This window comes from Triticum aestivum, chromosome 3D (genome assembly GCF_018294505.1).
Source record: "Triticum aestivum cultivar Chinese Spring chromosome 3D, IWGSC CS RefSeq v2.1, whole genome shotgun sequence".
Lineage (NCBI taxonomy): Eukaryota > Viridiplantae > Streptophyta > Magnoliopsida > Poales > Poaceae > Triticum > Triticum aestivum.
In genome coordinates this window covers 606,877,303-606,949,391 of record NC_057802.1, presented here as the reverse complement: position 1 = coordinate 606,949,391, position 72,089 = coordinate 606,877,303, and the positions used below count along the sequence as shown (strand labels likewise).

General features: G+C 43.6%; 2 protein-coding genes and 1 long non-coding RNA gene across 3 annotated transcripts; all 3 read left to right on the top strand.

Moving 5' to 3' along the window:
• The first annotated feature begins 40,404 nt into the window (after positions 1 to 40,404).
• LOC123075864 (cysteine-rich receptor-like protein kinase 24) lies at positions 40,405 to 44,024 on the top strand. The gene is made up of 5 exons (XM_044498362.1): positions 40,405 to 40,507; positions 40,846 to 40,936; positions 41,036 to 41,159; positions 43,107 to 43,325; positions 43,611 to 44,024. The coding sequence occupies exons 1-5, from the start codon at positions 40,405 to 40,407 to the stop codon at positions 44,022 to 44,024; spliced, it is 951 nt and encodes a 316-aa protein (XP_044354297.1).
• A 1,140-nt stretch (positions 44,025 to 45,164) lies between these two features.
• LOC123075863 (uncharacterized) lies at positions 45,165 to 46,142 on the top strand. The gene is made up of 3 exons (XR_006436228.1): positions 45,165 to 45,530; positions 45,622 to 45,766; positions 46,007 to 46,142. It is a non-coding gene; the product is annotated as an uncharacterized lncRNA (long non-coding RNA).
• Positions 46,143 to 47,433: 1,291 nt separating this feature from the next.
• Positions 47,434 to 50,057, top strand: LOC123075862 (cysteine-rich receptor-like protein kinase 25). Its single transcript, XM_044498361.1, has 5 exons — positions 47,434 to 47,675; positions 47,882 to 48,101; positions 48,200 to 48,323; positions 48,979 to 49,197; positions 49,478 to 50,057. The coding sequence occupies exons 1-5, from the start codon at positions 47,573 to 47,575 to the stop codon at positions 49,889 to 49,891; spliced, it is 1,080 nt and encodes a 359-aa protein (XP_044354296.1). The 5' UTR covers positions 47,434 to 47,572; the 3' UTR covers positions 49,892 to 50,057.
• Positions 50,058 to 72,089: the final 22,032 nt, after the last annotated feature.

The following is a 72,089-nucleotide window of genomic DNA, read 5'->3' as shown; positions in this document are numbered from 1 at the left end:
CCACCCTAATCCCATCTCCTACATCCCAACCCACCTCCCCGTGTTTGCCATTGTCGGCCCAGTGTGCAAGCCATCCCATTGTCCCACCACGAGCTGCCTCCGCACCTCCATCTCCAACTACTGCGTCGCTCCCCACCATCGACATGTGTGACTACTGCCAGACCCCGCAGGCTACCCATCTAGTCAGTGCAAATGTGCCACCGCGACCTAGTCCTATGTGCTACTGCTGCAACTCACACCGCCCAGAATCAGGCGTGTTGTTCCGCATCCAGCCGCCACGACTCGCGACCCCGCCTTAACCCTGTGGCGCACCGTACCCCAATGATGCGGCCCGCGTGGTTCCAACACTTCTCCACCACTAACAACCCCACCACGCCCTCATCTCCCGATAGCACGCGAGGCCCCATCGAGGTCCCCGAGCGTGGTCATGCCGCTATGCCGCTTGCATTCCCCACTGCTGCACCATCATCTTCCCCCACCCTGTCGACTGCTCTAGCTTCGGGGGCCCCAAGCCAATGACACTATGGAGCTCCTATTACCACGGCCCTCGTCCCCCGTCCATGGCACTGCTCCGGCGGTCCTGGACCCGCAACACTGCAATTTCCCTAGCTACCACCAATCTCATGTGCCACCGTCCATGGTGCTACTTCCCCGGCATCTTCATTCCCGTCCATGTGTTGCTTCTTGGGTGTACCGCGAAACAAACCGGGAGAACATTCTTAAGAAATATCTTGTTTTTTCCTTTGTGATTTCCTGCTCTCTTAAATCATTACTTGTTTTAGATGTTTGTGCATGGGTAAAAACTCTTTCATTTGTGGAATTGTAAACACTAGCATCTGATAAGGTAAGTTCATATTTTCCATACAAACCGACGAATAGGGAAGTTCAAGTTAAAACAAAGAGGTTCAAGCTAAAAGAATGGAGCAGTTTGATGTTTTAGAAAAAGCCACGTGAAAAATAAAAAGAAGGTCACTAAATTAAAAATACCTAAAAACCCTCAAAGTTCACATGGGAAAAGACAGGATGGTTGCACAACAAAAGGTCCAAGAGTTTTGGGACGAAAAATATATATACTCTAAAAAAATTCACTTAAAAAATCGCAATGTCTTTTCTTTGAGTTCCCATAGTATCGTGATTTTTTTGTTTAAAAATCTAAAAAGGTTACTGCTAGAATTTTACATGCTCAAATAGAAAAGGTAAAGGAAAACCTAAATAAGAGATGGCAAAAGTTAAAATAAAGGAGTTCATATTGCAAAGTTATGATAGTCTAGATGAAATACCCAGATAGATATTAAAATATAGAATTCAATAAACTTGGGAGATTGAAGAAACGTCTTTGGAATTTCACTAGACTAAAAGATGGAAATTCATAGTTGCCAAAAATGAATATAAAGTCCAAAAACCAATTGTGGATTATTTGGAAATTTAGAGACAACATCCAGAAAAGTTAAGATAACAAAGGTTCAAAACAAAACCCCGTGTGGATTCACTGAAAAAGCCAGGAAGCTAATGAGACAAAAATTTGCAAAAATTTGGAGGCGCGAAAAAATTCACCTTAGAAGTCGGAGAAAGTCCATATGATCACTTCTTGAAATTTATGTTCAAAAACATCAAAGGCATTTTGCAAAACTGACTCGAGAAGTGCATAAATAAAACCCAATGAAGTTCCACCACAAAAAGAACTTCATGGGGCAATTTTTTTAGGAATTTTAAAAAATTAAACGCAAGTAAGTTTATAAAAATAAAAGAGAAGTAAAGTAAAAAAATGCAAAAAAGGCTTAGAGGTTCATCCCCGGTGGATCTGGAAGTTTGAAAAAGAACAATATACCTACATGTCCCTACAAATTCCTGGAAACAAAAAAAAACAAAAAATATCAAACCCTAAATGTTCAAAGGATGAAACTTATTTGGTTGATAAGAAAGAAAATAATAATAATAAACACTTAAAGTTCAAAAGGGTGTAACTCGATTGCATGTAAGAAACACGAAAAATAAATAAATGAAAGAAGTTCAAAGGATGTAACCAGTTTAGATCATGAGAAAATAAAATAAAAGTAACACTTAAAATTCAAAAGTTTAGAAGAAAAAACTGAAAATGGAGTTTAAAAGGGAATCCCGTGGTTTAAAATTTTGTAAGTTAAAATACAACATTCAGGGAAATTCATATAAAAGTAAAGGCAAAATAAAAATATAAACAACGTGGATTCATCGGAAAGGGCAAGAACATCATGGGGCAAGTTACAGAAGTTTAGAGTCACGAAAGTTCACCATGGAAATTAGAGAAGTCTATACATTCACTTCTTGAAATTTGCATGGAAAAAATGGAGGCATTTCTCGAGACTAACACAAGAAGTTCATGTACGTACAGTATACAAGCCCATATGTTAAATCTGAGGAGTTTCTAAGAAAGAGAGAAATAAATAATGGAAAAGTACCAAGAAACGCACAAGAAAAAAAGCGGACAGTTCGATGGTATAAAACATAGAAGTTCGGAATCCCAACCCTAGAAGTTCGGGATGAGAGATAAGCAAAAAAAAAACCATCATCAGTTTGAAGAAGAACTCTACATGAAAAAGTTCGCTACTAGAAGTTCACGTGCTCATCCCGACACAGTTTAGAAACAAATAAATTGATGCCATTTTTCGGTGTTTGAATACTCCTCTTAAAGCATCATCCGTTTGAAGAAGAACTCTACATGAAAAGTTTCCCTATTCAATCGCTTTCTAACTGTATACTATTTGCTTCGTTCGGATAAACAATTCATGTTTTTGTATATTTCATTCAAAATTAATTTAAACATATTTAAAACTATTCTTGAACCATTGCGATTTAAAAAAATTAAACACAAAATTGTTAGTCCTTTTTCAACAGCTTTTCAATGGTATATCATTTGCTCAATTCGGATAAATGGTTTTGGAGTTACGAATAAAATTCCTTGGGTGCAGTTTAGAGTTGAAAACACCAGTAGTTTAGTTTTAAGAGTAGTGTCTTAGGCGTATTTTCAGTCATATTTTATATGAACTACAAAAGGCAGCGACTTTTTTATGGCTCAATGAAAGCAAGGCAGATCATCGACATGATATACAGGTGACATATCCCCACAAATAAATGGAAGTCATTTAAGCCATACAAACTTGATCGGTATATTTCAATAACACATCCCTATTACAAAGATAAAACAGTGCTATTAAGATCAAATTAAAGTTTTTTAACAATGATTTCCCGCGTATTTCCAGCAACAATAGTTTCTCTCATAATTTTGAAAGCAATACCTTTCCCACACATCTGCAACAGTGATAGGTCATTGCATTTCATTACCTAGTAACTAGAAATTCTAATTAACTGGAGATATATGCAGGATACTACTAGATTGACCGGTCAGCCATGCAAAATAAAACAATTCACAAATCAACATACCACACCCCCTACAAATTATCATTTTTTCCCATCAGACGAGCATCCTAGTCGCAATCAACAATTTTAAAATAAACTACAAAAGCTGGTGGCTTTTCTACAACACAATGAATGGAAGGCAGATCACCAGCAGGATACACATGTGACATATCCCCATGAATGAATGGATGGCAGATCTGCCATCAGGTGCATCCTACTCGTAATTAGGAATATTTTAAATAAAGTACAAAAGGTGAGGGATATTTTATGGCTCAATGAATGCAAGGCAGATCACTGACAAGATATACATGTGACGTACCTCGACGAATCAACAAAAGTCATTTATGTTGGAAATATGCCCTAGAGGCAATAATAAAATGGCTATTATTATATTTCCTTGTTCATGATAATTGTCTATTGTTCATGCTATAATTGTGTTATCCGGAAATCGTAATACATGTGTGAACACATAGACCATAACATGTCCCTAGTGAGCCTCTAGTTGACTAGCTCGTTGATCAATAGATGGTTACGGTTTCCTGACCATGGACATTGGATGTCATTGATAACGGGATCACGTCATTAGGAGAATGATGTGATGGACAAGACCCACTCCTAAGCATAGCACTAGATCGTGTAGTTCGTTTGCTAAAGCTTTTCTAATGTCAAGTATCATTTCCTTAGACCATGAGATCGTGCAACTCCCAGATACCGTAGGAATGCTTTGGGTGTACCAAACGTCACAATGTAACTAGGTGGCTATAAAGGTGCACTACAGGTATCTCCGAAAGTGTCTGTTGGGTTGGCACGGATCGAGACTGGGATTTGTCACTCCGTGTGACGGAGAGGTATCTCTGGGCCCACTCGGTAATGCATCATCATAATGAGCTCAATATGACTAAGTAGTTAGTCACGGGATCATGCATTACGGAACGAGTAAAGTGACTTGCCGGTAACGAGATTGAACGAGGTATTGGGATACCGACGATCGAATCTCGGGCAAGTAACATACCGATTGACAAAGGGAATTTTATACGGGATTGCTTGAATCCTCGACATCGTGGTTCATCCGATGAGATCATCGTGGAACGTGTGGGAGCCAACATGGGTGTCCAGATCCCGCTGTTGGTTATTGGCTAGAGAGGTGTCTCGGTCATGTCTGCATGATTCCCGAACCCGTAGGGTCTACACACTTAAGGTTCGATGACGCTAGGGTTATAAGGAAGATTTGTATGTGATTACCGAATGTTGTTCGGAGTCCCGGATGAGATCCCGAACGTCATGAGGAGTTCCGGAATGGTCCGGAGGTGAAGATTTATATATGGTAAGTCATCATACGGTCACCGGAAGTGTTCGGGGGTATGCCGGTATTGTACTGGGCCCACCGAAGGGGTTCCGGGGGTCCACCGGGAGGGTCCACCTGCCCCGGAGGGCCTTATGGGCTGTAGGTGGAAGGGAACCAGCCCTAAGTGGGTTGGGCGCCAACCCCCCTAGGGCCCATGCGCCTAGGGTTTGGGGGAACCCTAAAGGGGGGCGCCCCCTTGCTTAGGGGGCAAGCCCCCTCCCCCTTGGCCGCCGCCCCCCCTCTAGATCTCATCTAGAGGGGCCGGCCCCCCTTCCCCTTCTCCCTATGAATAGAGGGGTGAGGGGAGGGCTGCAGCACCACATCCAAGGCGCAGCCCCTCCCCTCCCCAACACCTCTCCTCCTCCGCGTGAGCTTGGCGAAGCCCTACCGGAGAACTGCCACTCCATCACCACCACGCCATCGTGCTGCTGTTGGAGCCCTCTTCCTCAACCTCTCCCTCCTCCTTGCTGGATCAAGGTGCGGGAGACGTCACCGGGCTGCACGTGTGTTGAACGCGGAGGCACCGTAGTTCGGTGCTTGGATCGGATTCTGCCGCGATCTTAATCGCTACGTGTACGACTCCTCCAACCGCGTTCTTGCAACGCTTCCGTCTCGCGATCTTCAACGGTATGAAGATGCACTCTCCTCTCTCTCGTTGCTAGTTACTCCATAGATTGATCTTGGTGATGCGTAGAATTTTTTTAATTTCTGCTACGATCCCCAACAGTGGTATCAGAGCTAGGTCTATGCGTAGTTTCTATGCACGAGTAGAACACAAGTTGTTGTGGGCGTCGATTTTGTCAATTTACTTGCCGTTACTAGTCTTATCTTGATTCGGCGGCATCGTGGGATGAAGCGGCCCGGACCGACCTTACACATACGCTTACGTGAGACAGGTTCCACCGACTGACATGCACTAGTTGCATAAGGTGGCTAGCGGGTGTCTGTCTTTCCCACTTTAGTCGGATCGGATTCGATGAAAAGGGTCCTTATGAAGGGTAAATAGAAATTGGCATATCACGTTGTGGTTTTGGCGTAGGTAAGAAACGTTCTTGCTAGAAACCTATAGCAGCCACGTAAAAATTTGCAACAACAATTAGAGGACGTCTAACTTGTTTTTGCAGCAAGTGTCATGTGATGTGATATGGCCAGAAGGATGTGATGAATGATATATGTGATGTATGAGATTGATCATGTTCTTGTAATAGGAATCACGACTTGCATGTCGATGAGTATGACAACCGGCAGGAGCCATAGGAGTTGTCTTAATTTATATATGACCTGCGTGTCAACTAGAACGTCATGTAATTACTTTACTTTATTGCTAACCGTTAGCTATAGTAGTAGAAGTAATAGTTGGCGAGACAACTTCATGAAGACACGATGATGGAGATCATGGTGTCATGCCGGTGACGATGATGATCGTGGCGCCCCGAAGATGGAATCAAAAGGAGCAAAATGATATTGGCCATATCATGTCACTATTTGATTGCATGTGATGTTTATCATGTTTTACATCTTATTTGCTTAGAACGACGGTAGCCTAAATAAGATGATCTCTCACTAAATTTTCAAGAATTGTGTTCCCCCTAACTGTGCACCGTTGCTAAAGTCCGTTGTTCCGAAGCACCACGTGATGATCGGGTGTGATAGGTCCTAACGTTCGCATACAACGGGTGTAAGCCAGATTTACACACGCAATACACTTAGGTTGACTTGACGAGCCTAGCATGTACAGACATGGCCTGGGAACACGGAAGACCGAAAGGTCGAACATGAGTCGTATAGAAGATACGATCAACATGAAGATGTTCACCGATGATGACTAGTCCGTCTCACGTGATGATCGGACACGACCTAGTTGACTCGGATCATGTATCACTTAGATGACTAGAGGGATGTCTGTCTGAGTGGGAGTTCATTAATAATTTGATTAGATGAACTTAATTATCATGAACTTAGTCTAAAATGTTTACAATATGTCTTGTAGATCAAATGGCCCACGCTAATGTCAACCTCAACTTCAACGCGTTCCTAGAGAAAACCAAGCTAAAAGACGATGGTAGCAACTATACGGACTGGGTCCGGAACTTGAGGATCATCCTCATAGCTGCCAAGAAAGCATATGTCCTTGAAGCACCACTAGGTGAAGCACCCGTCCCAGCAAACCAAGACGTTATGAACGCTTGGCAAACACGTGTTGATGATTACTCCCTGGTTCAGTGCGGCATGCTTTACAGCTTAGAACCGGGGCTCCAAAAGTGTTTCGAGCAGCACGGAGCATATGAGATGTTCCAAGAGCTGAAAATGGTTTTCCAAGCTCATACTCGGGTCGAGAGATATGAAGTCTCCGACAAGTTCTACAGTTGGAAGATGGAGGAGAATAGTTCCGTCAGCGAACACATACTCAAAATGTCTGGGTTGCACAAGCGCTTGTCTCAGCTGGGAGTTAATCTCCCGGATGACGCGGTCGTTGACAGAATCCTTCAGTCGCTCCCACCTAGCTACAAGAGCTTTGTGATGAACTTCAATATGCAGGGGATGGAAAAGACCATTCCTGAGGTATATTCAATGCTGAAATCAGCGGAGGTGGAGATCAAAAAGGAACATCAAGTGTTGATGGTGAATAAAACCACTAAGTTCAAGAAAGGCAAGGGTAAGAAGAACTTCAAGAAAGACGCAAGGGAGTTGCCGCGCCCGGTAAGCAAGCTGCCGGGAAGAAGACAAAGAATGGACCCAAGCCTGAGACTGAGTGCTTTTATTGCAAGGGAAACGGTCACTGGAAGCGGAACTGCCCCAAGTACTTAGCGGATAAGAAGGCCGGCAATACCAAAGGTATATGTGATATACATGTTATTGATGTGTACCTAACCAGCGCTCGTAGTAGCTCCTGGGTATTTGATACCGGTGCGGTTTCTCATATTTGTAACTCAAAGCAGGAGCTGCGGAATAAGCGGAGACTGGCGAAGGACGAGGTGACGTCGGGAATGGTTCCAAGGTCGATGTGATCGCCATCGGCATGCTACCTCTACATTTACCTACGGGATTAGTTTCAAACCTCAATAATTGTTATTTAGTGCCAGCTTTGAGCATGAACATTGTATCCGGATCTCGTTTGATGCGAGATGGCTACTCATTTAAATCCGAGAATAATGGTTGTTCTATTTATATGAGAGATATGTTTTATGGTCATGCCCCGCTGGTCAATGGTTTATTCTTAATGAATCTCGAACGTGATGTTACACATATTCATAGTGTGAATGCCAAGAGATGTAAGGTTGATAATGATAGTTCCACATACTTGTGGCACTGCCGCCTTGGTCACATTGGTGTCAAACGCATGAAGAAACTCCATGCAGATGGACTTTTGGAGTCTTTTGATTATGAATCATTTGACACGTGCGAACCATGCCTCATGGGCAAAATGACCAAGACTCCGTTCTCCGGAACAATGGAGCGAGCAACCAACTTGTTGGAAATCATACATACTGATGTGTGCGGTCCAATGAGCGTTGAGGCTCGCGGTTGCTATCGTTATGTTCTCATCCTCACTAATGACTTAAGTATATATGGGTATGTCTACTTAATGAAACACAAGTCTGAGACCTTTGAAAAGTTCAAGGAATTTCAGATTGAGGTTGAAAATCAACGTGACAGGAAAATAAAGTTCTTACGATCAGATCGTGGAGGGGAATATTTGAGTCACGAATTTGGCACACACTTAAGGAAATGTGGAATTGTTTCACAACTCACGCCGCCTGGAACACCTCGGCGTAATGGTGTGTCCGAACGTCGTAATCGCACTCTATTGGATATGGTGCGATCTATGATGTCTCTTACCGATCTACCGCTATCATTTTGGGGTTATGCTTTAGAGACTGCCGCATTCACTTTAAATAGGGCTCCATCAAAATCCATTGAGACGACACCGTTTGAATTATGGTTTGGAAAGAAACCTAAGCTGTCGTTTCTTAAAGTTTGGGGATGCGATGCTTATGTCAAGAAACTTCAACCTGAAAAGCTCGAACCCAAGTCAGAAAAATGCGTCTTCATAGGATACCCTAAGGAAACCATTGGGTATACCTTCTACCTCAGATCCGAAGGCAAGATCTTCGTTGCCAAGAACGGGTCCTTTCTGGAGAAAGAGTTTCTCTCGAAATAAGTAAGTGGGAGGAAAGTGGAACTTGATGAGATGACCCCTCTTGAACCAGAAAGTAGCGCGGCACAAGAAAATGTTTCTGTGGTGCCTGCACCGGCTAGAGAGGAAGTTAATGATGACGATCATGATCAAGTTACCACTGAACTTCGTAGGTCCACAAGGACACGTTCCGCACCAGAGTGGTACGGCAAGCCTGTCCTGGAAATCATGTTGTTGGACAACGGTGAACCTTCAAACTATGAAGAAGCAATGGCGGGCCTAGATTCCAACAAATGGCTTGAAGCCATGCAATCCGAGATAGGATCCATGTATGAAAACAAAGTATGGACTTTGACAGACTTGCCCGATGATCGGCGAGCGATAGAAAATAAATGGATCTTTAAGAAGAAGACGGACGCGGATGGAAATGTTACCATCTATAAAGCTCGACTTGTCGCTAAGGGTTATCGACAAGTTCAAGGAGTTGACTACGATGAGACCTTCTCACCCGTAACGAAGCTGAAGTCCGTCCGGATCATGTTAGCAATTGCCGCATTCTACGATTATGAAATATGGCAAAATGGACGTCAAAACAGCATTCCTTAACGGCTTTCTTAAGGAAGAATTGTATATGATGCAGCCGGAAGGTTTTGTCGATCCTAAGAATGCTGACAAAGTATGCAAGCTCCAGCGCTCAATCTATGGGCTGGTGCAGGCATCTCGGAGTTGGAACATTCGCTTTGATGAGATGATCAAAGCGTTTGGGTTTACACAGACTTATGGAGAAGCCTGTGTTTACAAGAAAGTGAGTGGGAGCTCTGTAGCATTTCTCATATTATATGTGGATGACATACTATTGATGGGAAATGATATAGAATTCTTAGAAAGCATAAAGGCCTACTTGAATAAGTGTTTTTCAATGAAGGACCTTGGAGAAGCTGCTTACATATTAGGCATCAAGATCTATAGAGATAGATCGAGACGCCTCATAGGTCTTTCACAAAGCACATACCTTGACAAGATATTGAAGAAGTTCAATATGGATCAGTCCAAGAAGGGGTTCTCGCCTGTATTGCAAGGTGTGAGATTGAGCACGGCTCAATGCCCGACCACGGCAGAAGATAGAGAAAAGATGAGTGTCGTCCCCTATGCCTCGGCCATAGGGTCTATTATGTATGCCATGCTGTGTACCAGACCTGATGTAAACCTTGCCGTAAGTTTGGTAGGAAGGTACCAAAGTAATCCCGGCATGGAACACTGGACAGCGGTCAAGAATATCCTGAAGTACCTGAAGAGGACTAAGGATATGTTTCTCGTTTATGGAGGTGACGAAGAGCTCGTCGTAAAGGGTTACGTCGATGCTAGCTTCGACACAGATCTGGATGACTCTAAGTCACAAACCGGATACATGTATATTTTGAATGGTGGGGCAGTCAGTTGCAAGCAAAGCGTCGTGGCGGGATCTACAAGTGAAGCGGAGTACATGGCAGCCTCGGAGGCAGCACATGAAGCAATCTGGATGAAGGAGTTCATTGCCGACCTAGGAGTTATTCCCAGTGCATCAGGGCCGATGACTCTCTTCTGTGACAACACTGGAGCTATTGCCCTTGCCAAGGATCCCAGGTTTCACAAAAAGACCAGGCACATCAAGCGTCGCTTCAACTTCATTCGTGAAAATGTTCAAAATGGAGACATAGATATTTGTAAAGTGCATACGGATTTGAATGTCGCAGATCCGTTGACTAAACCTCTTCCACGAGCGAAACATGATCAACACCAGAACTCTATGGGTGTACGATTCATCACAATGTAACTAGATTATTGACTCTAGTGCAAGTGGGAGACTGTTGGAAATATGCCCTAGAGGGAATAATAAAATGGTTATTATTATATTTCCTTGTTCATGATAATTGTCTATTGTTCATGCTATAATCGTGTTATCCGGAAATCGTAATACATGTGTGAACACATAGACCATAACATGTCCCTAGTGAGCCTCTAGTTGACTAGCTCGTTGATCAATAAATGGTTACGGTTTCCTGACCATGGACATTGGATGTCATTGATAACGGGATCACATCATTAGGAGAATGATGTGATGGACAAGACCCAGTCCTAAGCATAGCACTAGATCGTGTAGTTCGTTTGCTAAAGCTTTTCTAATGTCAAGTATCATTTACTTAGACCATGAGATCGTGCAACTCCCGGATACCGTAGGAATGCTTTGGGTGTACCAAACGTCACAATGTAACTGGGTGGCTATAAAGGTGCACTACAGGTATCTCCGAAAGTGTCTGTTGGGTTGGCACGGATCGAGACTGGGATTTGTCACTCCGTGTGACGGAGAGGTATCTCTGGGCCCACTCGGTAATGCATCATCATAATGAGCTCAATATGACTAAGTAGTTAGTCACGGGATCATGCATTACGGAACGAGTAAAGTGACTTGCCGGTAACGAGATTGAACGAGGTATTGGGATACCGACGATCGAATCTCGGGCAAGTAACGTACCGATTGACAAAGGGAATTTTATACGGGATTGCTTGAATCCTCGACATCGTGGTTCATCCGATGAGATCATCGTGGAACGTGTGGGAGCCAACATGGGTATCCAGATCCCGCTGTTGGTTATTGGCTAGAGAGGTGTCTCGGTCATGTCTGCATGATTCCCGAACCCGTAGGGTCTACACACTTAAGGTTCGATGACGCCAGGGTTATAAGGAAGATTTGTATGTGATTACCGAATGTTGTTCGGAGTCCCGGATGAGATCCCGGACGTCACGAGGAGTTCCGGAATGGTCCGGAGGTGAAGATTTATATATGGGAAGTCATCATACGGTCACCAGAAGTGTTCGGGGGTATGCCGGTATTGTACCGGGGCCACCGAAGGGGTTCCGGGGGTCCACTGGGAGGGCCCACCTGCCCCGGAGGGCCTTATGGGCTGTAGGTGGAAGGGAACCAGCCCTAAGTGGGCTGGGCGCCAACCCCCCTAGGGCCCATGCGCCTAGGGTTTGGGGGAACCCTAAAGGGGGGCGCCCCCTTGCTTGGGGGGCAAGCCCCCTCCCTCTTGGCCGCCGCCCCCCTCTAGATCTCATCTAGAGGGGCCGGCCCCCCTTCCCCTTCTCCCTATAAATAGAGGGGTGAGGGGAGGGCTGCAGCACCACATCCAAGGCGCAGCCCCTCCCCTCCCCAACACCTCTCCTCCTCCGCGTGAGCTTGGCGAAGCCCTGCCGGAGAACTGCCACTCCATCACCACCACGCCGTCGTGCTGCTGTTGGAGCCCTCTTCCTCAACCTCTCCCTCCTCCTTGCTGGATCAAGGTGCGGGAGACGTCACCGGGCTGCACGTGTGTTGAACGCGGAGGCACCGTAGTTCGGTGCTTGGATCAGATTCTGCCGCGATCTGAATCGCTACGTGTACGACTCCTCCAACAGCGTTCTTGCAACGCTTCCGTCTCGCGATCTTCAATGGTATGAAGATGCACTCTCCTCTCTCTCATTGCTAGTTACTCCATAGATTGATCTTGGTGATGCGTAGAAATTTTTTAATTTATGCTACGATCCCCAACAATTTAATCTGTACCAACTAGACCAATCTACTTCAACAACACATTTCCATTACGATTTAAAAAAGGTGCTATAGATATCAAATTAATGTTTTATGAAAGATGATTTCCCGCGCATTCCAGCAGCGATAGTTTTCCCGCGTAATTCGGGAGCAACTACAATAGAAGAAGGGCCTAGGGTGAAAGAATAGAAAAACGAATCATGGCCATTGGATGGAAGATGACTGGTACAGATTGAGGTCGAGGGTTCTCAGTGTACACTTCTTGAAAACCCCCTAGTACTAGTTACATAGAAGATAACTTTTGCAATAACCACCCAAAATTTCGGATATATCAATCATTCTGTACCTCATAAATATGACAATTTTTCAGATCTACCTGTGCACAAAAATTTCATATGTACTGTAGGCCACTTGACGTATATTTGATTTCATTAGTAGCCTCTGTTACATCCGGAATCATGCAAGAACTCCAAACATGTTGGTCACTAAAATGCATGGGAACATCATCACAAATATTTTAGACATGAGAAAATTAATCCATTCGCTTTAAATCATAACCAAACATCATTTTAAATTGCACGATCCCAGACATAACAGAACAGAAGACACACATACATATAGTGTTACATAGCATGAGGGGATCATTTTTGGTACATCACAGACAACACTAATAAGTATGAAGGACTAAAATCAACATCGCCGAACACGCATTGCCGTTAGAAACTGCATCAACTTTTGCTATGTTGATGGGACACAACAGAAAAGCTATAGCCTTTTGCCTCCAGTACAAGTGCTTCTTGCTTATCGATCTTCTTGTGCTACTTCTTGCTTATCAATCTTATTGTGCTGGGAGATGTCACACCTAGCAAATAAGATTCAGTTAGCACAGGTCCATGGAAGTGTCATGCATTCGTACTTAATTTTTTAATCATCGTTACCTAACGAAATGAATATGCATCAAAATACCATTCGATTGTTTGCTTATTTTGTGTTAGCAGTACGTAGTTCACATCAAAATACGAGGTGGACTAGTAAACCAGGCAGTGGTAGCAGTACGTAGCTTATTTTGTGTTGCATTGTGTAGTATGAATTTAGAATGTGATATTTGAGGTTTATGCTTGCAGCGAACGAAAAATAAAGGACGACTTGGTCCTGTCCGCGGACATGCCAAACACGTCCCAGACATATGAACGGATGAATTTTGAAATATGCGGTTGATGAATACTTCCTTCGTCCCATAATATAAGAGCGTTTTTTATACTACACTAATATTAAAAGCACTTTTATATTAACTTTGGAGTATGCGGTTGTGCTCTCAGTCGCTTTGTGCAAGAGCCGAAGCATGCGGACTATTCAAGGAACATCAGAGAGCTCTTTTCGCAAAAAACAAACAAACATCGGACCTCGTGTTCAAGTTCAACGCTTGAGAGCCTCGACAATGAACCCGACAAAGACCCTTTTGTTGTCTTCTGTTATTTTACTTTACTTTGCTCTTCACCTGCTCATTTATATTAGACTAATAAAAGCCTAGGTAAGAGAGCAGGAGAGACCATCCATCTCGTGGATTGGCCATAATCATTCGTGTGTAATCGTGAACTCTAGCTATAAATCGTCTCCCAAACAAGCCACTTTGCTCTGGGGCTTCTCTGGATCCTACTTCGGTTTCTGAAATGGCTAGCAGAACCAGTCTTGATAGGGCGACGCGAGGCTGCATGGAGCGGCCTCTCCTCTGCTCAGGTACGGACTGCTCCCCCTTTCTTCCTCTCGCATTTCTCTTCCATCCTCTGTCCCCCGCTCTTGTCGCTTTTGATTTGAACCCTGCGGCCATGGAGTAGACTGTAGAGTACGGATGACCGGGTGGGGTAAGCGAACTAGCACGGTCAGGGTTGCTGGCAGGTGAACCGAGCTGGGGCCGCTGGACTTGACCGAATCTGAGGCTGATGGGATCCGCCGGGGAATTGTGAGGGAGGCGCGGCCCGGCCGCTGCAGTCCGCAAGCGAGGGACGCACGGGTCACGTCGGCTCATGGAGATCCGGTGGTTGAAACGCGGTAGCGGACGGATGTAAGAGCATCTACAACCGAACCCACATGTCCGCTCATACCGTCCGGGTGGGCTGCCTGGTCCGGACCAAAAAATATCACCCAACCGGGTGATTCATATCCGGTCCAAACACCTAGACTGCCCAGTAACCCTTGTATCCAACCATACGTGGAGGTGCATAGGGGACGTCTGAATGCGCCAACTAAGTTAGATCAGGTCCACTGTGGTCCACCCCCTCACATATATTCAACCATATCCGCACTTTGGATGAAACCCTAGCCGTATTCCACTCCACTCCCCTCTCATAGTACCAACCTCATCTACGGCAAGCTCCGACCGGCGTACTCCTTCATGGCGGCAACTGGATCTGACTCGTAGAAGTCAAGATCCAAGGACTAGGAGGTCATCCCTTCCAGTCATGAGGAGCAGATGGCCGTCTAAGCTACCTTTTGACACTCCCGAGAGGACTGCGCCCTCCCGCGGTCTTCGGCGAGCCGGCTGGAATCCATTGCCCAAATAGTGCTCATATCCGAGGCCGGTGGATCACGATGCGTGACTGTGGCCTTGCTGGAAGTGGTGACCCCACATGGTGCAACCCGTCCGTACCGCTCGAACCGTTTAGGTGGCACCTCGTCCCCATGGCGTCGGGCGCCTAAACGGAGGCCATATGCACGTCCATGGGTTGCCGCCAAAACGAATAGGAGGTGCTGCGTGCCCGCCTCGCGAGGCTGTGGGCGCGGCTTCAACCGAAGACAGATTTGGCAGCCCTTGTGATGGAGGCGGGAATGGTAGGACGCGACGCGGAGGTTGCTTTAGTTGCCCGCAAGGCGGCGTCGGAGCAAGTCCTCCGTGCCCACATAGCCTCGAATTGCCCAAGGATGGCGGTGAATGCGATGGCAAAAGAGCAAAGCAAGTCATCCTGTGCCATGGCCGGACTGCCCCGCAAGGAGAAGAAGCATGAGGGCGGGGAAGGCGATGGCAAAAACGCAAAGCAAGGCGGCTCGTGCCATGGTCGGACTGTCTCCTCCACTCCCCAAGGAGGAGAAGGGCGAAGGCGGTGAAGGCGATGAAAAGGAGGAAAAGCAAGGCGTTCCGTGCCATGGTCGGACTGCCCCGCAAGGAGGAGAAGCATGAGGGCGGTGAAGGCGATGATAAAAACGCAAAGCAAGGCGGCCCGTGCCATGGTCGGACTGTCTCCTCCACTCCCCAAGGAGGAGAAGGGCGAAGGCGGTGAAGGCGATGAAAAGGAGGAAAAGCAAGGCGTTCCGTGCCATGGTCGGACTGCCCCGCAAGGAGGAGAAGCATGAGGGCGGTGAAGGCGATGATAAAAACGCAAAGCAAGGCGACCCGTGCCATGGTCGGACTGTCTCCTCCACTCCCCAAGGAGGAGAAGGGCGAAGGCGGTGAAGGCGATGAAAAGGAGGAAAAGCAAGGCGTTCCGTGCCATGGTCGGACTGCCCCGCAAGGAGGAGAAGCATGAGGGCGGTGAAGGCGATGATAAAAACGCAAAGCAAGGCGGCCCGTGCCATGGTCGGACTGCCCCCTCCCCTTCCCAAGGAGGAGAAGGGCGAGGGTGGTGAAGGCGATGAAAAAAGAGCAAAAGCAAGGTGTTCCATGCCATGGTCGGACTGCCCCACAAGGAGGAGAAGGACAAGGGCGTGAAGGCATTAGCAAAAGAGCAAAGCAAAGCGGTCCGTGCCATGGTCGGACTGCCCCCCAAGGAGGAGAAGGACAAGGGCGGTGAAGGCTATGGCAACAGAGGAAAGCAAGGTTGTCCGTGCAATGCTCGGACTGCCCCCCCCCCCCCCCCCCAACGAGAAGGACGAGTGAAAGCAAGGCGTTTCGTGCCATGGCCAGACTACGCCTCAAGGAGGAGAAGGACAAGGGCGGTGGAAGCGTTGGCAAAAGAGCAACGCAAGGCGGTCCGTGCCATGGCCGTACTGCCCCCCCCCCCCAAGGAGGAGAAGAACGAGGGCGGTGAAGGTGATGTCAAAAGAGCAAAGCAAGGTGGTCTGTGCTATGGCCAGAGAGCCCCCCAAGGAGGAGAAGGATGAGGCAGTGAAGGCGATGTCAAAAGAGCAAATCAAGGTGGTTCGTGCCATGGCCAGATAGCCCCCCAAAGAGGAGAAGGACAAGGATGATGGAAAAAGAGCAAAGTAAGGAGGTCCGTGCCATGGCCAGACTGCCACCTAAAGAGGAAAACGACAAGGACGACGACAGATTGGAAAGCTTCGACAGTGAGCTGATCCACCTCGATACGTTCTGCGTCTTCGACCGCTATTGTCGCATGGAAGACGGGAAGGACAAGGCCGGCCTTGGATGAACAACTTCACTTTCGTTTCTTTCGTAGTTAGTAGAGAAAGGTAATTGTCGTTAGTCTAATGACATGTGTTCAACTACATATGTATGTTGGACGAGACTAATATATGGATTTCAGGATTTGGTTTGATGGATCCGGTTGTGGAGGAGCAATTTTGTGTGTTGTTCGTTCACTGTTGGCGGTCGTGCCCAGGCGCTTCCATGGGCATTTAGTGGCCGGATTTTGTGAGTTGTGGTTGTAGATGCTCTAAGGGGTCTTAGTTTATGGGCCACTCCAGCTCGAGGGCCATCCGCACATGGAGGGGATGTCGTTGCTTATATTTAGATCTAGAGAATTTGATTATTTGACTTCGTTATCCTTGTGATCGATTATTTGCCACACATTTTCCTTGATTAATGATTTGTCCTCGATGAAACAGATCGAGCGAAATGTCCAAAATGCCACCTGCGGGACCTCCACAAAAAAGGATCGCGCCCACCCCACAAACATGATAACGAGGTGCCTTCAACAAAGCAGATCCCAAGATAAGTGGATAATATAAACGCACGCAACTGCATTGTCAAGAAATAATACAAGCATCCTTGAATACAATGCCACAACACACCCTATGACATCCAAGATCCACGACAGCGCCCTTAGGAGGGGGAACGACGCTAAGCCTCACCTCTGCCGAGTCCGAACCGAAGTAAGGTCTTCACCCAGAACCCTGACACGAAGATGAGAATCACAACAACGTTCTCAAAAGGAGAGCGGCACCCATGGGCATCGCCGCTGCCGAGTACGAACCAGATTAAGGTCCTTCACCGAAACCTCTGCCACCACGAGGCACCCAAGATAATCGCGAGGTCCACTCATAGCCCGACATGAGCCACTAAGTGTAGGTCATCGCCTCAATGATAGGAAGTGCCCATGCCTGCATCCTCAACCAGTCTTGATGGACCGGGGAGGGGGGGGGGGGGGGATCCAGTGGCTGCTGATGGCCTCTGTCGAGCAAGCCCTAGCCATAGTGCGGTCGATATCATAGGACGCCACGTCCATGGTCATCAGCGCCTATCCGCGCGCTAGTGCAACGATGTCATGACCGCCACCACCGCTCACTTTACCCGCGAGGAAGGGAATCTCGCTGCTCGCGGGCACCACCCGGATAGAGCCCAACCTTTGGAATAAAATGAGATAAGATCTTCTAGTTGTGTTCAATAAAATGAACTAAAGTTGAAATACAATTTTTTAGGAGAAGACCTTTAGAATAACATAAGATCTTCAATTTTTTTCATTTTCATAAGATGAATTTCAATTTGAGAACATATAGTTACAAAGTAATTTGCGAACATATTTGCATTTCAATGAAGAAGATGCAATTCATGTTTATTACATATTTCAGAAGATGTTTTTATATAAAAAAAATGACATTTCACAAACCAATTATAAATCTGGTATCACAGAACATGCATTTAAATTTCACACATTTGATACCTTATTTCACAGACTAACAACTTTTTCACTTTCAGAAGATGCATTTCAGTTTCACATCATGCATGTCACAAAGTATTTTTGAAACCATATCTATGATCTCAATTTCAGAAGATGAATTTCATTTTCATTACTCGAATCACAAAGTAATTAGAAATCATATCCTTTATCTCAATTTCACTTTTTTTATCCTGAAACATATATCTGACTCTTTCTAGTAGCTATTTGAACTTCACTTTTTTGAAATATTTCAAAGATCACAGATTTCACTTGTAAAATTTATTTCAATGAAGTTTTGAGACATTCAAAAAAATTGCGGGGTATGAAACATTGAAATTTAAAAATATTTAAAATATATCCATTATTGGCCATGTTTCAAGGGTTCTCACCAGGATTCCAAATATATAAAAAAGTTCCAAAGATATGAATCAATCAAAATATGCCAAAGACATAAAAGAATGCGTTTTGACTAGGAAGTGGATCTCCGAGTTGATATCTATTACGTTACATTGATATCTATTACATGCATGCATTTCACTTAAAAACATCTAGCGCACTGCCCGTTCTGCAGTCGGAGATCCGCCTTCCAGAATACGAGCGTACCACCTCACCCGCCCAGGCAAGCGCAATACTAAACCGTGCATATGCAGCAAGTCATCAACAATCTAGGAAAAGGTGTGGCAAATAATCGATGACATGAAAAACAGGTACAAATCTTCAAAGTGTGAAGAGCCCTGTAGCAAATCCTCAAATTCCCTTTGATACCTGTAGTATGACATGTAGCTTCTAACCTCGAGCAAGCACGACATCCGAGTATGTGCGCTTTGGGCGCGGGGAGGCGTTGCCGGCATCGCGTAACATGAGAATGTCGATGAAAGAACACGAGAGCGGTGGTGGCGGCTGCAGGATGGAGACACGTCGAGCGTTTGGACCGAATTTTTCGACGTCAACCCTAGAAGCCGGCGACCCTAGCTCCAGGGAGGCAGCCCCCCGTCGGATCCATAACCAACGCTCCAAATTAGCCGGCCCAAGCCACCCATCCCGATTTTCCATCGCCAATGGGCCAAAAGGCTCCACCCGGCCACTCAGGCCAACAGACAAGGAAGCGCAGCTCAGGACCTCCCCCGCCAGCCCGCCAAGCCTCAGCCCCTCGTAGGCCTCAACCAGCCCACGCAACAGGACTACCCTAGTCAGCCCAGTCTAAGGGGGAGCATCTTCTGCCCGACGACCAGGCACTGTGCTAGGTGGCGGCAGTGGGGCCACCGCCAAAGGCGGCCAACCACTGCCTCTAGGACCCCCCGCGGGTCTGCCATCCCGGGGGAGAGCCCGATGGGCCGCCCACCCCGGCCGCGCGCGAAGGGAGCAACACCGGGCCAACACAAGGCTGATGAGTTCTACGCCGCCAGCTATCGATCAGGGGACGACCCAGTAGCCCGCCCCACCGATGACCTGCACCGGCCGGGTCTCGCCTCCTTGAGGAAGTGACCGAAGTAGGGAGGGGCGAACGATGGCACAACTTAGGATTGGACATTATAAAAGCAAGACTTAAGAAATGCCACATATAAATTAGTATGAATTCTCGAGAAGATTGTTTCATAAAAGTAAGAATATTTTGAGCTTTCATCGTGCAAAGATAATAGGATTGTTCGCCATCAATTCGTAAACAGTGCCCAGCAATTAAATCGGATCAACAATTCATCTAACAAAAATCCCACTGCAAAGATAAGGCACATCTTGTTCACTATTTCAGATTTTGGACAAACCTTGTTTTTATTTTCGGCCAAAAAATGGATTTCGGCCGAATATCGTCCTAGGGCGGAAAGTACCTTTCGGCCAAAAACATAGATTTTGATCAAATTTGGTAAATGTTGGTGAAATTTCAGCCGAAATTTTTGAAAATGACCGAAATTAAGCCATGTCAGCATGGGGGGAAAAAATATCACAAACAGAAAATCAAAACCCGAAGGCCAGAGAGAGAGAGAGAGAGAGAGAGAGAGAGAGAGAGAGAGAGAGAGAGAGAGAGAGAGAGAGAGAGAGAGAGAGAGAGAAGAGAGAGACCCGTCCTTCAGAGCAAGAACCGTTCTCCCAAGGAATGAAAAGAATCAAGGCACTCCAATGGCGATGGATCCTAGTGCTAAATCCGTCTTCTAATCTGCTGAATGTGAAGCCCTAATCTCCCGACTCCTCGTGTGGAGGTGGCAGATCAGCCGGCCGCGCCGGCGGCGGCCGAGCTGTATGTGAAGTGTGAACTCGGATCCCAGGGGAGTGAGCGGCCAGGATAGTACGCACCTACGTGTACGCTGTCCGTGTACGCGCATCAGTATGCGGAGTTCTCCCTCTGAAACGTCGCAGAACAGCTGGCCGAGCCGCCACCGACCGCCGAGCTCTCTCCTTCCACGCTGCCGCAGATCAATCGGCCATCCCGCCATCATTGGCTGCGTTCTCCACCCGTGCCGCTGCAGAGCAGCCGGCTGTCACGTTGCTGCGCCAAGCTCTCCATCCTACCCACCAGTCCACCACATATAAGCTACGTTGAGGGAGGGATACGCCCGGACACGCATGGGATACGCGTATCCCTACGTATCAGGTTTTTTCTAATAAAAATAAAGAAAAAAAATTCAGAATACGTCCAGGACACGCAGGGGATGCACCAGGGATACGTAAGTGCCTGTTGCCACTCGATTATGAGCTCTCCGTCTCCGCCGTTGCCTATGAACGGAAGGCAAGGGACGTGTTCTAGGGCGCCGTGGATGAGGGCGAGGAGAGAAGAACCTGTTGGTGGGACTGGATCCTATGGCCGAAAAATCCGTGAATGAGTGAAAAGGATCGTGGGAGGGGGTTTGATCTGAAGGGATGCACACGTCCTCTAAGTTATGGGCGGTTGTTTAGGGCGATGGTGGGAGAGCGTAAGTAACGGGAGCGAAACAGGGAACACAGGTCTCACATAATTTTTTTCTGGAGGATGAAGGCCCCGTTCGGCAATGCGCTGGCTCTTTGAAATCCGCGGATCTGCGGAGCATCGTTTCGCCCGCTCCAAGACTTTTCGCTGCAGCTCCGTCCGCTCCCGGAGCAGAGCAGCGGAGCGGATGGACACCGAACAGGGCCGAAGCTAAAGCGAAACAGGGAACACTACGTGGCTTTTTAGATAGGAAGGAGAGATATTTCGTAATTGTGGATGTTTGCTCCGCCTTTTCAAATAAGGCCAGGGGTTCGATGCAAAATAAAATAAGGTCAGGGGTAAACACTCATTTTCAGAACAGAAATGCATCTAATTAATTAGTTTGGCTGCAAGGATTTAGTTATCATTTTGTGCAAAATTGTTTCTGTTGCTCTAGTCACTTGTGTCACTTCCATCTGAAACTTCACTAACATTACCTCCGAAACTTTTGCCTGTGCCAAACTAATGATCATGTTGATTGTAGCGCCCATGGACGGGATTATAGTTAGCACTGCCACGCAGATTCTAACGCAGATTCTAGGCATCATCATGACCAATCTGTGCGCTCTTCTGATAGAGGGATACGGGCGTGTAAAGAGGGTGCATGCCAAGATCATGTTCCTTAAAGCCGAGCTCAAAGCAATTAACGCTTTCCTCTTGAAGATGTCCCATGTAGAGGAGCTTGATGAGCGAGACAAGTACTGGATGAAGGAAATACAGAAACTGTCGCACGACGTTCACAACGGCATCAAGGACTTTGTACTTCTAGGAGATGATAAAACCGCCAACCCAAAAGGTTTCAAGGGCTTCATAATCAGGACCAGGAACCTACTGAAACATATTGAGACTTGCCACAAGATGCAATCTGAGGTCAATAATCTCCAAGACCTAGTCATTGAGTTGGGGCAGCAGTATGGATCAAGATACAAAGTTGATTATAACATCTCCAAGGGTACCAACAGTTTCTGGTTTGATCTTTTTTGGAGCTGCTCCACACGGTTCGAACCAATTTACGTGTTCCCGCTGGCCAGTCTTTTGTACCACGAGTACAAGCATTTCAAGAGTGCAGGCGAAAAGATCGTGTTCCTCAAAACTGAGCTCGAGACAGTGAACACCTTCCTCTTGAAGATGACTCGGCTAGAGGGGCCTGACGAGCAAGACAACTACTGGATGAAGGAGATGCAGAAGCTGTCGCACGACATCCACAACAGCATCAATGATTTGATGCTTCTTGCAGATGATAACCCTGTCAAGACAAAAGGTTTCACGGGCTTCATAAGCAGGACCAGGAACTTATTGAAACATATCAAGACTCACTATGGGATACTAAAGGTCGATAATCTCCAAGCCCAGGTAATTGAGGCGTGGCAGCGGCATGCAAGGTACAAAGTTGATTACAACATATCCAAGGCTAACAATTCCAGGTTTGCTCTCAAGATTTATGTGATCTCACGACTAATGTTAAGCCGGCCAAAGAGCTCTACTAGAAACCACTTGCGATAATTACTCAAAGTGTTATGATTGTGTGACAGGTCAATGGAACATGATGTGCTGGAACATATACTTGATGGCACAAAGGAACCAACGAATCTACCGTTTGAGCTTCTGAAGAGCATCACGAGAAATTTCTCTGAAGACAGAGAAATCGGTCGGGGTGGATTTGGAATTGTTTACAAGGTAACACTGACTTTGTAGAGAAGATTAGGTACATAGCACCTGAAACATTCCAACTTCAGCAATATAATAGCAAATCAATGTGGATCTTATCCAGCCAGATTATTTGGTGATGGGTATATTGTTGGGGAACGTAGTAATTTTAAAAAATTCCCTACGCACACGCAAGATCATGGTGATGCATAGCAACGAGAGGGGAGAGTGTTGTCCACGTACCCTCGTAGACCGAAAGCGGAAGCGTTAACACAACGCGGTTGATGTAGTCGTACGTCTTCACGATCCGACCGATCAAGTACCGAACGCACGGCACCTCCGAGTTCAGCACACGTTCAGCTCGATGACGTCCCTTGAACTCCGATCCAGCCGAGTGTTGAGGGAGAGTTTCGTCAGCACGACGGCGTGGTGACGATGATGATGTTCTACCGACGCAGGGCTTCGCCTAAGCACCGCTACGACATTATCGAAGTGTAATACGGTGGAGGGGGGCACCGCACACGGCTAAGAGATCAATGATCAATTGTTGTGTCTATGGGGTGCCCCCCTGCCCCCGTATATAAAGGAGCAAGGGGGAGGCGGCCGGCCAAGGAGGAGGACGTGCCAAGGGGGGAGTCCTACTCCCACCGGGAGTAGGACTCCTCCTTTCCTTGTTGGAGTGGGAGAGAAGTAAAGAGGGGGAGAGGGAGAAGGAAAAGGGGGCTGCACCCCTTGTCCAATTCGGACCAGAGGGGGGGTGCGCGCCTCCTTCCTTTTGGCCTCTCTCCTCTATTCCCGTATGGCCCAATAAGCCCAATACTTCTCCCCGGCGAATTCCCGTAACTCTCCGGTACTCCAATAAATACCCGAACCACTCGGAACCTTTCCGAAGTCCGAATATAGTCGTCCAATATATCGATCTTTACGTCTCGGCCATTTCGAGACTCGTCGTCATGTCCCCGATCTCATCCGGGACACCGAACTACCTTCGGTACATCAAAACACATAAACTCATAATATAACCCTCATCGAACTTTAAGCGTGTGGACCCTACGGGTTCGAGAACTATGTAGACATGACCGAGACACGTCTCCGGTCAATAACCAATAGCGGAACCTGGATGCTCATATTGGCTCCCACATATTCTACTAAGATCTTTATCGGTCAGACTGCATAACAACATACGTTATTCCCTTTGTCACCGGTATGTTACTTGCCCGAGATTCGATCGTCGGTATCTCAATACCTAGTTCAATCTCGTTACCGGCAAGTCTCTTTACTCGTTCCGTAATATATCATCCCGCAACTAACTCATTAGTTACAATGCTTGCAAGGCTTATAGTGATGTGCATTACTGAGTGGGCCCAGAGATACCTCTCCGACAATCGGAGTGACAAATCCTAATCTCGAAATACGCCAACCCAACAAGTACCTTCGGAGACACCTCTAGAGCACCTTTATAATCACCCAGTTACGTTGTGACATTTGGTAGCACACAAAGTGTTCCTCTGGTAAACGGGAGTTGCATAATCTCATAGTCATAGAACATGTATAAGTCATGAAGAAAGCAATAGCAACATACTAAACGATCAAGTGCTAAGCTAACGGAATGGGTCAAGTCAATCATATCATTCTCCTAATGATGTGATCCCGTTAATCAAATGACAACTCATGTCTATGGCTAGGAAACTCAACAATCTTTGATTAACAAGCTAGTCAAGTAGAGGCATACTGGTGACACTATGTTTGTTTATGTATTCACACATGTATCAAGTTTCCGGTTAATACAATTCTAGCATGAATAATAAACATTTATCATGAAATAAGGAAATAAATAATAACTTTATTATTGCCTCTAGGGCATATTTCCTTCAGTCTCCCACTTGCACTAGAGTCAATAATCTAGTTCACATCACCATGTGATTAACACCCATAGTTCACATCGTCATGTGACCAACACCCAAAGGGTTTACTAGAGTCAATAATCTAGTTCACATCGCTATGTGATCAACACCCAAAGAGTACTAAGGTGTGATCATGTTTTGCTTGTGAGAGAAGTTTAGTCAACGGGTCTGCCACATTCAGATCCGTATGTATTTTGAAAATTTCTATGTCAACGATGCTCTGCATGGAGCTACTCTAGTTAATTGCTCCCACTTTCAATATGTATCCAGATTGAGACTTAGAGTCATCCAGATCTATGTCAAAACTTGCATCGACGCAACTTTTTACGACGAACCTTTTGTCACCTCCATAATCGAGAAATATTTCCTTATTCCACTAAGGATAATTTTGACCGCTGTCCAGTGATCTACTCCTAGATCACTATTGTACCCTCTTGCCAAAATCATGGTGAGGTACACAATAGGTCTGGTACACACCATAGCATACTTTATAGAACCTATGACTGAGGCATAGGAAATGACTTTCATTCTCTTTTCTATTTTCTGCTGTGGTCGGGTTTTGAGTCTTTACTCAACTTTATACTTTGCAATACAGGCAAGAACTCTTTCTTTGACTGTTCCATTTTGAACTACTTCAAAATCTTGTCAAGGTATGTACTCATTGAAAAAACTTATCAAGCGTCTTGGTTTATCTCTATAAATCTTGATGCTCAATATGTAAGCAGCTTCACCGAGGTCTTTCCTTGAAAAACTCCTTTCAAACACTCCTTTATGCTTTGCAGAATAATTCTACATTATTTCCGATCAACAATATGTCATTCACATATACTTATCAGAAATGCTGTGGTGCTCCCACTCACTTTCTTGTAAATACAGGCTTCACCGCAAGTCTGTATAAAACTATATGCTTTGATCAACTTATGAAAGCGTATATTCCAACTCCGAGATGCTTGCACCAGTCCATAGATGGATCGGTGGAGCTTGCATATTTTGTTAGCTCTTTTAGGATTGACAAAACCTTCTGGTTGCATCATATACAACTCTTATTTAATAAATCCATTAAAGAATGCAGTTTTGTTTATCCATTTGCCAGATTTCATAAAATGCGGCAATTGCTAACATGATTCAGACAGACTTAAGCATAGATACGAGTGAGAAACTCTCATCGTAGTCAACACCTTGAACTTGTCAAAAACCTTTTGTGACAGTTCTAGCTTTGTAGATAGTAACACTACTATCAGCGTCCGTCTTCCTCTTGAAGATCCATTTAATCTCAATGGCTCGCCGATCATTGGGCAAGTCAATCAAAGTCCATACTTTGTTCTCATACATGGATCCCATCTCAGATTTCATGGCCTCAAGCCATTTTGCGGAATCTGGGCTCATCATCGCTTCCTCATAGTTCGTAGGTTCGTCATGGTCTAGTAACATAACCTCCAGAACAGGATTACCGTACCACTCTGGTGCGGATCTTACTCTGGTTGACCTACGAGGTTTAGTAACAACTTGATCTGAAGTTCCATGATCATCATCATTAACTTCCTCACTAATTGGTGTAGGCGTCACAGGAACCTGTTTCTGTGATGAACTATTTTCCAATAAGGGAGCAGGTACTGTTACCTCATCAAGTTCTACTTTCCTCCCACTCACTTCTTTCAAGAGAAACTCCTTCTCTAGAAAGGATCCATTCTCAGCAATGAATATCTTGCCTTCGGATCTGTGATAGAAGGTGTACCCAATTGTCTCCTTTGGGTATCCTATAAAGACACATTTCTCCGATTTGGGTTCGAGCTTATCAGGTTGAAGCTTTTTCACATAAGCATCACAACCCCAAACTTTAAGAAACGATAACTTTGGTTTCTTGCCAAACCACAGTTCATATTGTGTCGTCTCAACGGACTTAGACGGTGCCCTTTTTACCGTGAATGCAGCTATCTCTAATGCATAACCCCAAAACGATAGTGGTAGATTGGTAAGAAACATCATAGATCGCACCATATCTAATAAAGTACGGTTATGACATCCGGACACACCATTACGCTGTGGTGTTCTAGGTGACGTGAGAAGTGAAACTATTTCACATTGTTTCAACTGAAGACCAAACTCGTAACTCAAATATTCTCCTCCACGATCAGATCGTAGAAACTTTATTTTCTTGTTACGATGATTTTCTACTTCACTCTGAAATTATATGAACTTTTCAAAAGTTTCAGACTTTATGTTTCATCAAGTAGATATACCCATATCTGCTCAAATTATCTGTGAAGGTCTGAAAATAACGATACCTTCCGCGAGCCTCAATATTCATCGGACCATATACATCAGTATGTATGATTTCCAACAAATTTGTTGCTCGCTCCATAGTTCCGGAGAACGGCGTTTTAGTCATCTTGCCCATAAGGCATGGTTCGCAAGCATCAAGTGATTCATAATCAAGTGATTCCAAAAGCCCATCAGCATGGAGTTTCTTCATGCGCTTTACACCAATATGACCTAAACGGCAGTGCCACAAATAAGTTGCACTATCATTATTAACTTTGCATCTTTTGGCTTCAATATTATGAATATGTGTATCACTACGATCGAGATCCAACGAACCATTTTCATTGGGTGTGTAACCATATAAGGTTTTATTCATGTAAACAGAACAACAATTATTCTCTAACTTAAATGAATAACCGTATTGCAATAAACATGATCAAATCATATTCATGCTCAACGCAAACACCAAATAACACTTATTTAGGTTCAACATTTATCCCGAAAGTATAGGGAGTATGCGATGATGATCATATCAATCTTGGAACCACTTCTAATACACATCGTCACTTCATCCTTAACTAGTTTCTGTTCATTATGCAACTCCTGTTTCGAGTTACTACTCTTTAGCAACTGAACCAGTATCAAATACCAAGGGGTTGCTACGAACACTAGTAAAATACACATCAATAATCTGTATATCAAATATACCTTTGTTCACTTTGCCATCCTTCTTATCCACCAAATACTTGGGCAGTTCCGCTTCCAGTTACCAGTCCCTTTGCAGTAGAAGCACTTAGTCTCAGGCTTAGGTCCAGACTTGGGCTTCTTCACTTGAGCAGCAACTTGCTTGCCGTTCTTCTTGAAGTTCCCCTTCTATCCATTTGCCCTTTTCTTGAAACTAGTGGTCTTGTTAACCATCAACACTTGATGCTCTTTCTTGATTTCTACCTTTGTCGATTTCAGCATCGCGAAGAGCTCGGGAATTACTTTCGTCATCCCTTGCATACTATAGTTCATCACGAAGTTCTACTAACTTGGTGATGGTGACTAGAGAATTCTGTTAATCACTATTTTATCTGGAAGATTAACTCCCACTTGATTCAAGCGATTGTAGTACCCAGACAATCTGAGCACATGCTCACTGCTTGAGCTATTCCCCTCCATCTTTTAGCTATAGAACTTGTTGGAGACTTCATATCTCTCAACTCGGGTATTTGCTTGAAATATTAACTTCAACTCCTGGAACATCTCATCTGGTCCATGACGTTCAAAACGTCTTTGAAGTCCCGATTCTAAGCTGTTTAAGCATGGTGCACTAAACTATCAAGTAGTCATCATATTGAGCTAGCCAAACGTTCATAACATCTGTATATGCTCCTGCAATAGGTTTGTCACCTAGCGGTGCATCAAGGACATAATTCTTCTGTGCAGCAATGAGGATAAACCTCAGATCATGGATCCAATCTGCATCATTGCTACTAACATCTTTCAACTTTGCTTTCTCAAGGAACGCATTAAAATTCAACGGAACAACAGCACGGGCCATCTATCTACAATCAACATAGACAAGAAAGATACTATCAGGTACTAAGTTCATGATAAATTTAAGTTCAATTAATCATATTACTTAAGAACTCCTACTTAGATAGACATCCCTCTAATCATCTAAGTGATCACGTGATCCAAATCAACTAAACCATAATCGATCATCACGTGAAATGGAGTAGTTTTCAATGGTGAACATCACTATGTTGATCATATCTATTATATGATTCACGCTCGACCTTTCGGTCTCAGTGTTCCGAGGCCATATCTGCATATGCTAGGCTCGTCAAGTTTAACTTGAGTATTCTGCGTGTGCAAAACTGGCTTGCACCCGTTGTAGATGGACGTAGAGCTTATCACACCCGATCATCACGTGGTGTCTGGGCACAATGAACTTTGGCAACGGTGCATCCTCAGGGAGAACACTTTTATCTTGAAATTTAATGAGAGATCATCTTATAATGCTACCGTCAATCAAAGCAAGATAAGATGCATAAAAGATAAACATCACATGCAATCAATATAAGTGATATGATATGGCCATCATCATCTTGTGCTTGTGATCTCCATCTCCGAAGCACCGTCATGATCCCCATCGTCACCGGCGCGACACCTTGATCTCCATCGTAGCATCGTTGTCGTCTCGCCAACTATTGCTTCTACGACTATCGCTACCGCTTAGTGATAAAGTAAAGCAATTACATGGCGATTGCATTGCATACAATAAAGCGACAACCATATGGCTCCTGCCAGTTGCCGATAACTCGGTTACAAAACATGACCATCTCATACAATAAAATTTAGCATCATGTCTTGACCATATCACATCACAAAATGCCCTGCAAAAACAAGTTAGACGTCCTCTACTTTGTTGTTGCAAGTTTTTGGTGGCTGCTACTGGGCTTAGAAAGAACCGTTCTTACCTACGCATCAAAACCACAACGATAGTTTGTCAAGTTGGTGCTGTTTTAACCTTCGCAAGGACCGGGCGTAGCCACACTCGGTTCAACTAAAGTTGGAGAAACTGACACCCACCAGCCACCTCTGTGCAAAGCACGTCGGAAGAACCAGTCTCGCGTAAGCGTACGCGTAATGTCAGTCCGGGCCGCTTCATCCAACAATACCGCCGAACCAAAGTATGACATGCTGGTAAGCAGTATGACTTATATCGCCCACAACTCACTTGAGTTCTACTCGTGCATATGACATCTACGCATAAAACCAGGCTTTGATACCACTGTTGGGGAACGTAGTAATTTAGAAAAATTTCCTACGCACACGCAAGATCATGGTGATGCATAGCAACGAGAGGGGAGAGTGTTGTCCACGTACCCTCGTAGACCGAAAGCGGAAGCGTTAACACAACGCGGTTGATGTAGTCGTACGTCTTCACGATCCGACCGATCAAGTACCGAACGCACGGCACCTCCGAGTTCAGCACACATTCAGCTCGATGACGTCCCTTGAACTCCGATCCAGCCGAGTGTTGAGGGAGAGTTTCGTCAGCACGACGGCGTGGTGACGATGATGATGTTCTACCGACGCAGGGCTTCGCCTAAGCACCGCTACGACATTATCAGGTGTAATATGGTGGAGGGGGGCACCGCACACGGCTAAGAGATCAATGATCAATTGTTGTGTCTATGGGGTGCCCCCCAGCCCCCGTATATAAAGGAGCAAGGGGAAGGCGGCCGGACAAGGAGGAGGGCGCGCCAAGGGGGGAGTCCTACTCCCACCGGGAGTAGGACTCCTCCTTTCCTTGTAGGAGTGGGAGAGAAGGAAAGAGGGGAAGAGGGAGAAGGAAAAGGGGGCTGCACCCCTTGTCCAATTCGGACCAGAGGGGGGGTGCGCGCCTCCTTCCTTTTGGCCTCTCTCCTCTATTCCCGTATGGCCCAATAAGCCCAATACTTCTCCCCGGCGAATTCCCGTAACTCTCCGGTACTCCGATAAATACCCGAATCACTCGGAACCTTTCCGAAGTCCGAATATAGTCGTCCAATATATCGATCTTTACGTCTCGGCCATTTCGAGACTCGTCGTCATGTCCCCGATCTCATCCGGGACTCCGAACTACCTTCGGTACATCAAAACACATAAACTCATAATATAACCCTCATCGAACTTTAAGCGTGCGGACCCTACGGGTTCGAGAACTATGTAGACATGACCGAGACACGTCTCCGGTCAATAACCAATAGCGGAACCTGGATGCTCATATTGGCTCCCACATATTCTATGAAGATCTTTATCGGTCAGACCGCATAACAACATACGTTGTTCCCTTTGTCATCGGTATGTTACTTGCCCGAGAATCGATTGTCGGTATCTCAATACCTAGTTCAATCTCGCTACCGGCAAGTCTCTTTACTCATTCCGTAATACATCATCCCGCAACTAACTCATTAGTTACAATGCTTGCAAGGCTTATAGTGATGTGCATTACTGAGTGGGCCCAGAGATACCTCTCCGACAATCGGAGTGACAAATCCTAATCTCGAAATACGCCAACCCAACAAGTACCTTCGGAGACACCTGTAGAGCACCTTTATAATCACCCAGTTACGTTGTGACGTTTGGTAGCACACAAAGTGTTCCTCCGGTAAACGGGAGTTGCATAATCTCATAGTCATAGGAACATGCATAAGTCATGAACAAAGCAATAGCAACATACTAAACGATCAAGTGCTAAGCTAACGGAATGGGTCAAGTCAATCATATCATTCTCCTAATGATGTGATCCCGTTAATCAAATGACAACTCATGTCTATGGCTAGGAAACTCAACCATCTTTGATTAACGAGCTAGTCAAGTAGAGGCATACTAGTGACACTATGTTTGTCTATGTATTCACACATGTATCAAGTTTCCGGTTAATACAATTCTAGCATTAATAATAAATATTTATCATGAAATAAGGAAATTAATAATAACTTTATTATTGCCTCTAGGGCATATTTCCTTCAGTCTCCCACTTGCACTAGAGTCAATAATCTAGTTCACATCACCATGTGATTAACACCCATAGTTCACATCGTCATGTGACCAACACCCAAAGGGTTTACTAGAGTCAATAATCTAGTTCACATCGCTATGTGATTAACACCCAAAGAGTACTAAGGTGTGATCATGTTTTTCTTGTGAGAGAAGTTTAGTCAACGGGTCTGCCACATTCAGATCCGTATGTATTTTGCAAATTTCTATGTCAACAATGCTCTACATGGAGCTACTCTAGCTAATTGCTCCCACTTTCAATATGTATCCAGACTGAGACTTAGAGTCATCCAGATCTGTGTCAAAACTTGCATCGACGCAACTCTTTACGACGAACCTTTTGTCACTTCCATAACCGAGAAATATTTCCTTATTCCACTAAGGATAATTTTGACCGCTGTCCAGTGATCTACTCCTAGATCACTATTGTACCCTCTTGCCAAAATCATGGTGAGGTACACAATAGGTCTGGTACACAGCATAGCATACTTTATAGAACCTATGACTGAGGCATAGGAAATGACTTTCATTCTCTTTTCTATTTTCTGCTGTGGTCGGGTTTTGAGTCTTTACTCAACTTTATACTTTGCAATACAGGCAAGAACTCTTTCTGTGACTGTTCCATTTTGAACTACTTCAAAATCTTGTCAAGGTATGTACTCATTGAAAAAACTTATCAAGTGTCTTGATTTATCTCTATAAATCTTGATGCTCAATATGTAAGCAGCTTCACCGAGGTCTTTCTTTGAAAAACTCCTTTCAAACACTACTTTATGCTTTGCAGAATAATTCTACATTATTTTCGGTCAACAATATGTCATTCACATATACTTATCAGAAATGTTGTAGTGCTCCCACTCACTTTCTTGTAAATACAGGCTTCACCGCAAGTCTGTATAAAACTATATGCTTTGATCAACTTATGAAAGCGTATATTCCAACTCCGAGATGCTTGCACCAGTCCATAGATGGATCTGTGGAGCTTGCATATTTTGTTAGCTCTTTTAGGATTGACAAAACCTTCTGGTAGCATCATATACAACTCTTCTTTAATAAATCCATTAAAGAATGCAGTTTTGTTTATCCATTTGCCAGATTTCATAAAATGCGGCAATTGCTAACATGATTCGGACAGACTTAAGCATAGATACGAGTGAGAAACTCTCATCGTAGTCAACACCTTGAACTTGTCGAAAACCTTTTGTGACAGTTCTAGCTTTGTAGATAGTAACACTACTATCAGCGTCCGTCTTCCTCTTGAAGATCCATTTAATCTCAATGGCTCGCCGATCATTGGGCAAGTCAATCAAAGTCCATACTTTGTTCTCATACATGAATCCCATCTCAGATTTCATGGCCTCAAGCCATTTTGCGGAATCTGGGCTCATCATCGCTTCCTCATAGTTCGTAGGTTCGTCATGGTCTAGTAACATAACCTCCAGAACAGGATTACCGTACCACTCTGGTGCGGATCTTACTCTGGTTGACCTACGAGGTTCAGTAACAACTTGATCTGAAGTTCCATGATCATCATCATTAACTTCCTCACTAATTGGAGCAGGCGTCACAGGAACCTGTTTCTGTGATGAACTATTTTCCAATAAGGGAGCAGCTACTGTTACCTCATCAAGTTCTACTTTCCTCCCACTCACTTCTTTCAAGAGAAACTCCTTCTCTAGAAAGGATCCATTCTCAACAATGAATATCTTGCCTTCGGATCTATGATAGAAGGTGTACCCAATTGTCTCCTTTGGGTATCCTATAAAGACACATTTCTCCGATTTGGGTTCGAGCTTATCAGGTTGAAGCTTTTTCACATAAGCATCACAACCCCAAACTTTAAGAAACGATAACTTTGGTTTCTTGCCAAACCACAGTTCATATTGTGTCGTCTCAACGGACTTAGACGGTGCCCTTTTTAACGTGAATGCAGCAGTCTCTAATGCATAACCCCAAAACGATAGTGGTAGATTGGTAAGAAACATCATAGATCGCACCATATCTAATAAAGTACGGTTATGACATCCGGACACACCATTACGCTGTGGTGTTCTAGGTGACGTGAGAAGTGAAACTATTTCACATTGTTTTAACTGAAGACCAAACTCGTAACTCAAATATTGTCCTCCACGATCAGATCGTAGAAACTTTATTTTCTTGTTACGATGATTTTCTACTTCACTCTGAAATTATATGAACTTTTCAAATGTTTCAGACTTCATGTTTCATCAAGTAGATATACCCATATCTGCTCAAATCATCTGTGAAGGTCTGAAAATAACGATACCTGCCGCGAGCCTCAATATTCATCGGACCATATACATCAGTATGTATGATTTCCAACAAATTTGTTTCTCGCTCCATTGTTCCGGAGAACGGCGTTTTAGTCATCTTGCCCATAAGGCATGGTTCGCAAGCATCAAGTGATTCATAATCAACTGATTCCAAAAGCCCATCAGCATGGAGTTTCTTCATGCGCTTTACACCAATATGACCTAAACGGCAGTGCCACAAATAAGTTGCACTATCATTATTAACTTTGCATCTTGTGGCTTCAATATTATGAATATGTGTATCACTACGATCGAGATCCAACGAACCATTTTCATTGGGTGTGTAACCATATAAGGTTTTATTCATGTAAACAGAACAACAATTAATCTCTAACTTAAATGAATAACCGTATTGCAATAAACATGATCAAATCATATTCATGCTCAACGCAAACACCAAATAACACTTATTTAGGTTCAACATTAATCCCGAAAGTATAGGGAGTGTGCGATGATGATCATATCAATCTTGGAACCACTTCCAATACACATCGTCACTTCATCCTTAACTAGTTTCTGTTCATTATGCAACTCCTGTTTCGAGTTACTACACTTTAGCAACTGAACCAGTATCAAATACCGAGGGGTTGCTACGAACACTAGTAAAATACACATCAATAATCTGTATATCAAATATACCTTTGTTCACTTTGCCATCCTTCTTATCCACCAAATACTTGGGCAGTTCCGCTTCCAGTTACCAGTCCCTTTGCAGTAGAAGCACTTAGTCTCAGGCTTAGGTCCAGACTTGGGCTTCTTCACTTGAGCAGCAACTTGCTTGCCGTTCTTCTTGAAGTTCCCCTTCTATCCATTTGCCCTTTTCTTGAAACTAGTGGTCTTGTTAACCATCAACACTTGATGCTCTTTCTTGATTTCTACCTTCGTCGATTTCAGCATCGCGAAGAGCTCGGGAATTACTTTCGTCATCCCTTGCATACTATAGTTCATCACAAAGTTCTACTAACTTGGTGATGGTGACTAGAGATTTCTGTTAATCACTATTTTATCTGGAAGATTAACTCCCACTTGATTCAAGCGATTGTAGTACCCAGACAATCTGAGCACATGCTCACTGCTTGAGCTATTCTCCTCCATCTTTTAGCTATAGAACTTGTTTGAGACTTCATATCTCTCAACTCGGGTATTTGCTTGAAATATTAACTTCAACTCCTGGAACATCTCATATGGTCCATGACGTTCAAAACGTCTTTGAAGTCCCGATTCTAAGCTGTTTAAGCATGGTGCACTAAACTATCAAGTAGTCATCATATTGAGCTAGCCAAACGTTCATAACATCTGTATCTGCTCCTGGAATAGGTTTGTCACCTAGCGGTGCATCAAGGACATAATTCTTCTGTGCAGCAATGAGGATAAACCTCAGATCACGGATCCAATCTGCATCATTGCTACTAACATCTTTCAACTTTGCTTTCTCAAGGAACGCATTAAAATTCAACGGAACAACAGCACGGGCCATCTATCTACAATCAACATAGACAAGCAAGATACTATCAGGTACTAAGTTCATGATAAATTTAAGTTCAATTAATCATATTACTTAAGAACTCCTACTTAGATAGACATCCCTCTAATCATCTAAGTGATCACGTGATCCAAATCAACTAAACCATAACCGATCATCACGTGAAATGGAGTAGTTTTCAATGGTGAACATCACTATGTTGATCATATCTATTATATGATTCACGCTCGACCTTTCGGTCTCAGTGTTCCGAGGCCATATCTGCATATGCTAGGCTCGTCAAGTTTAACCTGAGTATTCTGCGTGTGCAAAACTGGCTTGCACCCGTTGTAGATGGACGTAGAGCTTATCACATCCGATCATCACGTGGTGTCTGGGCACGACAAACTTTGGCAACGGTGCATACTAAGGGAGAACACTTTTATCTTGAAATTTAATAAGAGATCATCTTATAATGCTACCGTCAATCAAAGCAAGATAAGATGCATAAAAGATAAACATCACATGCAATCAATATAAGTGATATGATATGGCCATCATCATCTTGTGCTTGTGATCTCCATCTCCGAAGCACCGTCATGATCCCCATCGTCACCGGCGCGACACCTTGATCTCCATCGTAGCATCGTTGTTGTCTCGCCAACTATTGCTTCTACGACTATCGCTACCGCTTAGTGATAAAGTAAAGCAATTACATGGCGATTGCATTGCATACAATAAAGCGACAACCATATGGCTCCTGCCAGTTGCCGATAACTCGGTTACAAAACATGATCATCTCATACAATAAAATTTAGCATCATGTCTTGACCATATCACATCACAACATGCCCTGCAAAAACAAGTTAGACGTCCTCTACTTTGTTGTTGCAAGTTTTACGCGGCTGCTACTGGGCTTAGCAAGAACTGTTCTTACCTACGCATCAAAAACACAACGATAGTTTGTCAAGTTGGTGCTGTTTTAACCTTCGCAAGGACCGGGCGTAGCCACACTTGGTTCAACTAAAGTTGGAGAAACTGACACCCGCCAGCCACCTCTGTGCAAAGCACGTTGGAAGAACCAGTCTCGCGTAAGCGTACGCGTAATGTCAGTCTGGGCCGCTTCATCCAACAATACCGCCGAATCAAAGTATGACATGTTGGTAAGCAGTATGACTTATATCGCCCACAACTCACTTGTGTTCTACTCGTGCATATGACATCTACGAATAAAACCAGGCTCTGATACCACTGTTGGGGAACATAGTAATTTCAAAAAAATTCCTACGCACATGCAAGATCATGGTGATGCATAGCAACAAGAGGGGAGAGTGTTGTCCACGTACCCTCGTAGACCGAAAGCGGAAGCGTTAACACAACGCGGTTGATGTAGTCGTACGTCTTCACGATCCGACCGATCAAGTACCGAACGCACGGCACCTCCGACTTCAGCACACGTTCAGCTCGATGACGTCCCTCGAACTCCGATCCAGCTGAGTGTTGAGGGAGAGTTTCGTCAGCACGACGGCGCGGTGACGATGATGATGTTCTACCGACGCAGGGCTTCGCCTAAGCACCGCTACGATATTATCGAGATGTAATATGGTGGAGGGGGGCACCGCACACGGCTAAGATATCAATGATCAATTGTTGTGTCTATGGGGTGCCCCCCAGCCCCCGTATATAAAGGAGCAAGGGGGAGGCGGCCGGCCAAGGAGGAGGGCGCGCCAAGGGGGGAGTCCTACTCCCACCGGGAGTAGGACTCCTCCTTTCCTTCTTGGAGTAGGAGAGAAGGAAAGAGGGGGAGAGGGAGAAGGAAAAGGGGGCTGCACCCCTTGTCCAATTCGAACCAGAGGGGGGGTGCGCGCCTCATTCCTTTTGGCCTCTCTCCTCTATTCCCGTATGGCCCAATAAGGCCCAATACTTCTCCCCGGCGAATTCCTGTAACTCTCCGGTACTCCGATAAATACCCGAATCACTCGGAACCTTTCCGAAGTCCGAATATAGTCGTCCAATATATCGATCTTTACGTCTCGGCCATTTCGAGACTCATCGTCATGTCCCCGATCTCATCCGGGACTCCGAACTACCTTCGGTACATCAAAACACATAAACTCATAATATAACCGTCATCGAACTTTAAGCGTGCGGACCCTACGGGTACGAGAACTATGTAGACATGACCGAGACACGTCTCCGGTCAATATACAATAGCGGAACCTGGATGCTCATATTGGCTCCCACATATTCTACGAAGATCATTATCGGTCAGACCGCATAACAACATACGTTGTTCCCTTTGTCATCGGTATGTTACTTGCCCGAGATTCGATCGTCGGCATCTCAATACCTAGTTCAATCTCGTTACCGGCAAGTCTCTTTACTCGTTCCGTAATACATCATCCCGCAACTAACTCATTAGTTACAATGCTTGCATGGCTTATAGTGATGTGCATTACTGAGTGGGCCCAGAGATACCTCTCCGACAATCGGAGTGACAAATCCTAATCTCGAAATACGCCAACCCAACAAGTACCTTCGGAGACACCTGTAGAGCACCTTTATAATCACCCAGTTACGTTGTGACGTTTGGTAGCACACAAAGTGTTCCTCCGGTAAACGGGAGTTGCATAATCTCATAGTCATAGGAACATGTATAAGTCATGAAGAAATCAATAGCAACATACTAAACGATCAAGTGCTAAGCTAACGGAATGGGTCAAGTCAATCAATTCATTCTCCTAATGATGTGATCCCGTTAATCAAATGACAACTCATGTCTATGGCTAGGAAACTCAACCATCTTTGATTAACGAGCTAGTCAAGTAGAGGCATACTAGTGACACTATGTTTGTCTATGTATTCACACATGTATCAAGTTTCCAGTTAATACAATTCTAGCATGAATAATAAACATTTATCATGAAATAAGGAAATAAATAATAACTTTATTATTGCCTCTAGGGCATATTTCCTTCATATATTAGAAGAACGACTTCTTTTTTTAGAAATGGAGGAGGACCCCGGCCTCTGCATCTGGATGATGCATGCATCCACTTTATTAATTATTCACACAAGACCTTACAAAGTCATATAACAGTAAGACTAAATCCACCGTCTAGGCAACATCTGTCGCTACTCCTATCCAGTTGATGAAGGGATGCTGTTAGTCTGTGCCTAATACCAAACTGACCTTGCAGCCAAACCTAACATCTAAGACCTGAGGTCCCAACCAGGACGCCTGCCGGGTATGGGGCACCCACCAGTCCGACGCACTCCTCAACCAGGACGCCTGTCGGGTATGAGGCCGCTGCAGCCACCTGTCACCGATCCATCTTCAGTGCTGTACTGCTGCATCTACCTTGGCCGGTCTAGCTGCCGTCGACGCCACCATGACGCCAGACAGCGTCACCCTCCTGTGCGAGTCCATCATCGCACATCAGCCGCCTAATCTCTAGAGCGCCAAGCCATTGAGATCTGTCACCATCAATGTGCATGATGAAGCACCGCTCCACCAAACACGTCGTCCACTGGTCCCTCGAGCCCGCGTACACCTCCAAGAAAGACAGCCCCAAGGGGGAAACGACACAAATGTGCCGCCGTCTTCTGATCTATCGATCTAGGGTTTCCCCCAGAGGTAGCAGATCATAGTCTAGAACTTCTCCACGGCAATGCCTTCAAGAAGGGAACGACACCGTAGAGAGCCGCCATCGCCGGCTTTGGCATCTAGCCAAGAGCAGGTTTTCACCCAGATCTGTTCGAAGAACTCCATCCGCTTCTTGTGCTCGGACCGCTGCCTTCTCTCTCGAAGACTAGACCAAGGGTCCAGTCGTCGCCGCCAGATCCATGTAGCCAGCACCGGGAGATGGCGACTATTTCCCTGTACCGGATCTAGCACGAACGGAAGCAGATCGAGTCGGAGACGATGATGCCCCTGGATCTCCAGCAGACCAGCGAGCCGCTGGCCCAACCGCATCCAGATCGCCAGCTATGCCGTGCCACCGCCACCCCTCGCGCCGTCCGGGTCGGAGAGGGAGCCGCCGACCGCGCATAGGGGCCGCCGCCACCTGCACACGCCAGAGCGCCGACGCGAGCCCCGTGCCCGCCGCCACCTGCCGAGGCCCGCCGCCGCACGCCCCACGCCCCGCCACCGCTCGCCGAGTGCCGACCAAGAACACCGCCAAGCTCCGGGGCCGCCGCCCCGGCATCCGGTCGCCGCGTGAACCGGTCGCCGCCCCCAGCCGCAGCTGCCAGCCTCCAGCAGCGTTGAAGGCGACCCCAGCACGCGAGGTAAGGCACAGGACCGCGCCCTGCTCCTAGGCCCGCACTGCCAATGTACACGCATCAGCCGCCGCCGCTTGAGATCCATCGAGATCCGTCGAGGCGCGCGAGAGAAGACAGCCCCGCCGCCGCCGACTCCGTGTGGGCTTTGCCCGCGGCGCCCTATGGCAGCGGCGAGGTGGGGGAGGAGGCGGGTGGGAGCCGGCCGTGGCGGCGTGCAGGTCTGCCCGAGCCGCTCCTGGGAGAGCGACGCGGGGCGAGATCTTAATGATTCTTCTAAAAAATTGGGGGAGAATTTCACTTTCCCGGCCTCTGCACCAACTAGGGATGCATATGACCATTTTAGTATGAGTACAAGATAAACATGGTCCTTAGAATTTTTTAAATGAATATCAAGATACTTTTTGAGGAGTGGTTCCACCACACACCAAACTTGATCATCAATAAATAGGGGAAAACCCCTGTGCGTCACCTGTCAATTCTAAGAATTGAAGTCGGGTCGTTAGACTTCTTTGGGTACCAATATTGTGCAAAATAAAAATAAAGAATATTAGACTGCAACATTAGAGATGAATATGGTCCTTATACTTATAAGAGAAGTTTACAGGGTGTACTCCCAAATAAGAATGTTGCTGTGAAGAGGATTTTCAGCCACCACACAATCGATGAAAAGATTTTTTATCGTGAAGTCAACAGTCTATTGAATGTTAATCATGAAAATGTAGTCCGGTTTCTTGGCTACTGTGCTTCTACTGAGCATTCTGCAATGAAGATTGAAGGATCAAGAGAGTATATTTACGCTGAGATAAGAGAAAGATTGCTCTGTTTTGAGCATATCGGCAATGGAAACCTTCATGAATATATTACTGGTACGTTAATGTCGCATGCATTTCAGTTCTTCTCTTGACCTCTTTATTTTCATTCTTCTTTTGCTTCTATTGTGAAGGTCATAATCGACGATTAAAGGGATTGAATAGAAAAATAATAGTGTGTTATACTTCAGTGTGTACTTTTTCATGAACAAATGAAATACTGGAACATATCATGCTTCCCTAATATTGTTTCTTCTTTTCGGCAGACGAATTAAGGGGACTTGACTGGAATAGACGTTATCAGATAATAAAGCAAATTTGTGATGGTTTGCTTTATCTTCACAAGGAAAAGCATATTTTTCATATGGATTTGAAACCTGATAATATACTTCTAGATAACCACATGGTGGCGAAAATCGCGGATTTTGGATCGTCAAGACTTGATGAAAAATCACAAACAATGGATGCAAATCGTTGTGTAACATTGTAAGTTGTGCATTTAAAGAACCAATTGTTTTTCTTGGCATTTACTCTCTTACATTCTCCTTATGTGATAATGTATCAAATTGCGGTATGTTTGTGCAGAGGGTATTGCTGTCCTGAATACCTACTTGGTGGTAAGATGTCGGTCAGATCAGACATCTATAGTTTGGGCGTAATAATCATTGAACTGGTGACAGGATGTAAAGAAATCCCTGCGAACAGTAATGTAAGAATGTTCTATCGGATGGTCCCTTTCTTGATGCTGGCTAGAAATATGCTAATATGCATATTGTTAGTATTTATCCGTGTACTCGTACTGAATTGCATAATATAATATATTAACATGGTACTTCCACTAGTAGAAAAGGAGGCTTTTGTCCCGGTTGGTAAGGGCCTTTAGTCCCGGTTTTTGAACCGGCACTAAAGGGTCGTTACTAATGCCTCCCCTTTAGTCCCGGTTCTTACACGAACCGGGACTAAAGGCCGTCCACTAAAGGAAATTTTATGATTTTTTTTTGAAAAAATTTTTTGCGAATTTTTTTTATTTTTTTTTTATTTTCAAATTTCTGAATTATTTGAACCTCTAATCTCTATTCACCACCCCTCATCACTGCTCAATTTATCCTCTAATCTCTAATCACCCCTCATCATTCCAAATCATCTAACTTCCCGGACGGTCACCCATCCTCTCACTACTCCAGCCTGAGCACGCTTAACTTCCGGGTTCTATTCTCCCTCGTTTCCAAGTCTGCACATGTTGTTTTCCTAACAATAGTAAGATGTCAATCCTATTAACCCTAAGGAATTTAGCTTGAGCATGAAGTGACACATTTCACTGTTTGAGTTTGAAACTATTGTTTTAAAAAACAATAATTATTTAGTAACACTAATATTTCTGGAATAATTAGTTTGACCATTGTTTGACCACAGTTTGACCAGATTTGACCACAGTTTGACCAGATTTGACCAAAATTCAAAACAACTGAAATAATTATTTAGTAACACTAATATTCTAGAATAATTAGTTTGACCATTGTTTGACCACAATTTGAAATTTTTTGAATTTTTTTGCCTCTCCAGATCTTAAAAGCCCCGTAACTTTTTTCTGTTAGGTTTTTGAGGATTTTGAAAATGTTTAACAAGGTTCCCCAGTTAAATTCGGATGTAACTTTTCGAGTAGATGATTTTTCATATAAAAAACTTTTTCATCCGAGTTCGTATGCAAAAGTTATGCCCATTTTAAGAAATTCCAGAGAGATTTTGCAAATAAAGTCAAAATTCATATTTGTTAATTTTCCCAACAACTAGACCACATATCACATGGGAAACTTATTTTATTTTATTTTATTGACACTTCCATCATTTTCTTTTGTTTTTTCTAAAACTGAAAAGGCGGTCCACCGGGGGGGGGGGGGTAGAGTTTGAAAATAGGACCTTTAGTACCGGTTCGTGCCATGAACCGGTACTAATGCCTCAAAGCCCATTAGTACCGGTTGGTGGCACCAACCGGGACTAAAGGTCTAACCTTTAGTCCCGGTTGGTGCCACCAACCGGGACTAATGGGCATCGCACCCTTTAGTCCCGGTTTGTGGCACCAACCGGGACTAATGCCTTAGCCGCACGAACCGGGATAAATGCTCACATTAGTCCCGGTTCGTGACTGAACCGGGACTAATGTTAAAACTGCCCTGTGACCAAATCCCTGTTTTCTACTAGTGTTCATGGCATGTCTATCTGTATATCCGGATAATAAGTTAAACTTGGTGATACACTCAAAGCCCCTAGAACAGGATAACTCTCAAACACCCCTGGCTCGCTCACTAAACAAATATACAGATATTTGTTCTCCACCACCATTTTTGTGGAGTTCCTTTAGGAACTAGCCACCCAACTATCCAAGGTCATGTGTTCTATGGTGGTGGCATATTTTCCGACAACTTTGGCTATTCTAGGGTTTGATTTATTGTTGATGGAGGCATCTTCAAGATCTAATGCCCCTGTGAACACTGCTATTTCCTCCTGCTCCTGTCATCCTTTGTTGGTGTTTGAGTAGGAAGTTGGGCCACAACTGTTTAGATTCTTAGTGTAATAAGAAAAATGAGTGAGTTTGCACACTTTACATTTTGAAATACGTATTTTTGCTTCGTCTTAAATATGCTATGTGAAATGACAGGTGCTGAGGAGATGGAGGCATAGATGGAAGAAATCACTGAAGGAAACACCATGGGCTTACCAGCAATTACAAATAACTAAATGCATCGGAATAGGCCTACATTGTCAGGAAAGTGATCCATACAAACGGCCATTTATATGGGATGTCATACATGATATCAACAAAACTGATGGTACCTTGGAACAAACCAGCAATGCCGATGAATCTGACGCTGAGCAGGTAAGCTTGTAACATGTCATCAGGACCCTAGTAGTTTTTGACAGGTACTGTAGGTATAGTTCCTTAAAGCATCTTCCAATGGGGCTTTCCTCGTCAATGTCAGAACCAGGCTTACCAAATATATTTCAGTGGGAAATACAAGATTTCTGGAAGCATCTCATTTTAATTACAACTATTTATATATACATCAACTTTTTTCCTTGGTAAAAAATTCAAAATACACTTAAAATAGTACTCCTAAGTAAATTTGTTCGTAGTAATTTATATATTGCTCTTTTGTTGCAGATAAGGCCCCACTGGGATGATGATATGCTTGGGATTGAGCCACTCAAGCTACATTTTCATTTTGAACCTAACAAGCAGATATCATGCCTACTTCAGTTAGCCAACGATACAACTGCTAGCATTGCCTTCAGTATACAACCGGTGAGCCCGATGCCATACTGCATACAACCAAACAAAGGAATTGTGCCGCCACTATCCAGTTGTGCCGTTGACATAACATTACAGTTGCAAAGTAAGCCGCCAAAGGACATGCAGCACCTGGGTGAGTTCGTCGTACGGAGCACCAAAGTAGCTGATGGAATTACAACTAAGGAGATAACTTCAGACATGTTCAGTAAAGTGTCCAGTGAAGTTGTTGATGAGGTTAACGTGGATGTTGTTTTTGACATGCCACTATTACTTGAGGAAACTTGAGTATCTGTGTGTAACACTTCAATTTGGCAACAAGGATTAACAAATAACGATAACTAAGGAATTGCTTGATTAAAATATCACCGTCTCACAAACGATGCATGATAGCTATGCAGTGGCTGGCAGAGATGCCCGCCTCAGACATCTTGGAAGACTGCAAATAATGAGCTGTAGGGATACTGAAGCATTAGTCCAAGGTACCTCAACTGAAGCAATTTTCTGAGATGCACAAGCTGGCAGAGATGCGATTGAAGAACTTGCACTCCCGTGCTGTCCACACCGCCCTCCTCCTTCTGCGTATATTTGCATGTGTATTTATTGTACAACAAGTCATCCTTCCATGTATAGTTGAGGACGTGGCCACCTCTTGTACCTATATATGCACCCGATGAATATATCGTGAGTTGCACCAAATCTAATCTCTACATAGTATTGGAGCCAAGAGGTCTTGAGTTCAAGACTCGGCTGGCACAATTAAATTGCATTCCACTTCCGGTCCAGGTTTAGACATGAGGGAGCCATGACAGGGAGTGTTGACTACTTGACTTATAAATGTATTGTTTAGTCTCTTTCATCAGATCGATCTTTTAGTTGCACTGACTAGAGCATGCACTTCTAAAGTTTGCATGGAACGTTTGCATTAATAAGCATCATCATACGTGGCAAAATTTAAGTAATTCTTCTCGGATAAGATAGTGGCCTTATAGAGATGCAAATTCTATTTTGATAGTGGCGCTGTATGTAAAACCAGAGAGAATTCCCATCTCCAGAAGGAACAGGACGACGAAATTAATGACAAGTCGAGGGGATTGAAGCACTATGTAGAGTACGTACACAAACTAAGACATAAGTGCATTTTATTCATTAATTTTCCTTGTCGTTTAAGACGACCCAGAGTCAGTCGTCGTTGGGCATCGTCGTAATTTTCTTTGGTGTTGAGACGACCCGACTCTTGGGTCATCGTCGCGGCATCGTTTTCTGGCTAGCTATCACCAGTCTAATCGACTACTAGGCACTAGCCTTGACTAACGGGAGAAATCTGAGCAATCCCGTCTCAGTCTGCACGCGTACTTGTGCCCACCACTCAGACTGCTAGGCACTAACCTTGACTAACCATACACCTTCAACCACAAAATACAGCAAACTAAAGTAGCTTCGTCTCTCCAGCTCCAAAATGGCCGAGGGAAAGTAGCAGCCAAGGGCCCAAGGTGATATACAACACAAAGCTCAAATTCAAAGCCTCTCGAGCTACACCCAAAGAAACAATGGCGTCCCTGGCCGGAGCTGTCCAACTCCTGGTGGTCACGCAGCTGGTCGTCTCTGCGCTGACGCTGTTCCTAACAATGGAAGCATGTAGTTGCTTTTGCTTTGCAGACCGCTGCGGTATATCAACACTAGCCGTGGAACACTAAAACTCAATAATCTCGAAGCCTTATTAGTCATCGAGTTGCAGCAGCGACGTGCAAGCTATGAAGTTGATGACAACATCTCCAAGGCTTCCGATTCCAGGTTTGATCACTCTACGAGGATTTATCTCATCTCACTGTTGTGAGAATTCCTACTGGAACCCGACCATTTGTAAGAATTTGTTGGGTGACAGGTCCATGGGACATGATGTGCTCGAGCATATACTTGATGGCACAGAGGAGCCGACGAATCTACCGTTCGAGCTTCTGAAGAACATCACTGGAAATTTCTCCGAAGAGAGAGAAATCGGTCATGGTGGATTCGGAATGGTTTACAAGGTAACACTAACTTTGTACAGAATATTAGGTACATATATGATATTATAGCACCTGCAAAGTTTGACTTCAACAAGATAAGAGCAAACTTATGCGGCATGTTGTTAGGCCAGATTGTTTGGTGGTGGGTGTATTACCAATATCGAGTTCTTTGGGGACCACTGTCTTGGGAAAAATTAAAAGAGATAAAAATTTCACAACTGAGATGATCATTCTCCTTATACTGATAAGAGATGTCAACAGGGTGTACTCCGAAATGGGATTGTTGCTGTGAAGAGGATTTTCAGCCACCACACAATCAATGAAAGGTTATTTCACTGGTAGAAAAAAGGCCTTTAGTCCCGGCTGTGCAACCGGGACTAAATATGTGCGACTAAAGACCCCCCTTTAGTCGCGCCTCTTACGAACCGCGACTAAAGGCTTTAGTCCCGGTTCTCGTGGCTAACCGGGACTAAAGGCCCGTCCTTTAGTCCCGGTTCTCGTGGCTAACCAGGACTAAAGGCCTCCTCCGCAGGTTTAAACCTGGTTTTTTTTGCAAATTTTTTTTATTTTTTTTATTTTCAAATTTCTGAATTCTTTTAACCTCTAATCTCTAATCACCATCCCTCATCACTGCTCAATTTATCCTCTAATCTCTAATCACCCCTCATCATTCCAAATCATCTAACTTCCCGGACGGTCACCCATCCTCTCACTACTCCAGCCTGAGCACGCTTAACTTTCGGGTTCTATTCTCCCTCGTTTCCAAGTCTGCACATGTTGTTTTCCTGACAATAGTAGGATGTCAATTCTATTAAACTCAGGAATTTAGCTTGAGCATGAAGTGACACATTTCACTGTTTGAGTTTGAAACTATTGTTTTAAAAAACAATAATTATTTAGTAACACTAATATTTCTGGAATAATTAGTTTGACCATTGTTTGACCACTGTTTGACCACAGTTTGACCAGATTTGACCAAAATTTAAAAAACTGAAATAATTATTTAGTAACACTAATATTCTAGAATAATTAGTTTGACCATTGTTTGACCACAATTTGAATTTTTTTGAATTTTTTTGCCTCTCCAGATCTTAAAAGCCCCGTATCTTTTTTTCTGTTAGGTTTTTGAGGATTTTGAAAATGTTTAACAGGGTTCCCCCAATTAAATTCGGATGTAACTTTTCGAGTAGATGATTTTTCATATAAAAAACTTTTTCATCCGAGTTCGTATGCAAAAGTTATGCCCATTTTAAGAAATTCCAGAGAGATTTTGCAAATAAAGTCGAAATTCATATTTGTTAATTTTCCCAACAACTAGACCACATATCACATGGGAAACTTATTTTATTTTATTTTTTTGACATTTCCATCATTTTCTTTTGTTTTTTCTAAAACTGAAAAGGCGATCCGGGGGGGGTAGAGTTTGAAAATGAGGCCTCAAATCCCTTTAGTCGCGGTTGGCCAGACCAACCGGGACTAAAGGTCTAACCTTTAATCCCGGTTGGTCTGGCCAACCGCGACTAAGGCCTTCGGGCCAGCCTGAGGACTTTTAGTCCCGGTTGGCCAGGCCAACCGGGACTAAAGCCCCTTCCGTCCGCCAGCTGTCGACCGAGTGCGCTGGGCCCAGATAGTTGGTCGTGGGTCTCCTCCCGAACCGCGACTAAAGACCCCTTTGGTCGCGGTTCGATTATTTTGGGGACTAATGGGGGCGTATGGAAGCCTCTTTTTCTACTAGTGTTTTATCGTGAAGTTAACAGTCTATTGAATGTTAACCATGAAAATGTAGTCCGGTTTCTTGGCTACTGTGCTTGTACTGAAGAAAAGGCCATGAGAATTGAAGGAGTAAGTGAATATATTTATGCCGAGATAAGAGAAAGACTGCTATGTTTTGAGTATATTAGCAACGGAAGCCTTCGTGGATATATTACTGGTAAGATAATGTTGCATGTAATTCATTTCCTTTCTTAACCTTTTTATCGTCAATCGCTCTTGCTTCTACTTAGATGTCACAATCAAAAATTAAGGTGATTGAGTAGATAATAATAATATTGTATGCATCAGTATGTAATCCTTCATGCACAAATAAAATGCCGGAACACATCATGTTCCCCTGATATTGTTTTGCTCTCTTCGCAGACGAGTTAAGCAGACTTGAATGGAATACACGTTATCAGATAATAAAACAAATTTGTCATGGTTTGCATTACCTACACAAGGAAAAGACTATTCTTCACATGGATTTGAAACCTGACAATATACTTTTGGATAACAACATGGTGGCCAAAATCTCGGACTTTGGATTATCAAGACTGGATGAAAAATCACAAACAATGGATGCAAAACGTTGTGTAACATTGTAAGTTGTGCATTAAAAGAACCCATTGTTTTCCAGGCATTTACTCTCTTGCATTCTCCTTATATGATAATGTATCAATTTACTGTATTTTTGTGCAGAGGATATTGCTCTCCGGAATATCTACTTGGTGGTAAGATGTCAGTCAAATCTGACATGTATAGCTTGGGTGTAATGATCATTGAGCTGGTGACGGGATATAAAGATATCCCTGACAACAATAATGTAAGATTCTTATCTAACAGTCCCTTTCTTGAAGCTGGCTAGAAACATGGTAATATACATATTGTTAGTATTTATTCATGTAATGCTACTAAATTGGCATAATATATTAATAGGGTACTTCATCGTGTATCTATCTTTATATCGGAATAACAATTTAAACAAGGTGATTCTTTGCACTCAAAGCCCCTAGAACAAGAGAGCTCTCATGATCGCTCAGGGATTATTGGCCTCCAGCCTCTGTCTACGCCTTTAATTTTATGTTCCCCATTACCACAGGGTCAGATAAAACACCCCTATATCTACACCCCTGGCCTCTTGCTAACTCAAATATCCACCACCATTTAATCAAGCTTCTTTAGGAACCAGCCACCCAAATACCCAAGGTCATGCTTGGCAGCATCTTTTCAGACAAATTTGGCCATGCTAGGTTCGATTTATCATCGATAGAGGGACATCTTCAAGATATGATGCCTCCATGAATGTTATTATTTCCTCCTACTGCTTTCATCCTTTGTAGGTGTTTGAGTAGGAAGTTGGGCCAGAGACACAACTATTTAGACTCTTTGTGTAATTAGAAAAATGAGTGAGTGTGCATGCTTACATTTGGATTATGTATTTTTTTTCTTTGTCCTAAATAAGCTATGTGAAATGGTAGGTACTGAGAAGATGGAGACACAGATGGAATAAATCACAGAAGGAAACACCATGGTCTTACCAGATATTACAAATAACTAAATGCATCGGAATAGGGCTACATTGTCAGGAAAGTGACCCATACAGACGGCCATTTATACAGGACATAATACATGATATGAACGGAAATGAAGGTACTTTTGGACAAAACAGCAACGCTGATGGATTTTATGCTGACCAGGTAAGCTTCTATCATGCCTATGTCATCAGGATATTAATTTTTGACAAGTAATTTAGGTGTTGTTGCTTGAATGGTTTTCCAATGTGGCTTTGGTCGTCAATATCAAAACTATGCTTACTAAATTTATTTAAGGCGGGGTGTAATATTTCTAGAAGCGTCTTAAATTATTTATATACAGATCCAACCTTTTCCTTGGTCAACATACAACTTAATAGAATTTGATATATCATAAGTTAGTGAGTTTATTCATAATAATGCATGCATTGCTCTTACATTGTAGACAAGGCCTTGTTGGGATGACGATATGCTTGATATTGAGCCGCTCAAGCTACATTTTCAGTTCGAACTTAACAAGGAGATATCATGCCTACTTAATCTAGACAACAGTACAACTGCTGCCATTGCCTTCGCTATACAATCGGTGAGCCCGATGCCATACTGCATACAACCAAACAAAGGAATTGTTCTACCACTATCCAGGTGTGCCATTGTGATAACATTAGAGTCACAAAGTATGCCACCAAAGGACATGCAACACCTGGGTGAGTTCGTCGTACAGAGCGCCAAAATAATTGATGGAGTTACACCTGAGGAGATAACGTCGGACATGTTCAATAAAGTGTCTGGTGAAGTGGTTGATGAGGTGAACGTGGATGCTATTTTTGAACTGGCACTACTACTTGAGGAAAGTTAAGTATGATGTATACAAGTGCAACACTTCAATTTATGAATTTCGGTAAACATGAATAACTTATTGTACCAGCTTAATATGTTTCAAAGAAACCTTTATACTGGTCACAAGGAATGTAAAGTCATCTTAGAGAGACCTATATTTTCCAGTGATATTTTAGTTTTCTTAACTTCTGTTGTTGCCAGACTATTTTTTCAATTTCCTTGAGATTGGTACAATATACATTTTCTCGTCTCCTACTGTCAAGCCTAACGAGTTGTCACTAGTGCAGAATGGTGCTATTAAACCACCTATCGCACATGTTAGCGTGAAACTGTGTGTGATGAATGCATCACACACATTACAAATATGGAACCATGTCCCTGAAAGAGAAACATGTGCGATGGCAACTCCATTGGGCAAGAATTGGAAAAGAGACCCATGTGCAATAGCAGGCATACAGTTCAGTTGTCCAACCCGTGTGTGATAACCCATGTCAACACACGTGATTGTTGACACGCATGATTGTTGCATGTGAATTGTGTGTGTTACATGGCACACAATTGAAATGAACAAATTTTGTGCAGCAATAGAAACCATCACATACATTAGAGAATAAATGCATCATGTGCCAAGTTCCTCACATGGTTGGCTGAATACAGATCGCGTGCATGCGGCACACACGTTTTATAAAGTAGCTAACTTTATGTGTGTTGCAATGGCGACATACATATGGCTCGACACAAATCATGTCTGACATACAACTTACATCCACCATATTCTACATTTTCGTAAGATTTGATTTGAGTATGGGTAGAAAATGGAAGGAATGTTTTGATTTAATTGAGGTTTTGGTAAGATTTGATTTGATTTGGGTATTGGTAGGGGACGACAAGGAAAGTTTTCATTTAGTTGATTTTTTTGTCAGATTTGTTGCACCAATTATATTGTGGGGACCTCCCTTACAGTCTTTCTGTCATAAAAAAATAGATTTGATTTGATTGAGTTAATCCAGAACATGGTTTGGGGAAGATTCTATTTAGTTAATGCAGAACATGGCTTCCAGGAGGACAAGAAAAGGAAAGTAGCAGTTTGATTTAGATTATTCCAAATCAAGGGTCCCATGAAGAGGGAAAACTAGGGTAGGGGACCGAGGGAGGAGGTGAGGAGAACGTATGAACTCCCCTTTAATAGTATACTAGTAGAACGCATGTGCGTTGCTACGGGCCATATGCATATAAATGTCATGGCGCACCCTTCCTTTTTGCTGTCAGACTCTTCCCATCCCGCTTGCTTTCCCGCCATAGCAGGACATTTCTCGTTGGAGTCCTCTCCTTTAAAACTGGATGACTCCCACCACACATTTGCCATGGGTCTACAATGGCAATGAAATGTTTGTGCGTTACTACGAGTAGAAGGCGAGAAATGCCACGATCACGTTACAACAGGCGCTAAAGTTTCTCTCCCATATCCAACCTTTCCATTGACTACTGTGACTCCCTACCATGCTTTAGTTTTGATGTTCATATGAAAATTCCAAATTAAAGCACTTCAAAAGAGGAGCAAATCATCCAATGCAAGATTTAGGTGTATTGTATTTTAATTATAAGAAACATCGTATTCGGTCGATGAACCCCTTTCTTGGATCAGTCCCCGTGTAAAGGACTATGTATATCAGTGGTGAAGTTGAGGACCTACCACCCACTGAGGACTACATGGGGGTGCTCTTTGTGCACCATTTGACTAAGACCAACATCGTCACACATGAAATAGTTTTTTCTTCAGTATTCTTTCCTCATGTTTTCTTCATAACACTATATGGCAATGTCTAACATTGTGTGCTCTATTTTATTTTAATCACGGGAATCTTAGAAATTACCTATGAAGGTGATTTCCGCTCTGAACATCCCGGCGGTCGGCTTTGCCGGAGTATGCCTTGGAGCAAGGCCCGTCACCAATGTTGGGTGCACGATTGATGGAGATGGACGCATATCCATTAAAAACAATAAGGAATAGTGGCCGCAATGACTTGCAAATGATGGTTGTCTTTGACCTCATTTAGAAATAAGCTCCGAGACATGAATATATAAGCCGATGGAGTTTTAGTTAATTTGTTAAGATGAATGTGATATATTGATGTTTTGTTTGTTAAGTGAAACAATTATGGCGCTTTGTCATTTTCTTCGAAAATGGATAAATCCTAGTTCAGATGTGTTAAGAACTATATAACTATGTTAATTTACTCTTTAGAATTCATGTGTACAAACACTGCCACGGCAGAGCCGTGGCCGCAATTTTTTTTACCTAGACGACTATGTCAATGGAGGGTACTAATTGCCACCCGCGACTGGCGAACTAGTTCACTGCTAACCTATTAGCAGTGGCAGGAGGTCGGTGGCGGGTGCCTACCATAGCAAAGCTTACCACATATTGCCTTTTGTGACCGCCACTGCTAGCCTTTTCTATTGTAGTGTGGAGCATGTGGAATGTTATGCTAGTGGAAATAGAAATTTCTACAGCACAACCAAGATCATAATGTTGTTGGAGGTAGATTACGGGATCGGGTTTTACCACTAAACGCACAGTCATCGTACCAAAAATAGAGTTTGTGATGTGTGTGATTGATCCATCGAGTCGCCTCCCCTACGCATAGTCGATCCCCCGAGAACAATTCCTCGTGGATCCCTCAAATAACTCCTTGCATATCCTTCTATTAATTTGTCCTAGCACTACAGATGAGATGCCTCCAAGATATCCACACGTACATGAAGGAGCGATGGGCAGCGAACTGCTAGGTCCAGTTGAAGGAAATATGCCCTAGAGGCAATAATAAAGTTGTTATTTATATTTCCTTATATCATGATAAATTTTTATTATTCATGCTAGAATTAACCGGAAACTTAGTACATGTGTGAATACATAGACAAAACAGAGTGTCCCTAGTATGCCTGTACTTGACTAGCTCGTTGATCAAAGATGGTTATGTTTCCTGACAATAGACATGTGTTGTCATTTGATAAACGGGATCACATCATTATAGAATGATGTGATGGACAAGACCCATCCGTTAGCTTAGCATAATGATCGTTTAGTTTTATTGACTTATACATATTCCTCTGACTATGAGATTATGCAACTCCCGAATACCGGAGGAACACCTTGTGTTCTATTAAACATCACAACATAACTGGGTTATTATAAAGATGCTCTACAGGTGTCTCCGAAGGTGTTTGTTGGGTTGGCATAGATCAATATTAGGATTTGTCACTCCGTGTATTGGAGAGGTATCTCTGGGCCCTCTCGGTAATGCACATCACTATAAGCCTTGCAAGCAATGTGACTAATGAGTTAGTTGCGGGATGATGCATTACGGAATGAGTAAGGAGACTTGCCGGTAACGAGATTGAACTAGGTATGAGGATACCGACGATCGAATCTCAGGCAAGTAACATACCGATGACAAAGGGAATGACGTATGTTGTTATGCGGTTTAACCGATAAAGATCTTCGTAGAATATGTAGGAGCCAATATGAGCATCCAGGTTCCGCTATTGGTTATTGACCGGAGATGTGTATCGGTCATGTCTACATAGTTCTCGAACCCGTAGGGTCCGCATGCTTAACGTTCGATGATGATTTGTATTATGAGTTGTGTGTTTTGGTGACCTAAGTTTGTTCGGAGTCCCGGATGAGATCAAGGACATGACAAGGAGTCTCAAAATGGTTGAGAGGTAAAGATTCATATATTGGAAGGTTGTATTCGGACATCAGAATGGTTCCGAGTGATTCGGGTATTTTGCCGTAGTACCGAGGGGTTACCGGAAGCCCCCGGGGGAAATATTGGGCCTTAGTGGGCCTTAGTGGAGAGAGAGGAGGGCCGCAAGGGGTGGCCGCCCCCCATGGCAGTCCGAATTGGACTAGGGGGAGGGGCGCCCCCCTTTCCCTCTCCCTCTCCCTCTCCTTCCTTTTCCCTCCGGTGGAGAAAGGAAAAGGAGGGGCGGCGCCCCCCTTTCCCTCTCCCTCTCCCTCTCCCTCTCCCTCTCCCTCTCTCTCTCCATCCTTTTCCCTCGGGTGGAGAAAGGAAAAGGGGGGGACGAATCCTACTTGGACTAGGAGTCCAAGTAGGACTCCCCCATGGCGCGTCCCTCCTGGCCGCGGGCCACCTGCTCCCCTCCTTTATATACGGGAGCGGGGGGCACCCCAAAGGCACATCAATTATTCTCTTAGCCATGTGCGGTGCCCCCCTCCACAGTTTACTCCCCCGGTCATAGCGTCGTAGTGATTAGGCGAAGCCCTGCGCGGAGCACATCACCAACACCGTCAACACGCCGTCGTGCTGACGGACTCTCCCTCGACCCTCTACTGGATCAAGAGTTCGAGGGACGTCATCGAGCTGAACATGTGCTGAACACGGAGGTGCCGTACGTTCGGTACTTGGATCGTGAAGACGTTCGACTATATCAACCGCGTTAACCTAACGCTTCCGCTTTCGGTCTACAAGGGTACGTGGACACACTCTCCCCCTCTCGTTGCTATGCATCTCCTAGATAGATCTTGCGTGAGCGTAGGAAATTTTTGGAAATTGCATGCTACGTTCCCCAACAGTGGCATCCGAGCCGGGTCTATGCGTAGATGATATGCACGAGTAGAACACAAAGAGTTCTGGGCGATAATAGTCATACTTCTTACCACCAACGTCTTACTTTGATTCGGCGGTATTGTTGGATGAAGCAGCCCAGACCCACATTACATGACCGCGTTCATGAGACTGGTTCTACTGACGTGATTTGCACACAGGTGGCTGGCGGGTGTCTATTCCTCCAACTTTAGTTGAATCAAGTTTGACTATGGCCAGTCCTTGTTGAAGGTTAAAACAACACACTTGACGAAAAATCATTGTGGTTTTGGTGCGTAGGTAAGAACGGTTCTTGCTAGAAGCTCGTAGCAGCCACGTAAAACTTGCAACAACAAAGTAGAGGACGTCTAACTTGTTTTGTAAAAGTTATTGGCAACTAGCAGGAGCCTTATGGTTGTCGCTTTATTGTATGAAATGCAATCGCCATGTAATTGATTTACTTTATCGCTAAGCGGTAGCGATAGTCACGGAAGCAATAGTTGGCGAATGACAACGACGCTACGATGGAGATCAAGGTGTCAAGCCGGTGTCGATGGAGATCATGACGGTGCTTTGGAGATGGAGATCAAAGGCACAAGATGATGATGGCCATATCATGTCACATATTTTGATTGCATGTGATGTTTATATTTTATGCATCTTATTTTGCTTAGTACGGCGGTAGCATTAGAAGATGACCCCTCACTAAATTTCAAGGTATAAGTGTTCTCCCTGAGTATGCACCACTGCTACAGTTTGTCGTGCCGAGACACCACGTGATGATCGGGTATGATAAGCTCTACGTTCACATACAACGGGTGCAAGCCAGTTTTGCACATGCAGAATACTCAGGTTAAACTTGACGAGCCTAGCATATGCAGATATGGCCTCGGAACACTGAGACCAAAAGGTCGAACGTGAATCATATAGTAGATATGATCAACATAGAGATGTTCACCACTGAAAACTACTCCATCTCACGTGATGATTGGACATGGTTTAGTTGATATGGATCACGTGATCATTTAGATGACTAGAGGGATGTCTATCTAAGTGGGAGTTCTTAAGTAATATGATTAATTGAACTTCAATTTATCATGAACTTAGTACCTGATAGTTTTTGCATATCTATGTTGTTGTAGATCAATGGCCCGTGTTACCGTTCCCTTAAATTTTAATGCGTTCCTAGAGAAAGCTAAGTTGAAAGATGATGGTAGCAACTACACGGACTGGATCTGTAACTTGAGGATTATCCTCATTGCTGCACAAAAGAATTACGTCCTGGAAGCACCGCTAGGTGCAAGACCCGCTCCACGAGCAACTCCGGACGTTATGAACGTCTGGCAGAGCAAAGCTGATGACTACTCGATAGTCCAGTGTGTCATGCTTTACGGCATAGAATCGGGACTTCAAAGACGTTTTGAACGTCATGGAGCATATGAGATGTTCCAGGAGTTGAAGTTAATATTTCAAGCAAATGCCTGAATTGAGAGATATGAAGTCTCCAAGAAGTTCTATAGCTGCAAGATGGAGGAGAACAGTTCTGTCAGTGAACACATACTCAGAATATCTGGGTACCATAACCACTTGACTCAGCTGGGAGTTAATCTTCCTGATGATAGTGTGATTGACAGCGTTCTTCAATCACTACCACCAAGCTATAAAGGCTTCGTGATGAACTATAATATGCAAGGGATGGAAAGGACAATTCCCGAGCTCTTCACAACGCTAAAGGCTGCGGAGGTAGAAATCAAGAGGGAGCATCAAGTGTTGATGGTTAACAAGACCACTAGTTTCAAGAAAAAGGGCAAATTTAAGAAGGGGAGCTTCAAGAAGAACGGCAAGCAAGTTGCTGCTCCCGAGAAGAAGCCCAAGTCTGGACTTAAGCCTGAAACTGAGTGCTTCTACTGCAAAGAGACTGGTCACTGGAAGCGGAACTGCCCCAAGTATTTGGCGGATAAGAAGGATGGCAAAGTGAAAGGTATATTTGATATACATGTTATTGATGTGTACCTTACTAATGCTCGTAGTAGCGCCTGGGTATTTGATACTGGTTCTGTTGCTCATATTTGCAACTCGAAACAGGGGCTACGGATTAAACGAAGATTGGCTAAGGACGAGGTGATGATGCGCGTGGGAAATGGTTCCAAAGACGATGCGATCGCCGTCGGCACGCTACCTCTACATCTACCTTCGGGATTAGTTTTTGACCTAAACAATTCTTATTTGGTGCCAGCGTTGAGCATGAACATTATATCTGGATCTTGTTTGATGCGAGACGGTTATTCATTTAAATCATAGAATGATTGTTGTTCTATGTATATGAGTAATATCTTTTATGGTCATGCACCCTTGATGAGTGGTCTATTTTATTGAATCTCGATTGCAGTGATACACATATTCATTATATTGAAGCCAAAAGATGCAAAGTTAATAATGATAGTGCAACTTATTTGTGGCACTGCCGTTTAGGTCATATTGGTGTAAAGCTGATGTCCACTACACAACCTTCTTCTTGTAGACGTTGTTGGGCCTCCAAGTGCAGAGGTTTGTAGGACAGTAGCAAATTTCCCTCAAGTGGATGACCTAAGGTTTATCAATCCGTGGGAGGCGTAGGATGAAGATGGTCTCTATCAAGCAACCCTGCAACCAAATAACAAAGAGTCTCTTGTGTCCCCAACACACCCAATACAATGGTAAATTGTATAGGTGCACTAGTTCGGCGAAGAGATGGTGATACAAGTGCAATATGGATGGTAGATATAGGTTTTTGTAATCTGAAAATATAAAAACAGCAAGGTAACTAGTGATAAAAGTGAGCATAAACGGTATTGCAATGCTAGGAAACAAGGCCTAGGGTTCATACTTTCACTAGTGCAAGTTCTCTCAACAATAATAACATAACTGGATCATATAACTATCCCTCAACATGCAACAAATAGTCACTCCAAAGTCACTAATAGCGGAGAACAAACAAAGAGATTATTGTAGGGTACAAAACCACCTCAAAGTTATCCTTTCTGATCGATCTATTCAAGAGTCCGTAGTAAAATAACACGAAGCTATTCTTTCCGTTCGATCTATCATAGAGTTCGTACTAGAATAACACCTTAAGACACAAATCAATCAAAACCCTAATGTCACCTAGATACTCCAATGTCACCTCATGTATCCATGGGTATGATTATACGATATGCATCACACAATCTCAGATTCATCTATTCAAACCAACACAAAGTGCTTCAAAGAGTGCCCCAAAGTTTCTATCGGAGAGTCAAGACGAAAACGTGTGCCAACCCATATGCATAAGTTCACGAGGTCACTGAACCCGCAAGTTGATCACCAAAACATACATCAAGTAGATCACGTGATATCCCATTATCACCATAGATAAGCACATGCAAGACATACATCAAGTGTTCTCAAATCCATAAAGACTCAATCCGATAAGATAACTTCAAAGGGAAAACTCAATCCATTACAAGAGAGTAGAGGGGGAGAAACATCATAAGATCCAACTATAATAGGAAAGCTCGCGATACATCAAGATCGTGCCAAATCAAGAACATGAGAGAGAGAGATCTAACACATAGCTACTGGTACATACCCTCAGCCCCGACGGTGAACTACTCCCTCCTCATCATGGAGAGCGCCGGGATGATGAAGATGGCCACCGGTGAGGGTTCCCCCTCCGGCAAGGTGCCGGAACGGGTCTAGATTGGTTTTCGTTGGCTACAGAGGCTTGCGGCGGCGGAACTCCCGATCTAGGTTATGTTCTGGGGGTTTCCGTATATATAAGAGGTTTTGGCGTCGAGAACAAGTCAGGGGGGTCTCCGGGCTGTCCACGAGGTAGGGAGGTGCGCCCAGGGGGTGGGCGCGCCCCCCACCCTCGTGGGCAGCCCGGGACTCTTCTGGCCCAACTCTTTTACTCCATGGCCCTCTTCTGGTCCAAAAATAAGTTCCGTGAAGTTTCAGGTCAATTGGACTCCGTTTGGTTTTCCTTTTCTGCGATACTCAAAAACAAGGAAAAAAACAGAAACTGGCACTGGGCTCTAGGGTTAATAGGTTAGTCCCGAAAATAATATAAAAGTTTATAATAAAGCCCATTAAACATCCAAAACAGAATATATAATAGCATGGAACAATCAAAAGTTATAGATACGTTGGAGACGTATCAAGCATCCCCAAGCTTAATTCCTGCTCGTCCTCGAGTAGGTAAATGATAAAAACAGAATTTTTGATGTGGAATGCTTCCTAGCATATTCTTCAATGTAATTTTCTTTATTGTGGCATGAATGTTCAGATCCGAAAGATTCAAGATAAAAGTTTAATGTTGACATAAAAATAATAATACTCCAAGTATGCTAACAAAGCAATTATGTCTAATCAAAATAACATAGCCAAAGAAAGTTTATCCGTACAAAATCATATAGTTTGGCCATGCTTCATTTTCGTCACACAAAATGCTCTCATGATGCACAACCCCGATGACAAGCCAAGCAATTGTTTCATACTTGGTCTTTTCAAACTCTTTCAACTTTTACGCAATATATGAGCGCGAGCCATGGACATAGCACTATGGGTGGAATAGAATACGATGATTGAGGTTGTGTGAGAGGACAAAAAGGAGAAAGTCTCACATTGACGCGGCTAATCAACGGGCTATAGAGATGCCCATCAATTGATGTCAGTGCAAGGAGTAGGGTTGCCATGCAACGGATGCACTAGATCTATAAATATATGAAAGCTCAACAAAAGAAACTAAGTGGGTGTGCATCCAACTTGCTTGCTCATGAATACCTAGGGCATTTGAGGAAGCCCATCATTGGAATATACAAGCCAAGTTCTATAATGAAAAATCCCCACTAGTATATGAAAGTGACAACATAAGAGACTCTCTATCACGAAGATCATGGTGCTACTTTGAAGCACAAGTGTGGAAAAAGGATAGTAACATTGTCCCTTCTCTCTTTTTCTCACATTTTTTTGTTTGGGCCTTCTCTTTTTTTTCTCTTTTTTTTTCTTTTGGCCTCTTTTTCCTTTTTTTCTTTCCTCTGGAGTCTCATCCCGACTTGTGGGGGAATCATAGTCTCCATCATCCTTTCCTCACATGGGACAATGCTCTAATAATGATGATCATCACACTTTTATTTACTTACAACTCAAGAATTACAACTCGATACTTAGAACAAAATATGACTCTATGTGAATGCCTCCGGCGGTGTACCAGGATATGCAATGAATCAAGAGTGACATGTATGAAAAATTAACATGGTGGCTTTGCCACAAATATGATGTCAACTACATGATCATGCTAGGCAATATGAAAATGATGATGCGGGTCATAATAAACGGAACGGTGGAAAGTTGAATGGCAATATATCTCGGAATGGCTATGGAAATGCCATAATAGGTAGGTATGGTGGCTGTTTTGAGGAAGATATAAGGAGGCTTATGTGTGATGGAGCGTATCATATCACGGGGTTTGGATGCACCGGCGAAGTTTGCACCAACTCTCAAGGTGAGAAAGGGCAATGCACGGTACCGAAGAGGCTAGCAATGATGGAAGGGTGAGAGTGCGTATAATCCATGGACTCAACATTAGTCATAAAGAACTCACATACTTATTGCAAAAATCTACAAGTCATCAAAACCCAAGCACTACGCGCATGCTCCTAGGGGGATAGACTGGTAGGAAAGACCATCGCTCGTCCCCGACCGCCACTCATAAGGAAAGCAATCAAAGAACACCTCATGCTTCAAATTTGTCACACAACGTTTACCATACGTGCATGCTACGGGACTTGCAAACTTCAACACAAGTATTTCTCAAATTGACAATTACTCAACTAGCACAACTTTAATATCACCATCTTTATATCTCAAAACAATTATCAAGTATCAAACTTCTCATAGTATTCAATGCACTCTATATGAAAGTTTTTATTAATCTTGGATGTCTATCATATTAGGACTAAATCCATAATCCAAGCAAATTACCATGCTGTTCTACAGACTCTCAAAATAATATAAGTGAAGCATGAGAGTTCATCTATTTCTTCAAAATAAAACCACCGCCGTGCTCTAGAAGAATATAAGTGAAGCACTAGAGCAAAAGACAAACTACTCCGAAAGATATAAGTGAAGATCAATGAGTAGTCGAATAATTATGCAACTATGTGAAGACTCTCTAACATTAAATAATTTCAGATCTTGGTATTTTATTCAAACAGAAAGCAAAACAAAAGAAAATAAAATGACGCTCCAAGCAAAACACATATTATGTGGTGAATAAAAATATAGCTCCAAGTAAAGTTACCGATGAACGAAGACGAAAGAGGGGATGCCTTCCGGGGCATCCCCAAGCTTAGGCTCTTGGTTGTCCTTGAATATTACCTTGGGGTGCCTTGGGCATCCCCAAGCTTAGGCTCTTGCCACTCCTTATTCCATAGTCCATCGAATCTTTACCCAAAACTTGAAAACTTCACAACACAAAACTCAACAGAAAACTCGTAAGCTCCGTTAGAATAAGAAAATAAATCACCACTTATGTAATGTTGTGAACTCATTCTAAATTCATATTGGTGTAATATCGACTGTATTTCAATTTATCTATGGTTCATACCCTCCGATACTACTCATAGACTCATCAAAATAAGCAAACAACACAATGAAAACAGAACAGTCTGTAGTAATCTGTATCAAACGTATACTTCTGGAACTCCAAAAATTCTGAAATAAATTGGTGTACGTGAGGAATTTATCTATTAATCATCTGCAAAAGGAATCAACCTAAAAGCACTCTCCAGTAAAAAATGGCAGCTAATCTTGTGAGCGCTAAAGTTTCTGTTTTTTACAGCAAGATCATAAAGACTTCACCCAAGTCTTCCCAAAGGTTCGACTTGGCACAAACACTAATTAAACATAAAACCAGATCTAACCAGAGGCTAGATAGATTATTTATTACTAAACAGGAGCAAAAAGCAAAGAACAAAAATAAAATTGGGTTGCCTCCCAACAAGCGCTAACGTTTAACGTCCCTAGCTAGGCATGATGATTTCAATGATGCTCACATAAAAAATAAGAATTGAAACATAAAGAGAGCATCATGAAGAATATTACTAGCACATTTAATTCTAACCCACTTCCTATGCATAGGGATTTTGTGAGCAAACAATTTATGGGAACAAGAATCAACTAGCATAGGAAAGCAAAAAACTTTAAGATTTTAAGCACATAGAGAGGAAACTTGATATTATTGCAATTCCTACAAGCATATATTCCTCCCTCATAATAATTTTCAGTAGCATCACGAATGAATTCAATAATATAACCAGCACCTAAAGCATTATTTTCATGATCTACAAGCATAGAAAATTTACTACTCTCTACATAAGCAAAATTCTTCTCAATCGGAATAGTGGGAGTATCATAAGAGACTCGAATACTATAAATTGTTTCCACGTTAAAAGAGTAGTGTTCAGAAAAAGGGTAATCATAATCATGACAAGTTTTATAAATATAATCATCACTACTCTTTATAGCATAAGTGTCATCACAATAATCATCACAGATAGCAACTTTGTTCTCATAATCAATTGGAACCTCTTCCGAAATAGTGGAATCATTACTAATAAAGTCATGACCTCTCCAAATCCACTTTCATAATTATCACAATAATATTCAACATCCTCCAAAATAGTGGGATCATTACTTCCTAAACTTGACACTCTTCCAAACCCACTTTCATCAATATAATCATCATAAATAGCAGGCATGCTTTCATCATAATAAATGTTCTCATCAAAACTTGGGGGACTAAACATATAATCTTCATCAAACATAGCATCCCCAAGCTTGTGGCTTTGCATATCATTAGCATCATGGGTTGGTTATTCAAAGAATTCATACTAACAACATTGCAATCATGCTCATCACTCACATATTTTATGCCAAGCATTCTATGTAATTCTTCTTCTAGTACTTGAGCACAATTTTCCTTCCCATCATTTTCATGAAAGACATTAAAAAGATGAAGCATATGAGGCAACCTTAATTCCATTTTTTGTTTTCTTTTATAGACTAAACTAGTGATAAAACAAGAAACTAAAATATTCAATTGCAAGATCTAAAGATATACCTTCAAGCACTCACCTCCCCGGCAACGGCGCCAGAAACTGCTTGATGTCTACTACACGACCTTCTTCTTGTAGACGTTGTTGGGCCTCCAAGTGCAGAGGTTTGTAGGGCAGTAGCAAATTTCCCTAAAGTGGATGACCTAAGGTTTATCAATCCGTGGGAGGCGTAGGATGAAGATGGTCTCTATCAAGCAACCCTGCAACCAAATAACAAAGAGTCTCTTGTGTCCCCAATACAATGATAAATTGTATAGGTGCACTAGTTCGGCGAAGAGATGGTGATACAAGTGCAATATGGATGGTAGATATAGGTTTTTGTAATCTGAAAATATAAAAACAGCAAGGTAACTAATGATAAAAGTGAGCGTAAACGGTATTGCAATGCTAGGAAACAAGGCCTAGGGTTCATACTTTACTAGTGCAAGTTCTCTCAACAATAATAACATAACTAGATCATATAACTATCCCTCAACATGCAACAAAGAGTCACTCCAAAGTCCCTAATAGCGGAGAACAAACGAAGAGATTATTGTAGGGTACGAAACCACCTCAAAGTTATCCTTTCTAATCGATCTATTCAAGAGTCCGTAGTAAAATAACACAAAGTTATTCTTTCCGTTCGATCTATCATAGAGTTCGTACTAGAATAACACCTTAAGACACAAATCAATCAAAACCCTAATGTCACCTAGATACTCCAATGTCACCTCAAGTATCCATGGGTATGATTATACGATATGCATCACACAATCTCAGATTCATCTATTCAAACCAACACAAAGTGCTTCAAAGAGTGCCCCAAAGTTTCTACCGGAGAGTCAAGACGAAAACGTGTGCCAACCCCTATGCATAAGTTCACGAGGTCACTGAACCCGCAAGTTGATCACCAAAACATACATCAAGTAGATCGCGTGATATCACATTGTCACCACAGATAAGCACATGCAAGACATACATCAAGTGTTCTCAAATCCATAAAGACTCAATCCGATAAGATAACTTCAAAGGGACAACTCAATCCATTACAAGAGAGTAGAGGGGGGGAAACATCATAAGATCCAACTATAATAGCAAAGCTCGCGATACATCAAGATCGTGCCAAATCAAGAACACGAGAGAGAGATCAAACACATAGCTACTGGTACATACCCTCAGCCCCGACGGTGAACTACTCCCTCCTCGTCATGGAGAGCGCCGGGATGATGAAGATGGCCAACCGTGAGGGTTCCCCCCTCCGGCAGGGTGCCGGAACGGGTCTAGATTGGTTTTCGGTGGCTATAGAGGCTTGCAGCGGCGGAACTCCCGATCTAGGTTATGTTCTAGGGGTTTCTGTATATATAAGAGGTTTTGGCGTCGAGAACAAGTCAGGGGGGGTCTCCGGGCTGTCGACGAGGTAGGGAGGCGCGCCCAGGGGTGGGCGCGCCCCCCACCCTCGTGGGCAGCCCGGGACTCTTCTGGCCCAACTCTTTTACTCCATGGCCTTCTTCTGGTCCAAAAATAAGTTACGTGAAGTTTCAGGTCAATTGGAGTCCGTTTGGTTTTCCTTTTCTGCGATACTCAAAAACAAGGAAAAAACAGAAACTGGCACTGGGCTCTAGGGTTAATAGGTTAGTCCCAAAAATAATATAAAAGTGTAGAATAAAGCCCATTAAACATCCAAAACAGAATATATAATAGCATGGAACAATAAAAAATTATAGATACGTTGGAGACGTATCAAAAGCGCATGAAGAAACTCCATGCTGATGGGCTTTCGGAATCACTTGATTATGAATCGCTTGATGCTTGCGAACCATGCCTCACGAACAAGATGACTAAGACTCCGTTCTCTGGAACAATGGAGCGAGCAACTGACTTGTTGGAAATAATACATACTGATATATGCGGTCCGATGAGTGTTGAGGCTCGCGGCGGGTATCGTTATTTTCTGACCTTCGCAGATGATTTGAGCAGATATGGGTATATCTACTTGATGAAACATAAGTCTGAAACATTTGAAAAGTTCAAAGAATTTCAGAGTGAAGTGGAAAATCATCGTAACAAGAAAATAAAGTTTCTACGATCTGATCATGGAGGTGAATATTTGAGTTATGAGTTTGGTATTCATTTGAAACAATGTGGAATAGTTTCGCAACTCACGCCACCTGGAACACCACAGCGTAATGGTGTGTCCGAACGTCTTAACAGTACTTTATTAGAAATGGTGCGATCTATGATGTGTCTTACCGATTTACCACTATCGTTTTGGGGTTATGCTTTAGAGACGGCTGCATTCACGTTCAATAGGGCACCATCTAAATCCGTTGAGATGACACCACATATGAACTGTGGTTTAGCAAGAAACCTAAGTTGTTGTTTCTTAAAGTTTGGGGATGCGATGCTTATGTGAAAAAGCTTCAACCTGATAAGCTCGAAACCAAATCTGAGAAATGCGTCTTCATAGGATACCCAAAGGAGACTGTTGGGTGCACCTTCTATCACAGATCTGAAGGCAAGATATTCGTTGCTAAGAATGGATCCTTTCTAGAGAAGGAGTTTCTCTCGAAAGAAGTGAGTGGGAGGAAAGTAGAACTTGATGAGGTAATTGTACCTTCTCCCGAATTGGAAAGTAGTTCATCACAGAAATCAGTTCCAGTGATGGCTACACCAATTATTAAGGAAGTTAATGATGATGATCATGAAACTTCAGATCAAATTACTACCGAACCTCGTAGGTCAACCAGAGTACGTTCCGCACCAGAGTGGTACGGTAATCCTGTTCTGGAAGTCATGTTACTAGACCATGATGAACCTATGAACTATGAGGAAGCGATGATGAGCCCAGATTCCGTGAAATGGCTTGAGTCCATGCAATCTAAGATGGGATCCATGTATGAGAACAAAGTCTGGACTTTGGTTGACTTGCCCGATGATCGGCAAGCAATAGAGAATAAATGGATCTTCAAGAAGAAGACTGACGCTGACGGTAATGTTACTGACTACAAAGCTCGACTTGTTGCAAAAGGTTTTCGACAAGTTCAAGGAGTTGACTATGATGAGACGTTCTCACCCGTAGCGATGCTTAAGTCTGTCCGAATCATGTTAGCAATTGCCGCATTTTATTATTATGAAATTTGGCAAAAGGGTGTCAAAATTGCATTCCTTAATGGATATCTTAAAGAAGAGTTGTATATGATGCAACTAGAAGGTTTTGTCGATCCTAAAGGTGTTAACGAAGTGTGCAAGCTCCAGTGATCCATTTATGAACTGGTGCAAGCATGTCGGAGTTGGAATATACGCTTTGATAGTGTGGTCAAAGCATATTGTTTTATACAGACTTTTGGAGAAGCATGTATTTACAAGAAAGTGAGTGGGATCTCTGTAGCATTTCTGATATTATATATGGGTGACATATTGTTGATCGGAAATGATGTAAAATTTCTGGATAGCATAAAAGGATACTTGAATAAGAATTTTTCAATGAAAGACCTCGGTGAGCTGCTTATATATTCGGCATCAAGATCTATAGAGATAGATCAAGATGCTTAATTGGACTTTCACAAAGCACATACATTGATAAAGTTTTGTAGAAGTTCAAAATGGATCAGTCAAAGAAAGGGTTTTTTCCTGTGTTACAAGGTGTGAAGTTGAGTCAGACTCAATGCCCGACCACTGCAGAAGATAGAGAGAAAATGTAAGTCATTCCCTATGCCTCGGCCATAGGTTCTATCATGTATGCAATGCTGTGTACCAGACCTGATGTGTGCCTTGCTATAAGTTTAGCAGGGAGGTACCAAAGTAATCCAGGAGTGGAACACTGGACATCGGTCAATAACATCCTGAAATACCTGAAAGGGACCAAGGATATGTTTCTCGTTTATGAAGGTAACAAAGAGCTTGTCGTAAATGGTTACGTCGATGCAAGCTTTGACACTGATCCGGATGACTCTAAGTCACAAACCGGATACGTATTTATATTGAATGGTGGAGCTGTCAGTTGGTGCAGTTCCAAGCAGAGCGTCGTGGCAGGATCTAAGTGTGAAGCGGAGTACATAGCTACTTCGGAAGCAGCAAATGAAGGGGTTCATATCCGATCTAGGTGTAATACCTAGTGCATCGGGTCCAATGAAAATCTTTTGTGACAATACTGGAGCAATAGCCTTGGCGAAGGAATCCAGATTTCACAAGAGAACAAAACACATCATGACATCAGGAGATGCTTCAATTCCATCCGCGATCAAGTCAAGGAGGGAGACATAGAGATTTACAAAAAACATACGGATCTGAATGTTGCAAACCCGTTGACTAAGCCTCTTCCACAAGCAAAACATGATCAGCACCAAGACTCCATGGGTGTTAAAATCATTACTATGTAATCTAGATTATTGACTCTAGTGCAAGTGGGAGACTGAAGGAAATATGTCCTAGAGGCAATAATAAAGTTGTTATTTATATTTCCTTATATCATGATAAATGTTTATTATTCATACTAGAATTAACCGGAAACTTAGTACATGTGTGAATACGTAGACAAAACAGAGTGTCCCTAGTATGCCTCTACTTGACTAGCGACAAGACCCATCCGTTAGCTTAGCATAATGTTTGTTTAGTTTTATTTCTATTGCTTTCTTCATGACTTATACATATTCCTCTGACTATGAGATTATGCAACTTCCGAATACCGGAGGAACACCTTGTGTGCTATCTAACGTCACAACGTAACTGGGTGATTATAAAGATGCTCTACAGGTGTCTCCGAAGGTGTTTGTTGGGTTGGCATATATCAAGATTAGGATTTGTCACTCCGTGTATCGGAGAGGTATCTCTGGGCCCTCTCGGTAATGCACACCACTATAAGCCTTGCAAGCAATGTGACTAATAAGTTAGTTGCGGTATGATGCATTACGAAATGAGTAAAGAGACTTGCCGGTAACGAGATTGAACTAGGTATGAGGATACCGACGATCAAATCTCGGGCAAGTAACATACCGATGACAAAGGGAATGACCACTAGTAGAAAACTGGGCTTTGGTCACAGGGCAATATTCACATTAGTCCCGGTTCAGTCACGAACCGGGACTAATGTGAGCATTGGTCCCGGTTCGTGTGGCCAGGGGCCTGCCGGGCCTTGTGGGGGCATTGGTCCCGGTTCGTCCGGCCCCTTTGGTCCCGGTTGGTGGGACAAACCGGGACCAATGGGCCTCGCTCCTGGCCCACCACCATTGGTCCCGGTTGGTGACTTGAACCAGGACCAGAGGCTCACCCTTTAGTCCCGGTTGGTGGGACAAACCGGGACCAATGGGCCTCGCTCCTGGCCCACCACCATTGGTCCCTGTTGGTGGCTTGAACCAGGACCAGAGGCTCACCTTTTAGTCCCAGTTCATACCACAAACCGGGACTAAAGGGTTGGTCCTAGTAGCGGTCAGAGTTTAGTCCCACCTCGCCAACCGAAGGGCGCTCACACCGGTTTATAAGCCCGTCCCTCTCTGCCTTGTTGAGCTCCTCTCAAAGTGAAAATAGATGCCCTTATACAGGGAATTTGACCTAAATTCAGAGTAAATTTCTTTGAATTTCATATAAATTTATTATGAATTTAGGTTGAATTTTCTCTATAGGCGCATCTATGTTCATTTTTTTTATAGTAAATAAAATAATAAACCTTAATAAAATAAATAAAAATAAATAAATAAACCTTGATAAAATAAAATAAAATAAACTATAGTAAATAAAATAAATAAACCTTAATAAAATAAATAAAAATAGCAGCAGTAAAATAAATAAAAATAGCAGCAATAAAATAAATAAAAATAAAATAAATAAAGTAAAATACATAAGTAATTAGAAACAAAATGGAATAAAATAAATAAGTTTTTTGTTGTAAGTAGAAACAAAACAAAATAAATAAAGCAAAAGAGAAAACAAAAAACAGGGAAAAAAATTATGCCACCTATTGGGCCACCACTGCCTGAATACGACTTAAAACCCATCCATGGGCCAGGATCAGGCCCGCAGAAGGCCCAGTAGGCCCCACAGGCAAAGAGAACGGTTAGGCCCGAAAGCCTGCAGTTGAGAGGACCTCGAGAGGGTGGGCGCAGCAGCGCTTATAAACCACTCTCGAGCTCTCTCAACTAGCGATGTGGGACTAAACTTTTGACGCGGGGCAGCACAAGGCCTTTGGTCCCGGTTGGTGCCACCAACCGGACTAAAGGGGGGCATGCGTACCGGTTCGTGGCACCAACCGGGACCAATCCGCCCCTTTAGTCCCGGTTGGTGCCACGAACCGGGACCAATGAGTTGCCTATATATACCCCATCGCCACAGCAGAGCACTCCATAGTGCTCTATTTTTTCTGGCCGGCGAGGGGAGGGCATTTGGGTGCTCTAGCTCACCTCCTATGCACATGAGGTGTTCGATGAAATGTCTGAGCCACACTAGTTAATCTTTCTCCTCTCGAAACTCGACCTCCGAGCTCCATTTTCCCCGAGATTTGTCTAGGTTTAGCGGTCAGTCACGTCCCATCCCCGTCTTCACCGCCGTCGATCGCCCGCGCCGATCTCCTCGCCAGCACCACCGTGGTGAGCCTCTTGTTCTTATCTTCTTTCTGAAAGAAAAAAAATTCTTACTTTAGATAGATACTTGTCTAATTTTGTTACTTTTATTATTCCTTCTTATTACATAGTGCGATGGTTTTGGTATCCGCCCCTTTCGGCCCTCGTCATGTCTATGATTCGGATGTGGTATATATTATCTTTTTATAACTATTTGGTTCATTTATTGTTTATGACAAATATGCCGACCAACGTGACATAGATTTTATTTATCTAGGAGGTGGTTGAACCGGAAATTCCAACCGACCCTATTGTCGAGAGGTTAAATTTAGTTGAAGAAGAAAACAATTACTTGAAGGAAAAAATAAAAAAATTGAGGAGGAGAAGATGATATTGGAGTTGCATGTTGCGGATGTCGTCGATGATCACAAGATCAAGATGGATGCAATGCGCTTGAAGATTAGAAAGGTTAGAAAATATGCCATTCATACCGAGGCTTGGTATCATTATGCCGTTGGATCAATTGTTACCTTGGTTGCGATTATGATCGCATTTGTTTTCGCATTGAATTTTTTTACATAGTTTCAATGTATGGTTTAATTAATTAGATGCTCTGGAGAGCTATATATATGTTGTTAGATGAGAACTATGTATGTACTTTGGTTTTAATGTGATGATGAACTTCTATTAATTTGGTCACTTAATTATCTATTCATGATGTTCTGTAATGGTTTTTGACACACTTAATTATATATAATGCACGCAGATGAACCGGCAATGGATGTACGGTGACAGACACACCTCCGAGTACATTAAGGGCGTGCATGATTTTCTCGAAGTGGCTAAGGCAAACAAGCAGAATGGTTTTATGTGTTGTCCATGCCCTACATGTGGGAATACGAAGTCTTACTCTGACGGGAAAATCCTTCACACCCACCTGCTTTACAAGGGTTTCATGCCACACTATAATGTTTGGACGAGGCACGGAGAAATAGGGGTTATGATGGAAGACGGCGAAGAAGAAGAGGACGATGACAACTATGTGCCCCCTGAATACGGTGATGCTGCAACGGGGGAAGCTGCTGAAGATCAAGAGGAACCAGACGATGTGCCCAATGATGCTGCAAGGGGGGAAGCTGCTGAAGATCAAGAGGAACCAGTGCCCGATGATGATGATCTCCGCCGGGTCATTGTCGATGCAAGGACGCAATGCGAAAGTCAAAAGGAGAAGCTGAAGTTCGATCGCATGTTAGAGGATCACAAAAAAGGGTTGTACCCCAATTGCGAAGATGGCAACACAAAGCTCGGTACCGTACTGGAATTGCTGCAGTGGAAGGCAGAGAATGCTGTGCCTGACAAAGGATTTGAGAAGCTATTGAAAATATTGAAGAAGAAGCTTCCAAAGGATAACGAATTGCCCGACAGTACATACGCAGCAAAGAAGGTCGTATGCCCTCTAGGATTGGAGGTGCAGAAGATACATGCATGGCCTAATGACTGCATCCTCTACCGCGGTGCGTACAAGGATCTGAACGCATGCCCGGTATGCGGTGCATTGCGGTATAAGATCAGACGAGATGACCCTGGTGATGTTGACGGCGAGCCCCCCAGGAAGAGGGTTCCTGCGAAGGTGATGTGGTATGCTCCTATAATACCACGGTTGAAACGTTTGTTCAGAAACGAAGAGCATGCCAAGTTGATGCGATGGCACAGTGAGCACCGTAAGAAAGACGGGAAGTTGAGAGCATTCGCTGACGGGTCGCAGTGGAGAAAAATCGAGAGAAAGTACTGGGCTGAGTTGGAGCTGACCCAAGGAACGTATGGTTTGGTTTAAGCGCGGATGGCATTAATCCTTTCGGGGAGCAGAGCAGCAATCACAGCACCTGGCCCGTGACTCTATGTATGTATAACCTTCCTCCTTGGATGTGCATGAAGCGGAAGTTCATTATGATGCCAGTTCTCATCCAAGGCCCTAAGCAACCCGCAACGACATTGATGTGTACCTAAGGCCATTAGTTGAAGAACTTTTACAGCTGTGGAATGGAAACGGTGTACGTACGTGGGATGAGCACAAACAGGAGGAATTTAACCTGCACGCGTTGCTGTTTGTAACCATCAACGATTGGCCCGCTCTCAGTAACCTTTCAGGACAGACAAACAAGGGATACCACGCATGCACGCACTGTTTAGATGACACTGAAAGTATATACCTGGACAAATGCAGGAAGAATGTGTACCTGGGCCATCGTCGATTTCTTCTGACCAACCATCAATGTCGAAAGAAAGGCAAGCATTTCAAATGCAAGGCAGATCACCGGAAGAAGCCCGCCATGCGTACCGGCGATCACGTACTTGCTATGGTCAATGATTTACACGTAATCTTTGGAAAGGGTCCCGGCGGACTAGTTGTTCCGTATGACGCTGAGGGACACGCACCCATGTGGAAGAAGAAATCTATATTTTGGGACCTACCCTACTGGAAAGAGCTAGAGGTCCGCTCTTCAATCGACGTGATGCACATGACGAAGAACCTTTGCGTGAACCTGCTAGGCTTCTTGGGCATGTATGGGAAGACAAAAGATACACCTGAGGCACGGGAGGACCTGCAACGTTTGCACGAAAAAGACGGCATGCCTCCGAAGCAGTATGAAGGTCCTGCCAGCTACGCTCTTACGGAAGAAGAGAAAGAAATCTTCTTTGAATGCCTGCTCAGTATGAAGGTCCCGACTGGCTTCTCGTCGAATATAAAGGGAATAATAAATATGCCAGAGAAAAAGTTCCAGAACCTAAAGTCTCATGACTGCCACGTGATTATGACGCAACTGCTTCCGGTTGCATTGAGGGGGCTTCTACCGGAAAACGTCCGATTAGCCATTGTGAAGCTATGTGCATTCCTCAATGCAATCTCTCAGAAGGTGATCGATCCAGAAATCATACCAAGG

What these genes read in the sequence shown, in the direction of transcription:
- LOC123075864 (XM_044498362.1), top strand. Translation starts at nt 40,405, where the DNA reads ATGAAGATTGAAGGATCAAGAGAGTATATTTACGCTGAGATAAGAGAA. An exon ending in AAATCCCTGCGAACAGTAAT is followed by an intron (nt 41,160 to 43,106) that starts GTAAGAATGTTC and finishes GTGAAATGACAG; the next exon opens with GTGCTGAGGAGATGGAGGCA. An exon ending in ATGAATCTGACGCTGAGCAG is followed by an intron (nt 43,326 to 43,610) that starts GTAAGCTTGTAA and finishes CTTTTGTTGCAG; the next exon opens with ATAAGGCCCCACTGGGATGA.
- LOC123075862 (XM_044498361.1), top strand. Translation starts at nt 47,573, where the DNA reads ATGAGAATTGAAGGAGTAAGTGAATATATTTATGCCGAGATAAGAGAA. An exon ending in CCTTCGTGGATATATTACTG is followed by an intron (nt 47,676 to 47,881) that starts GTAAGATAATGT and finishes CTCTCTTCGCAG; the next exon opens with ACGAGTTAAGCAGACTTGAA. An exon ending in ATGGATTTTATGCTGACCAG is followed by an intron (nt 49,198 to 49,477) that starts GTAAGCTTCTAT and finishes CTTACATTGTAG; the next exon opens with ACAAGGCCTTGTTGGGATGA.